General features: G+C 39.8%; 3 protein-coding genes and 3 non-coding genes across 7 annotated transcripts in view; 2 read left to right on the top strand and 4 right to left on the bottom strand.

The window, feature by feature from the left end:
* Positions 1–38,965: 38,965 nt before the first annotated feature.
* LOC115209139 (60S ribosomal protein L13a) lies at positions 38,966–48,539 on the bottom strand. Its single transcript, XM_029777292.2, has 7 exons — positions 48,451–48,539; positions 47,589–47,661; positions 47,100–47,165; positions 46,071–46,172; positions 42,033–42,178; positions 39,184–39,306; positions 38,966–39,094 (listed from the first exon to the last, which is right to left on the bottom strand). The coding sequence occupies exons 1-7, from the start codon at positions 48,466–48,468 to the stop codon at positions 39,011–39,013; spliced, it is 612 nt and encodes a 203-aa protein (XP_029633152.1). The 5' UTR covers positions 48,469–48,539; the 3' UTR covers positions 38,966–39,010.
* On the bottom strand, positions 39,467–39,543 carry LOC115210077. Its single transcript, XR_003881420.1, has one exon. It is a non-coding gene; the product is annotated as a small nucleolar RNA SNORD34 (small nucleolar RNA).
* Positions 40,205–40,277, bottom strand: LOC115210078. Its single transcript, XR_003881421.1, has one exon. It is a non-coding gene; the product is annotated as a small nucleolar RNA SNORD34 (small nucleolar RNA).
* On the bottom strand, positions 41,068–41,141 carry LOC115210076. The gene has a single exon (XR_003881419.1). It is a non-coding gene; the product is annotated as a small nucleolar RNA SNORD34 (small nucleolar RNA).
* Positions 48,540–48,572: 33 nt separating the features above from the next.
* Positions 48,573–51,396, top strand: LOC115209138 (splicing factor 3A subunit 1-like). The gene has a single exon (XM_029777291.2). It carries the CDS (start codon positions 48,669–48,671, stop codon positions 51,078–51,080), a length of 2,412 nt encoding a protein of 803 aa, XP_029633151.1. The 5' UTR covers positions 48,573–48,668; the 3' UTR covers positions 51,081–51,396.
* Positions 51,397–69,927: 18,531 nt separating this feature from the next.
* Positions 69,928–72,089, top strand: part of LOC115209255 (alpha-parvin) — a 125,821-nt gene continuing 123,659 nt past the window's right edge. For both annotated transcript variants that reach the window (XM_029777549.2, XM_029777548.2), the window contains exon 1: positions 69,928–70,085. In XM_029777549.2, coding sequence (XP_029633409.1) covers positions 69,992–70,085 — 94 coding nt within the window. In that variant the 5' untranslated portion in view covers positions 69,928–69,991. The remainder of the gene's footprint in view (positions 70,086–72,089) is intronic.

Raw genomic sequence — 72,089 nt, 5'->3', positions numbered from 1 at the left:
TTGGTCTTCTTAAGGCTGATAGCTAAGCCAAAGTCGTTACATGCTTGCTCAAAACAGTTAATGAGCCTTTGGAGGGCTTTTTCTGTGTGTGTTACCAGAGCGGCATCATCAGCAAATAACATCTCCTTGATCAGGACGTTTCTGATTTTGGTCTTGGCATGCAGGCGCGAGAGATTGAACAGTTTCCTGTCACTTCTACTGTGCAGAAACACTCCATCATCTGATGTCTGAAAGGCATGGGAAAGTAAGAGCGAGAAGAAGATGCCAAACAATGTAGGAGCGAGGACACAACCTTGCTTTACCCCGTTTTTTATTTGGAAGGCGGCTGATGTTGAACCGTTGTGCTGTATGGTGCCTTGCATGTCATCATGGGAAGACTTGATGATCCTCAGCAGCTTTGGTGGACATCCGATTTTTTGGAGCAGGAGGAAGAGGCCTGTTCTGCTTACCGAGTCAAAAGCCTTTGTTAGATCAATGAAGGCCATATATAATGGCATTTTCTGCTCTCTGGACTTCTCCTGAAGTTGGCGTATGGAGAATATCATATTGATGGTTGATCTGCTTCTTCTAAAGCCACACTGCGATTCCGGATAGATTCGAGAAGCAAGTAGTTGTAGCCTGGCCAGGATAACGCGGGCAAAGTTCTTTCCAACAGTGCTTAGAAGGGATATACCATGGTAATTGTTACAATCACCACGGTCACCTTTGTTTTTGTAAAGCGTAATGATGTTAGCATCCCGCATATCCTGAGGGACTGTACCCTCTTCCCAGCACTGACACAGAAGCTCATGAAGGTGCCGAAGCAGGATGGTGTTTTTGCCGGCTTTGATGATCTCTGAGGGGATGCCGTCTTTTCCCGGAGCCTTATTTCTTGCTAGGGAGTCAACAGCCTTGGTGAGCTCTGCTATAGATGGCGGACTGTCAAGTTCGCACATGACTGGCAAGATCTTGACACTCTCGACTGCAGCCTCAGCCACTGTGGTCTCCCGTGAGTAGAGATCCTGGTAGTGCTCCACCCATCTATCCATTTGCTTGCCTTGATCCCTGATGAGATCTCCAGTAGTTGATTTCAGAGGGGCTGACTTGGTTGCGGATGGACCGAGGGCCTTCTTCAAACTGGCATACATCCCACGGGTGTCGCCCCTGTCAGCAGCTGACTGGATACTCTGACAGATTTCCTGCCAATACCTATTTGCACAGCGTCTGGCTGTCAGTTGGGTTTTATTTCGTGCCTTTCTGAGTTCTTCGAGTGACTTTGTAGAAGAGTCACTCTTGAATTGCACCAGAGCTGCACGCTTTGCTTTGATAACTGGCTCCAGCTCTGAGAGCCCAGCATTGAACCAATCTGGGTTTTGCCTTTCTCTCTTGCCGAAAGTATCCAATGATGTCGTATACAAGGCTTCCCTGATATAGTCCCACCTACTTTCAGCAGAGGAGGTTGGGCAGCTACTGAGGGCAACCTTGATAGAAGCAGCAAAACATTTTCGCAGTGTAGGGTCCGAGGTTCTGGCGGTGTTGATGTGTGGTCGACCCACTTTCTTGGAGCGATGGACTTTTTTAGGCAGAATCCTCACCCTGCTTCTAATTAGTGAGTGGTCTGTGTCACAATCCGCGCTGTGGTAACTGCGGGTCAATAGAGTAGAATTCAGAAAGGATCTCCGTGTAATGATGAGATCCAGCTGATGCCAGTGGTGAGATCTTGGATGTCTCCAGGATGCCTTGTGGGATGGCTTGTTGGTAAAGAATGTGTTTGTGATGCACAGGTTGTGGTATGTGCAGAATTCGAGTAGTCTCTGACCATTGTCATTCATGTTGCCAATACCAAAGTGTCCAACACAAATGGGCCACGAATCATGGTCAGATCCCACACAAGCGTTAAAATCCCCTAGAAGGTAGATATTTTCAGTCGTTGGTATATTTTCTATGACACAGTTGAGATCTTTGTAGAACTGGTCCTTGGTCCCCTCTGAGCTGTAGAGAGTGGGAGCATAGATGCTGAGTAGATGTACTGAGCCAGAAGAAGTCGAGAGGCGCAATGAGAGGATATGCTCAGTGCCTCCCGATGGTGGTTCTATTGAGGAGAGTAGTGAGTTTCTCACTGCAAAGCCAATGCCATGTTGACGAGGTTCTTCTGGATCTCTTCCCTGCCAAAAGAAGGTGAAATCCTGCTCTTTGAGTTTGCCGTTTGAATGAAGTCTTGTCTCCTGCAGCCCAGCAATATCTATGTTGAGCCTCTTTAGTTCACGGTCAATGATGGCCGTTTTCCTTGTGTCTTCAATCCTGAGAAGATCATTAGATATTCCAGGACACATGATCCTGACATTCCAGCTTGCCAACTGCAGAACTGGAGTTTTCTTGACTTTTAGTTGCTTGCCTGGTGCAGAGGTTGCAGGTCGCTTTTCGAGTCATACTCTTAGCTCCAAGCACCCAATGGAGCAGGCGGCTTGTGGCGGGTCAGCACCTTATTAACTGAGGGCTGCCCAGCTTGAGGTGGGCAGTAGCTAACCAATAGGACACGGAGGTCCCTCCCACCGTCAGAGGTAACCCGTAGCGCCCATATTTTACGCCAATCTGAATAGACTTATCACTCGTAACTGTTACCTCCCGTGTTGTTTCTGCAGCTTTTTACAGCAGCACTGAAGTGTCCTCTCCAGTTTTGCGCAGGCCTGGGCTATAGATAAGAAAGTCCTGGGTAGCCCAATCATCAGGTTTCCTCTCTCGACCTTGCTGATGTAGTCCAGTGGAGTGCAGTGCATTACGTTTGGCACCAGCTTGGTTGCAGGAGCTGCCGGAAGAGTGTCGAGTTGAACACTAGACCGCCTTCAGGGCTCCACTCCAGATTTCCTTGAAGGTTGTCTCCTTTCCGTAACCCTGGATAGGGGCCCATACCGGGTACTGTCAGCCGGAGCCAGCTGAGCCCGGAACTCGTGTCAGGCAGGGTCGTCACTCCTTGAAGTAGTGAAGAATTATTTATATAGGTTGTAAAATAGAATTTAGTTCTTTGCAAGTTCTCACGTCTGTGTGAGGATGCAAGCATTACTGTCGTGGGGAAGAAGAAAGCCACTTTGCAACTACTTGGTTCCTGGTTCAATGCCACAGCCTAACCAAAACAGAGGGATCAGAATGATATGAAACACAAAATATACTTAGCCTTATATTAATTTGTAAATTAATAACTGAGACAATGCTGTGAATGTGTGGGTGAGGGTAGTTTAGTTGTTGAGAATATGTCTTCTTTAAATAACAAATCACTTTTTAAAACAGTAACTGCATCTATAGAGTCACTTATCTGTTAGAAATAATAACCAAATCTCTTTCAGTTCACACCCTATGTATGTTAAAAAGGTATGTATGCATTCTGTATGGATCTGTATGTACGTAAGCATATATGTATGTTTGTAAGTACATATATATATATATATGAATGTGCATGTGTTGGCAGAAATATACCCATCAACAAGAAAATTATCGCTAACTTGATGCATTGATCAAAAATATTCCTTGTGGTTCTTATTTCACTCACTTTTCACCAACACCTTGTCAATCTAGCCATTTTGTAGTAAAACAATGATTAACAATCCTATAACCATATTCTTTGTAAACTGTGAGCTTTCAAAAAATAAAAAGACACCGACTGCCTGTTGGAATGGTATCACATCGTTACAACTCAGAAACGTAAGAACATCACAACTTCCTCCAAAGCCTCTTTGGAAAGAAAAATACTAAATTTTGGGCTTCTTTTATGTTTCTTGATGTTATCTGATTTGTCTTGCTTTTTTGTAACTTCTTGGGTGAGGTTGTTCACCAATTAAAAAATAAACTTAATGGATATTGGAAGAACAATTAAATTGGCAAAATCCAAGTTCTAACCAAAGAGAAATGATGCATTTACAAAATAACCAACATTTAGAATATGAGAAGAACAATTGAATGAACATGTATAAGTTTTGTCTAACATCAACAAGCGGTCAGAAACTGTAAATTAATTTACTTCATTATTTTATTACTTTCCTTTGGTGATTTGTAGATGCCATTGGTATGCCATCTTCAAAATTACACTTGATTTAATCAGCTGCAATACTTGACCTTGTTGACCTCAGAAGGAAGAAAGCAAGATCAGCCTGGGAAGAATTTGAACTCAGAAGGTAAAGATATGTAACTAAACATATTTTTGTTCTTTGCATTCTGCCATTCCAACTTCTAAATAGTGACTCTACACCCCCAAATTTCAGAACATTGCTGAGATTCTGTCTGAAAGGGATTCATAAACCCCAAAAGTCTTTTAAAGGTTGGTGCTTAGTCCTGATATTTTGCAGGGTGTTCAGTGAGTGACAATTAGTTATTTCTGTGGATAGGAAGCCACTCTATTCCAGCCAAGGTTTGTATATAGTTGTAGCTACTCTCATTAAGCTTGGCGAATTAAGTGTGCTGCCAAAGAACAGTGACACACCTACCATGAGCTTGAACTCAAAGACATGCTGTTATCAAGGATTATAACCAGACTGAGGTTCAATAGTTCTCATGACCCTAACGTTTTGAAAAAAAAAAAGAAAAGAAAAATGCATTGGATAAAGTAGTTTCAAATAAGCAGGAAGAAATGATTTGATCATAGGTCTACACAACCAGGGCTGAACTGGGGTTAATTCATAACAAGAGAAACAGATGTTGGTTTCTGTCAATTGGCTGTTCAATGGATGACCTCAAATGTAATGGAAATTTACTGTTGGAAACAACCTTAGAAACCATGGCATCACTTATTGACTGGAATGTAAAATGGTTAGTGAGTAAGATAATATAAAGTGTAATACTGCCTGGCTCTTTGCCATCGTCTGGTTGGGGAAACTAAAACTAAAGAAGTCAAATCTATATGTATGCATATTCATCCAATTTTATACTATTGATCTCTCAATCTAATTTGTGCAGATATCAGTTTTTTTAGTACTGTGTGAGAAAGAGAGAGAGAGAGAGAGGGATAGTGACCAAGTGTGGGAAAAGAGTTTACGATAAGATACAACAAATAAATTGTTTTTATCAAAGGAAATATCACCAATATCTTGGAGTTTTGTTTATTTCCAAATGCTTCTTTTTCTGGGGGATGTGGAATATATTTATTTGTGTGTGTGTGTATCATGGTACGCTGGCAAAATGCTACTATTTAGTTCACTGCCAACTTAGATAGAACCAAATATCAAAATAAACACTTCCAAAGCAATCACAAATCATTCATCATCATCATCAACAGCAGCACCACCACCATCATTATCATCATTTTCTGTGTGGCATAGGCTGGGCAGGTTCTCGCAGTCCAACTTTAGATTTACTGCCTTCTTAGAAGTGTGAAGGAGACACATTTTTATTCATTAATGCAGATGGAATGGTTTCTGTGGTTTGGATTCTCTTCCTAATGCTAACCACTGTTCAAAGTTTACTGGATGCATTTTATCATGGCACCAGCACCAGAATGACAGAGGATGCCATGTCCTGCATAAGGTTAAACACTCCTCTCTACAGCTACATTGTCTCTGTCCATTTGCAAACCACATTGCCTGGGTGCTGGGCGCCTTTCATCATCGCACCAAGACCAGAGAGAGATTGTGTTGTCTCATGAAAGATGAAACAGTCATTTCTACTCAAAGCTGTCTCTGCACATTCAAAGCAGATGGAATGGAGAGGGAGAATGAAATGGTATTAGTTTGATGGAGGGTGGGGAGGAGGAGACAAAGCAAATAGAGTGGTGTGAGATGGAGCAACGGAAGCGAGACAGACAGACAGACAGTGATTGGTAACTAGGTGCTAGCTGTGTGTGTGTGTGTGTGTGTGTGTGTGTGTGTGTGTGGAACAGGGCAATGAAAAGAAGAAGAATGGGATGCAGCAGTAATTTGTGTCAACAAGAAGAAAGAAGGGGAAGAAATCAAAGAGTATTGAGAAGAGGAGAAAGAGAAAGAGTAAAGGTCTGAAGATGGCTTGTGGTGAGCAAGGCCTATGAAGAGGAAGTCCAGAGGGTGTATTGAACCACAGCTCACAGAGCCAAAGTGGGGTTTGTGATTATCTGTCAAGCTCCTCCCTAAAAAAAGGTTTCAGCACCCTTAGGTTTTGAAAGGACTTTCTTGTTATTGCAGAGTCTAAAAGAAGCTTTGGTTCACTTTGCTAAATTCATCTCAGGAGTTTTGGGGCTAAGGGAGTGGATGGGTCTCTATAAAGAATGACAGGGGAGAGAAGGTAGTAGCAGTTGTGTCTCATTACTCCAGTTTCATGATGGTTGGGAAGTAAAGTGCTAAAGAGTGATGGTAGAGAGGACTGAATACAAGTCAGTCATCACTCATCACTCAGGTGGTGTGGAATACAGTGAAAAGGAGAGATAATGAAGCATCTGTGAAAGAGTAACAAGGGAGATGCTCACTGAAGAATGAAGAGGAACTTAATATAACCAGGGTGTCACCTGTTATACGATGGGAACTAACACTGGTGGGGTCACCAGGTATCCAGAACTGTAAAGGGGACTCAAAAGTATTGAAGGGCTGGCTCTATACCCAGCAATGAGAAGTTAAAGTATGATAGAGGGACAGGAACAGGTGCCTTGCTATAGAGGAGGTACACGGCTACTTTTGTTGGAAAAGAGAGAAGATGATGATGAAGATGTGTAAGGACATACTCTCAAGTGAGAGGAAAGTGGATCTAAGAAAAGTTGTACAGAAGATTGATGTGAGGAGGTTAAGTTGTGCAAAAGAGTGCAAAAGGAGAGTAACACATGGGGGATCATCTGACTTTTATCAAATTTCTTGGTGCTTCTACAAAATGGTGAAATGAATACTAATTCCGAAAGGGAAAATATTAACTACCTTAAAATTAAATGAAACAAAACAATGACATACATATTTCTTTTTTTTTTTATATGATCCGGAAGATTGCAATGCAAGTATATTAATTGTTGTTTGTCTATGGAGAACAACGTTTCTCCATTTGTGTAATTCCCTCCATAAATACTCTCTCATTTACTCCCTTTTCCCTTCCAGCTTTGATTCTATGATTCTCTCTCTCTCTCTCTCTCTCTCTCTCTCTCTCTCTCTCCTCTCTCTCTCTCTCTCACACACTCTTTCTTTCTTACTCTCTCTCCTTTTCTCTATTCAATGTAAAGTGTGACAGGAGAAACCAACCCACATTTATATCAGCTTTTAGTAAACAGAAATTAACAAAAAGCAAAATGTTGAAATATTAATACATTCCAACCTCTATCACTGTCAATATTTTATTGACAATTTTGCCATGCTTGCAGAGATGGACGGGTCTTCTCCAGTACTCCATATATATATATATATATATATATATATATATATAATAGAAATATTAAAATTACTAAGTCTCTATAAAAGAGATTATGGCAGCGTTCACTGGAAATTAATTGTTATCGCCATATTAATATGGCATTCTTATAGATATAAGAATAATCGCTGCCATGGTCAGCTCCATGAGGCCACCGCCATCAAGATAGCTATTGATACACGATCTGTATCCATTATAACCTTCGAACCAGGGAGGTCAGCAATACCCCGAAACGCGTCTGTAGCTGTCGGACTGGCAGTGTAAAGCAGCTGACCTCCCTTGTTCGAAGGTTATAATGGATACAGATCGTGTATCAATAGCTATCTTGATGGCGGTGGCCTCATGGAGCTGACCATGGCAGCGATTATTCTTATATCTATAAGAATGCCATATTAATATGGCAATAACAATTAATTATATATATATATATATTCTTTTATATGTATATATATATATATATATATATCATCATCATCATCATCATCGTTTAGCGTCCGCTTTCCATGCTAGCATGGGTTGGACGGGTCAACTGGGGTCTGTGAAGCTGGAAGGCTTCGTCAGGCCCAGTCAGATCTGGCAGTGTTTCTACGGCTGGATGCCCTTCCTAACGCCAACCACTTTTATATGTTTTAACCCTGAGGCTGTACATCATCATCATCATCATCATCATCAATTAGTATTTGTTGACCATGCTGTCATGGGTTGGACGATTTGACCAGAACTTGCAAGCTAGGGAGCTGCATCAGGATCCAGTTTGATTCAGCATGGTTTCTATGCCTGAATGCCCTTCCTAATGCCACCCACTTTACAGAGTGTGCTAGGTGCTTTTATGTGGCACCACACGGGTGCTTTTTACCTGGCATTGGCACACGATTGTTACAAGTCACTCCTCTTCACCAGACAGAGCAGTTTTAACACTTCTGCTGTAGAGTACAGGGCTTCTTGAGTACAGCAAGGTGCCAGGAATCTTGGTCCTTTGCCATCTCACCTGAAAGGTTCAGTACACTGAGGTTGTTCTTCAGCACTTCATCCCACATTCTCCTGGGTCACCCAATCCCGTGTATTCCAAATACTTTGAGAGATCGACCCTTCTGTATGGAGCTATGTATGTATGTATATATACATATACGTGTGTGTGTGTGTGTGTGTGTGTGCATATATATATATATATATATATATATATATATATATATATTATATATATATATATATATACTCTTTTACTCTTTTATTTGTTTCAGTCATGTAACTGTGGCCATGCTGGAGCACTGCCTCTGATCGACCAAATCGACCCCAGGACTTATTCTTTGTAAACCTAGTACTTATTCTATCGGTTTATTTTGCCGAACTGCTAAATTACGGGGACATAAGCACACCAGCATCAGTTGTCAAGTGATGTTGGGGGGTCAAACACAGACATACAAACATATACACAAACATATATATACATATATATATATATATATATATATATATATATATATATATATATATATATATATATAATATATATATATCTATATATATAAAACTGTAGTTGTGTGAGTGTCTGTCCCCTTCGATTTAGATTCCTAACTACTCCCACATTTTGCGGTACAGTTTAACCAAATTTGGGTATCTTATAGTCGTGATTCATATCAAGCCCGTCTGAGTATTAGCGCGCGTCTACGATGAGTCTACGATTTTAAAAATAATTTAACATCATTTTTTATTCCATTTTAATGCATAATTTTTCGTGTGTCGATGGCAGCGGAGTTGGCGTCCATGGTCACACCTGCACCTGTTTGCTTCTCCCCCTTCCTCCCTCCCTCGTGAAGCTGTGGGGAAGGGAGTGTAAGGAAATCAACGTCGTAAAGCGTTGTCAAGGAGACCAGCGTTCTTTTAGAACAACGATTTCATGGCTTGAAGACACCAAAACAGAAATGGCTAAGAAAGCCCGAATTGGCATCTATAAGGGGAGTAACTCTCTAAAAATGCTTATATAGTTATTTCCCTTACAAACCTGAGCAACGCCGGGCGATACTGCTAGTATATATATACACACACACACATATATACGACAGGCTTCTTTCAGTTTCCGTCTACCAAATCCACTCACAAGGCTTTGGTCAGCCCAAGGCTATAGTAGAAGACACTTGCCCAAGGTGCCACACAGTGGGGCTGAACCCAGAACCATGCGGCTGGTAAGCAAGCTACTCACCACACAGCCACTCCTACGCCTGTAGGGTTATATATATATATATATAATCATCATCATCATCATCATCATCATCCTTTAATGGCCGTCTTCCATGCTAGCATGCAAAGAATGGTTGGACCCCAGAACTGGCAAACTGGAAGAATGTACCAGGTGTCAGTGTGGTTTGGCTTGGTTTTTATGGCTGGATGCCCTTCCTAATGCCAACCACTTTACAGAGTGCGCTGGGTGCTTTTAATGCACTACCAGCACAAGGGCTTATTGCATGGCACTGGCACAGACCTGTTTGCAATGATATTGGATTATGCAATGCCGCAGGCGATAGACAACGGTGACAAAGACCTTGATTTCACCAGAGATCGACAAAGATTGCAAAAAGTACCAGCAGTAACCATCACAGACTTTGACTTTGCAGATGATATAGCACTCATATCTAATGAAACAGATCAAGCTCAACAGCTGCTCAGCAGAGCAGAAACATGAGCTGCTAAAATAAGACTGCATACAAATGTCAAGGAAACAGAATACATGTCTTTCAAGTGATACCGAACTGTTTGCTTTGAGCAGTTCCAAACTGAATGATGCTGAAGACTTCAAGTATTTCGGTGGTTGGGTGAGCAGTTCGGAGCAGACATCGAAATCAGGAAGACACAGGCATGAGCAGCCTGTCACCAGCTAAAGAAGGTGTGGAACTCCAAACTGTCCGGCAAATGGAAATCATGCTGTTCAGTGTAACTGTTGAATCAATGCTGTTATATGGCAGGGAAATTACCAAATGGGCTGAATGGATGCCACAAAGGGCCCAAAATGGGAAATGGCAGCAACATATGACAAATGAATGCCTTTACGGAGACCTGACAAGAGGTAGTGAGAAGATCAGACAAAGATGACCGCAACTACCTGGTCACTGTGTGCACCATCTTGAACTGGAAGCATCCAAATTAATCTTGTGGAACCCACTTCATGGTGATGTAAGAAGAGGAAAACATCGTCACACTTACATCAACAACTTGATTGTAGATACTGGCCTGAAATATATCCAGGGCCTCGAGGCAGTGACGATGAACGAGGAAGTGTGGTGGGTGGACTTTGGTGCTGTGGCCTGGGTTGGAACCCAGCCATAATAATAACAATACAGGACCCTTGCAGGCCAACCCATTTCACCAGGGAATGTGACCCTAACACTTCTGCAGTGGAGGAAGAGTCTTCTGGAGTAAAACGTCAAATATTTTGGTCCTTTGTCATCTCATCAAAAATGTTCAGCATTCTGAGGTTGTCCTTCAGTGCTTCATCCCATGTCTTCCTGGGTCTCCCTCTTCCACAAATTCCATCCACTTTGAGTGAACAGCACTTCTGTAAGCAACTGATGACATCAATCTGCATCACATGACCAAACCAGCACAATCTTTTCTCTTGCACACTGCACCTAATTCTTCTTATGCCCAACATCTCTCTCACTACACTAGCACTCTGTTGCACATGTACACTAACATTACACATCCAGCAGAGAATACTAGCTTCATTCCTCTCTAGCCTTCGCATGTCTTCGGTATTCAGGGCCCACATCTCGCTACCATGTAGCATTGCAGTTCATACACAAACATCATACAATTTTCCTTTCACTCAGAGAGAGAGAGAGAGAGAGAGAAAAAAAGAAAGACCTTTGGTTACTAACAGAGGTGAAAGCTCTCTGAATTTTCTCCATCCTGTTCTTATTCCAGGTATTACATTCTCCATACATCCTCCTTCACTACTAATTTGGTCCCCTAAAAAGCAGAAATTATCCACAACCTCTAAAGAGCCTCCCAGAGCATTTGAGAAAATCAGTTTCTGTAATTTTTATGGCTCTTGTACAAATGAACACTACCTTCTATGATAACCTTACTATTATTCCACTGCACCTCTTGTGTGTCCATAGCTTTCACTGGGTATACCATCGATATGGTTCCTTGTCCTTTTCTTCATGGGGTTCAGCTCCTTGAGGTTGGTCTTGAACACTTCATCCTGTAACTTCCTATGTTTCCCTTCTTTCATACATTCCATTAATATTAAGATGAAAATCGTAAACACCCATAGCAATAAACACACATGTCTTCTGTATATGCAAAGCAGACTTGCCTTGGAGGTTAGTTTTGAATTTAAACTTAGGTTACTGAGATGAGTTGATCAACAACTGAGCTCATGATTTGAATTCTATGAACAATATTTTCAGGCCCAGTGTTAAGTATAGATTGTAGCATTGTTAAGATAAATGCAATTGACGATAATTATAATTTCACATAACAACATATAAAATATGAATATTATATCTGAAAGCAATATTAATCAGAGTTTAAAAGAACCTGTTAGAAAGTAAAACAATTTAACCAAGCATTTTGAGTTATATCAGGTTAATAGACAATGCTCAGTCATTGGAGATGTTTCATGAAGTAATAATGATAAAAATGTTTCCTAGTCAAATCTATCCTCACCAAATTCATACATTAAATTTGACAACCAGCCAATCGTACAGAGAGTTGGCTGCTTGCACTGGTGAATTGTACTTTCCAATATGTTGGCCAGAAAGACAGCTCTGTGCTAGCAGCAGTAAATAAATCACTAACTCTTGGTCGATAAAACTACACTCTAACAACTTGATCATCTCCAGTTCATTTTTTCATGCTTTATTTTCTTTTGACACTTGAATATGTTGCCTTTATTTATCTAATAATGTAAACTAGACAAGTTCAAACTCTGTAAACATATTGATGCCTAAAACCAAGTTCTCTGTGTGTTTGTGATTGTTATCAGCTTTGAAACGGCAAATGCCAGCATATGGATTCCGAAATGTAAGATATAAGTTAGATTCAGTAAAAATAATATCCGGTCAAGCTCTCTGTTATTTCTAGAAGAGGAGGAGGGGAAAGGAGAAGAGGAGGGAGAGGGAAGGAAGAGGAGGAAGGGAGGATGAAAAAGAGAGGAGGAGGAGGATAATGACAATGATGACAGTGACAAGGATAATAGTGGTGATGACGATGATGATGATGATGATAGTGATGATCTATTGTAAGAGTCGTCGGCTGTAAAACTCTGCTCTTTCCCAAACACAATGGCACATGGTGGCATACTAACGTCTCTGCAAATAGGTTTTTATTTGCGGATGGAGTTGTTTAACAATGTCCTGTTTTCCAGCTGAATCCAATAAAGACTAATTACACAGTAATTTTGATTATTGATTATATATAATTATTGATAAAGTGTGATTACATGTCATTCAGTCCAGCATCTTTGTAACATGTGTTTTACAATTATATTTGCTACAGACAACATTGCCATCAAACTCCATCAGACATTCATGAAAGGGTGAAATCATGGAGAATATCTGAAACATTAAAAAGCTAACATGCATTGGGGGGAGTTATTCTTTGCTGGTTCTTCTAGCAAGTACAAGAGATCATTCCAGACATATTTCACCTTTATTGGTCATCCTAAGTGAAAATGGAGTCTCTCCATAATTACAAGAGTCTGCAGAGGAAGTGTCTTTAAATAGGAAATATACGATTCCCATGACCTTTCGTGATAAAACTAATATATAACATCATGAAAGATAATAAAAGAAAAAAAAGATGATATAAAATAACAGGATGGGTTTCTTAGTGATCAAGAAATACTTAATTTAGTAATTAAATATATTTTGAGATTAACATTTTTACTCATCTTAGGAAATGAAGTTAGCAACATTATATAATTGAGGGTCACAGGAAGTTTTAGTGTTAGAGCATAGCCCCACTCCCATCCACTCTCTCCCCAGCTCACTGAGTGATATTCAGAGCAGATGAATTAACTTTCTAAATCTAATGTGGTTAATTACCCATGTCAAATTGTAAGTAGGTCACTTCTGCAACCTTAAAAACACATTATATTGATGCATTTTTACACAGATATGCACACATAAATCCATATTTCATGCAAAAAAATAGCTCAAGTCTTATGAGTGAAATATAAATCGACCTTCACCCTTTAATTTTCAGATTGTGTGTGTCAGTGTATATGTGTATACATACATATATGTGCATGTGTGCGTATGTGTATATATATATATATATATATATGAGAGTATTGTAGTTCGCTTGAAGCATAGTGTATTGTTTGTAAAGAATAAAAAAGTTTTGAATGGTACAACAATGCACTATAATACAGACAGTGGGCTATGTACCTGTTGTAATTTAGTCAAACATAGTCTGATATGATATTTCGCAATAAAATTCCTTCTTCAGATATTCTTAGCTGGAGTTGCTGCTATAATCGGTTTTCCAACAGCTTTTCTTCTTTATTATTATTTTTTTCTGAAGCGTCTCAGCAGTGGTCTCATGAAGCTAAAAACCTGTGGAAATTAGCTGCCCAGCAGATGTTAACATAAAGCTGAAGATCAGTGAAAAAGAGAACACCTATGCTGAACTATTGAAAAATCTGCAGTTACTCTATCCTGAATACAAGTTCAGGTTTATACCTGTAATTATTGGAGCCCTGGGATATATAGCACGCTGCTTAAATACCTATCTTAAGAAATTAGGCTTCTCAAAACCAGAAAGGAGAAAGCTAGTTCAAAGTCTACAGATCCAATCCATCAGTGGAACTGTAAAAATCTGTAAAACTTTCCAGAAGTTTATCATTTAAATAAATGATGATGATGATGGTATATATTTAAATATATAAGGGAGAAAGCCTTTGACAGGGTCTCCCGATCCCTTATCTGGTAGTCGATGCGGAAACTGGAGATTGACGAATGGCTAATAAGGGCTGTACAGGCCCTATACAGAGAGGCTGTCAGCAAGGTTAGGATTGGCAATGAATATAGTGAAGAATTCCGGGTAGAAGTAGGTGTACACCAAGGTTCAGCCCTTTTATTCATCATAGTCCTCCAGGCAATAACAGAGGAATTCAAAACAGGTTGCCCCTGGGAGCTCCTCTATGCTGATGACCTGGCTCTCATAGCAGAATTACTACCAGAACTAGAAAAGAAATTTCGGGTGTGGAAGCAAGGTTTAGAATCAAAGGGCCTTAGAGTAAATGTAGCAAAGACCAAAGTTATAGTAAGCAGAAAGGCGAACTCAGCTCACACCCCCTCAGGCAGGTGGCCCTGCTCGATCTGTAGGAAAGGTGTACGTAGAAACTCCATAAGATGTACCCAGTGTAAGCTATGGACGCATAAGAGGTGCAGCAACATCAAAGGGAAATTAACTGATAAGATAGCTTTCATGTGTGGCAGATGCACAGGGACAATAGACACCACAGATACTCAGAAGACAGATTCCATCACACTCCAGGGGGAGAAACTAGAAGTAGTTGATAGTTTCTGCTACCTAGGTGACCAAGTTAGTAGTGGAGGTGGATGCTCAGAGAATGTCACCACTAGAATACGAATAGCCTGGGCAAAGTTTAGAAAGCTCCTACCCCTACTGGCGACAAAGGGTCTCTCGCTCAGAGTGAAAGGTAGATTGTATGATGCACATGTGCGAACTGCCATGCTTCACGGTAATGAAACATGGACTGTGACTGCAGAGGACATGCGTAGACTTGAAAGAAATGAAGCTAACATGATCCGCTGGATGTGTAATGTCAGTGTGCGCGCACGACAGAGTGTAAGCACCCTGAGAGAAATGCTGGACATAAGAAGCATCAGATGTGGTGTGCAAGAGCGACGCTTGCGATGGTATGGTCATGTACTGCGGATGGATGAGGAGAGATGTGTGAAGAAGTGCCGCTCCCAAATAGTTGAAGGTATCAGAGGGAGAGGTAGACTCAGGAAGACATGGGATGAGGTAGTCAAGCATGACCTCAGAGCGTTGGGCCTCACAGAGGCAATGACGAAGGACCGAGATCTCTGGAGAACTGCTGTGACTGCAAAGACCCGGGCTGCTTCCTGCACCAGCTCTGCATAGCCCCAGCCCATTCAAAGTACCTTGGATTTCAGAACAATCCGTTGTGCTTGAGGAGACCTATTGAGTCAAGTACATGAACATTGAAATAAATATCAATGGAAATAGTAGTTGTGATACCTGTGCTGGTGGCATATAAAAAGCACCATCCGAATGTGGCCGATGCCAGCGCTGCCTTGACTGGCTTCTGTGCCGGTGGCACGTTAAAAGCACCAACCGATCGTGACTGCTGCCAGACTCCCCTGGCACCTGTGCTGGTGGCACATAAAAAGCACCCACTACACTCACGGAGTGGTTGGCGTTAGCAAGAGCATCCAGCTGTAGAAACACTGCCAGATCAGACTGGAGCCTGGTGCAGCCTCCTGGCTTCCCAGACACCGGTCGAACCATCCAACCCGTGCTAGCGCGGAAAGTGAACGTTAAACGATGATGATGATGATATGTAACTAATATGCATGAGAATACATACAAATCTGCACATACATACATACATATATCTATATATATATATAGAGAGACAGACAGACAAACAGACAGACAGATAGATAAATAGTTGTGTATGTATATATGCTCATGAAGGTGAGAAAGACTTTTATGTTCCAAATCTAGGCTCTTCAACAGAAAGGAGCACAAGGAAATAAAAAAGAGAGAATTAAAAACTTTTGGACCTGGTGGTATATATACATGTATATATACATACATACATGTACACACATGCACACACCGCCTCGTGGCCGTTGCCAGTACCGCCTCATGGCTGTTGCCAGTACCGGCTGACTGGCCCTCGTGCCGGTGGCACGTAAAAGCACCCACTACACTCTTGGAGTGGTTGGCATTAGGAAGGGCATCCAGCTGTAGAAACTGCCAGATCAAGATTGGAGCCTGGTGCAGCCATCTGGTTCACCAGTCCTCAGTCAAATCGTCCAACCCATGCTTGCATGGAAAGCAGACGTTAAACGATGATGATGATGATGATGATGATGATGATATATATATCTTTAAATTGTTTCAGCTTCAAAGCTGTGCTCAAAGATGTGGTCATATCATCATCATCGTTTAACGTCTGTTTTCCATGCTGGCATGGGTTGGACGGTTTGACTGAGGTCTGGAGAGCCAGCAGTTGCACCTGGCTCCACTCTGATCTGGCAATGTTTCTACAGCTGGATGCCCTTCCTCATGCCAACCACTCTGAGAGTATAGTGTGTGCTTGTTATGTACCTCTGGCACAGGGGTCAGTCAGGCATATATATATATATATGTGTGTGGAGGCACATGGCCTAGTGGTTAGAGCAGCAGACTCACAGTCGAAGGTAACGGCGAACTTCTGCTGACTCTTTCGCCACAACTTTCTCTCACTCTTTCCTCCTGCATCTTGCAGCTCACCTGCGACGGACCGGCGTCCATCCAGTTGGGGAACCTATATGCCAAGGAAACCAGGAAACTGGCCCTTATGAGCCAGGCATGGCTCAAGAAGGAACAAACAATATATATATATATATATATATAGGCATACACACACACACACACACACACACCACACACACACACACATACACACACACACACACACACACACACATACATATTGGGTCATCTCTTTTCTGGTTTTGAGAAGCCAAATTTCTCAAGATTGGTATTTAGGCAGTGTGTTACATATCCCAGGGCCCTAATAATTACAGGTATAAACCTGAACTTGTAATCTGGATTGAGTAACCGCAGATTTCTCAATAGTTCAGCATAGGTGTTCTCTTTTTCATTGATCTTCATCTTCATGTTAACATCCGCTGGGCTGCTAATTTCCACAACTGTACACAGTTTCTCTTCTCTATCCCAAATCCTAATATCAGGTCTGTTGTGCTTACATTTTATTGAGGTTTTCACTGGTACATTCCACCAGTATACTTTTTTCTTATGAGTGGCTATGTCTTCTACCATATTCTGGGTTCTTATTTCTTTGTCCTTAGGATTATCCTTCCGACGGATTTCATTATAGAGTGTCCTACCTACAACATCATGTCTCATCAGTAGATAATATTGTAATGACATTTTTGGACAACTGCTTATGGTATGGGTGATATCTTCAGTGTGAACTCCACAAAGTCTGCATCAATTGTCACATTTTATGGCTTTTCCCTGCATCACAATCCCTTTTGTGCATCAGGTCCTTGGTTGATATTTCCTGTTCCTATGTATGTATGTGTGTATATATATATGTATGTGTGTGTGTGTATGTATGTGTGCATCTATGTACGTATATGGTGTGACATAGTTTGCTTGAAACATTTTGCAGACAATGTAGGAAGCCAGTCAATTGTAGAAGGTGAGAGTAAAGCCAACAGAACATTAAATAGCAAAAATAATAGCAAAGAAAATATTGAAATGTTATCTCATAACTATTTAATTACTATCAGAACTCATTAAATATTTCTAAGGCAACATTTCAATGGTCTTTGTCATTGCGTTTTGGATATTTAGTGTCGACCAACATGACTTCAACACACATGTGCACACACACACACACACACACACACAATTTATGAATGTAGGAGACACACTCTCTCACTTTCTCTGAGTAGTACAAACTCAACCGAATGTGTGTTAGATTAAAGTCCTTGTACCTCAAGTATTGATAGCTGATTAAGCGATTAAAGTAGCTTATTGAAACCATTGAAGTGTCATTAATATTTTGCTAAACTCGTTGAAAAGGTCAAATCAATGGAAAAAAACAAAGAAAAGAAGGGAGTAACAACTCAACAATTTCCTGCCATTTCAGCTTTCACAATCTCCCTTTTCTGCAAATAATAATAATAATAATAATAATAATAGTAATAATAATAATAATAATAATAATAATGAAATTAAGAGTGCCACAACAAATCACAGCATATACCCAAGGCACACAGAGCTGTGCTCGGTAGGGCATTGAAAGCACATGATAAAAGTAAAACTACTAAATGATAATAATAATAATAATAATAATAATAATAATCTCTATTCTGCATGTATTGATTTTAAAAAGACCTTTGATAGTATAGTGCATTCATGGATCTTGAAATCGTTGGATATCTTCAAAATTTCTCTTGTGATTTCAAATTTCCTGAGGCCCAACATGTCAGTGTGGAATACAAATCTCCAATTATACTCTAATAACCCTTACAAGTGAACTTAACAGAACAGGGTATGGATATAAAATTGGTGACAAGAAAATAAGTCATCTACTTTATATGAGCTTGAATGACTACTGAAAGCATTCAACGATGACATCCGGATTTAATTTGGTCTTGATAAATGTACCGAGGCAACTTTCCAGAAAAGGAAATTGAAGACTTCACATTCAGTGGTGTTGGATGCTGACACAGTCATAAAAGAACTCGAGCAGAAACAAACTTACAAATGACTCAGAATAAATGAAGGCTCTGGCATTCAGTATGCAAGCATGAAAGAGAGGATCTGGAAGGAATGTTACAAGAGAGTTCAAGCAGTCCTAAAATCCAAGTTAAACGCATGTAATAAATTCCTTAGCAGTTCCAGTTGTCATTGACAATATCAATATGTTAAACTGGAATATTAGCAAAATAAGAAAGATTGACATGAAAATCCGTATTATTATTGTGTAAGTTTCTCTGCCCTAGGTGTCAGGAAGACACTCGGCAAGAAATGGAAGCAGAATTGAGAGAAGATGATGGTAATAAAATGCCATGATTCAATACCAGGCAGTGGCTCTCATGGCTTCTGATCTTAACTGATTGGAAGTGTCATCATGTACATTGTTTTGTCTTTGTATAAAAGACAGGCTACAGCAAATATTCTGCTCAATACCACAGATTTGCTTGTCAGTTGCTTGACCGTAACCAGTTGAGCATGTCCCTTAGTGGCTGACGATATCTGCATCTCTGATCACGAGCAGAAGTAGTGGGGGAGCATCACAGTCATGTTTTGAGAGAATTTCTTTAAGGCTTGAATAATTTACCTCTGGAAACATGGATGTTTTGTTCAACATCTTTAAACAACCCTTATTCAGGGACTTTTTTAGTGGGGTGGGCTATTCAACCTGAAGAAAATTCTAACTGGGCCCTACCTGCAAGGTCATGTGCTATTTATCATGTTATGAGATCGCCATATCGCACACATATGGTTGTGATGCATGTACCTGGTGTGCCCTTATCAGACAGGTAGTCATGATGGGTATACTAGGCTTCATATATTTTTACCCCAGTGTCACTTTGATGGCATGCACTGCTCTCTCACTCAATAATAATAATAATAATAATAATAATAATAATAATAATAATAAGGAACAAGGGACTACACAATCAATTCCATGTAACTACAACTGAAGTTGCTGGAGAACGTAAGTGGAACTGGTTGAAAAAAGGGACAATGAAAAAGGAGATTAAGAGCCCCATACTAGCAGCACAAGATCAAGCTCTGCCCATAAATTGAAGGGTCAACCTTAGGGATGAGCAAGTGCAAAATCTGTAATAAAGTTAATGAAACCATTGCCCATATCATGAACAATTCCCCTTGACTTGCCCAAAACTGTTATAGACTGTGGTGACACAATGGGGTAGGGAAAGTGCTACATTGGAAACTATGTGGAAAGTAAGGGTCTAGAGAGAGGCAAGACATGGTATGAGCACAAGCGACAAAGACTGGCAGAGTTGGAAACCTGCAAAAATCCTGTGTGATTTCTTAATCCAAACAGATCAGGTGCTAGAGCATAACAAATGAGATGTGGTAGTGAGGGACAAAGTGCACCGCATGTGTTATATGATTGATGTTGCTTGCCCCTTTGACCCACAAACACTCAAGAAGAAAGGTGAAAAAATAGACATATGCAATCCTCTTAACCCTTTAGCATTTAGATTATTCTGCCAGATATGATGCTTATCCATTCAAATTGGAATGAATTAATCAGACATTATCTCATAGTTTCAAGATTTTGATGATAAAATTGTTTATTTTTAGAGTAGTGACATTGTATGGGTGATGTGGGAGGCTGGATCAGGCAGGTTTGAACATAAAACTGGTAGAATATGGAAATGGCCTGCTTAAATGCTAAGGGTTAAATACAAGATAGCTTGACTGTGGAAAATGAAGAAGGTGAAGATAGTGCCAATTATTGTTGGGTATTTGGGGACAGTGTCAGAAGGCATCAAGGGGAATATAAAGGAAATCGGAATAGAGTGCCCAGTAGAACTGTTACAAAAGGTTTGCCTCCTTGGCACGGCCAGAATTGTCAGGAAAGTATTAGATTAGCTGAAAAGAACAGATAGCATGGTACCATAGGTTGCAGGTAGCAAGCCTGCAATGTATGAAAAACTCCAGGAGTTCCAACAAAACCTAAGTTAAAAGAATAATTATAAAGGTTTCAAGTTCTGATACTAAATCATCAATTTTAAGGAAGTCAGTTACAGTGACCCCATTGCTCAACCGGTACTTATTCGATTGTTCACAGCCCTTAACTCATACTTATTTGATTGACCACAGTGCTCAACTGGTGCTTATTTCATTGACCCCAATACTTAACAATACTTATTAGAATCTGAGTGGTCTCCAACATATGGACATAAAGACCAGGAAACTGCTGACACTGAACAAGATGCACCACCCAAAATCAGATGTTCACAGGCTCTGACTCTGACAAAGGGAAGGTGGTAGGGGATTAATCCAGCTTGAAATGTCCTATAAAATAATGACAATAGGACTCCAGGTGTGCATCCAAAGTGACGGCTACTGGATGATACAGCTGGTAAGGCAACACAGAGTAAGAAACTGCACTCAGTCTCAAAGGAGGCATATAAATAGAGATGAGAGCTGAATCTCTCTGATTATGATGATAAGGGAGACATACCAGCCACTAAGGCTGCAAAAAAATTGTAAAACAAAAGGAACTATCAAGGGTGTGGAAGGAAAACCACTGCATGGACAATACCCCAAACGAGCTGGGGGAGCTGATGTAGATAGGAAAAGAAGCCATCAGTGGCTGCAGAGTGTTGGTTTGAAAGACAAAACAGAAGGATTTATCCTAGCAGCACAAAATCAGTCTCCTCACTTGGAACTATCAAGCTAATGACACACAGACACGAATGAGGTAGACACGAAGTGTTGGCTCTACAATGACAAACTTGAGAGTATTGAGCACATTGTTGCTGGCTGCTCAGTCGTTGTCCCCACAGAATATAAAACCAAGCTGGTCAACACTTGCACTGGAGTGTATGCCGTCACCGATATCTCACACCCTAAGAACTGATATGGACACCATCCAGAGCCAATCACTGAGGGAGCTAATGTTAATATCCTACGAGAGACATACAGACAGGCAAATAAATACTAACAGACCAGACATTATCATCAAAAACCTAAGACTAGAAACATGTCCGTTAATTGAAATGACAGTATCTACTGATAGAAACATCTTAGCAAAGGAATTTGAAATGTCTAAGACATGGTAATTAAAAACTATGACCATCTCTGTTATTGTAGATACCCTGGGAATGATCAGGAAAGGTACTGACAAATTTTTTTGAGCAGATTCCTTGGAAATCAACAATCTATGAGACTCTTCATTTAATATACACAATAATAGATGAGATTGAAACTGCATCACTTAATCTCTGGATGTAAAGTTTAAGCACCATTACAGTATAAATCAAGACATGACAGAGTTGACCAACATCTACACTGGTTGATATGCTGGCATCAAATCTGTTGACTATTGGTATAAACACCACTCTGAGGTTGTAACTGAGGGAGAAAATGAAATGATTCTTTGGGACTTTCCAGTACATATAGACAGAACCATCAAAGCTGATAAACTGGATATTGTTGTGAAAAACCAAAACAGTAAAGTCAGTTTATTGATTGACATGAGTATTCCCTGTGATCATAATATCTCAGCAAAAGAATTTACAAACTCAGAAAATATAAACATTTGCTTATTGAAATTGAAAAATGTGATATCTGAAGGCAGTTACAATACTAGTGATTGTACGAACACTAAGAATATTTAAAATGGAGCTGAAAATTATTTGAGAATGACCCCTGGCTTATCATCCCTGCAAGAAGCGCAAAACATTGTTGTAACATCAAACATATTGAGAAGAGCATTGTCACTGTGAGAATGATTACAATCCATGCAGTTATTTTTGGATGGTCGGAGCTACAGGAGGATTGACTGACTGAGAAATGTGAAGAAACATCAGCAGGCTTTTCTTTTTTGTTGTTTTCACATGACTTTGTTTGTAAATGGACAATCTGATGTGTTTGTTTTAGTGGCTTCTCAATGTATAGTGTGTCTCTGTCTTAGGTGACGGGAAGACACTTGGCAAGAAATGGAAACAAAGTTGAAGGAAGAAGAAAAACAAATGATGATGATGAACGTATTGTATATAGTGCTCAGGTACATTATAACCTGTCAGAAAAAGCTAAAAGAGGGGACAGAAAGACGACAGTGGTTAAGTAAAGAAAGGATGCAATGAAAGCTAGAAATACAGGTCCTGTACACAGAAATATGACACAAAAAGATAGAAAAGTGAACAATAAAAGAGCCATAAAATGGAAAGGGTGGATGGGCATGACAGGAGTAATATTAGTTAATTTCAGGAAAATTGGAATTTTTGATGGTTTAGGAACATTTTTATGCAAGTGTGAGCATACCAAGAGTAGAATATACTAATACCACAAAAAAAGAAAAAGAAGTTTATTTGCATGAATACATGAAGTGAAATGATTCAACTTCAAATGTGACCAGTGAAAAAGATAAACCCAACACATTGAAAGTAAAGTTTAACAGTGAAATTTTGAAATAATAACTGAACCCATTTGCTACGAATGCACCTGAGACCAAAATTGATTTCATGACACAAACTTTCTATTTGAAAGTGAATTCAAACCTTCAATTAAAATTTCATATTAATATATTTTCCAAACACCATCATTTTAGTCATTTTACTAATTTCCCCATTATATTCAAAAATAATTGGAACAAAGTCAAAATTATTTCAACAGAATTAGGGTAACAAAAGGATTAAATACTTTCCTAATGAAAACACAGAACAACAACCTTTCCATCCATGAAATGGGAAGTAGAAATAGTTCACCTCTTTAAAACAATTCGTTTAACGAGCTGAACTCTTAATGAACCACCAGCAAATATTAATTGATTTTACAATTTGTATTAAGAGCTTTGACATGGTTAAATGTCAGGAGATTAAGATGGGATTATTAAACAGGTTTACAAACTAAGCTCTTCCCCAATGGAAAGGACAGCTTTCAAGCAAACTGTTACTTCTTAGGGAACATCAATTATTATTATTACATTTTGTCCATCTTTACATATTGAGTTCAAATTCCACTGGGGGTCGCTTTGCCTTTTGTCCTTCATGGGTCAATAAGATAAGTACCAGTGGAACACTGGGGTCGATGTAATTGACTCATCCCCCTCCCCAAAACTGCTGGCCTTGAGCCAAAATTTGAAACCGTTATTATTGTTGCTGTTTTTCCACTACTGCCAAAACTGGAGATATTGAGAGGCATCCCATGCAAACTAGGATGCATGAGAACCGTGTTAGCATACGCAGAGGATGTCATCTTCATCATGTTGAACGCCAGGCACTTAGACCTTGTCAGCACTGCTCCAAAAGAATATGGAGCAATAACAGGAGCAAAAATTAACCAAGAAAAATCAATGGACCTGCAGCTTGACACGTGGAGAGGCAGGCCTATTCCATCTAATCATGTCATGGGATGCTAGACAGAAGGACCAATTAAATTGCTCAGAGTCTGGTTTGGTGGAGAGGAACTGGGACGAGGTGATAAACAGGGTGGCCATTCTCACCCAGAAAAGGGCCAAAAGAAAGCTACCCCTGAAAGGTTGGGCAGAAGTGGTGATTGCTTACATTGCTTCTGCTATATCTTACCACCTGACCATTGTACCTTTCTCCAGTTTATGCCTGACCAAAGTGGTGTGCATACACTTCTGCTTTCTGTAGAAGGGTTGCTTCCCACTGGCCAAGTGCTCCATTTGCTATCAACACCTGCTGAATGGAGGACTGGGAATACCATGGCTACTGATGTACAGACATGCACAAAGGCAATGACATTTCCAGGGCTTCCTTTGACAGGGAGCAGGTGTGGTCACGATTTGTCAGACAGGATTTTTCACAGCTTATCCTTTTGATTGAACTGCAGTCCTGGATCAAGCATAGGCAGAGACAGTGTGCCTGGCACCTAGATTGTCATCAGGCACTCACACTCCTATCAGTTGGACAATGCAGTATGCAGAGTTCTATGCAGAACACTCTGGTGTTCTACAGAGGGATAGTGGCATGCTGACATTCTCGGGAAGGCTCTGGGCATCAGTGAGAATCAACTGGTCAGATCCAGAGAACTTATGGACCAAGGCCTATGAATAATTGCCTAAAGGGGATGCAAAGCAACAAAACTGTTCTGCACACTCTTGTCCAGTGTCCAAATATTGCTGATCTGTGGGTTTATGTCGAACACCTGCTGTCACATGTAGGACAGATCCAGCTATTGGCTGAGTCTATTGTAAAGACTATCCCAGCAAAAAAGGTTGGGTGGTGGACCAGATTGAAAGAGCCGAAGACAGACAATTTCCTCTTTGGCCCTCATCAACTTTTTCAAATTATCTTGAAAAGGGAAGTGAGAGAGGGAAGTGCTGCAATTTTGTTGAAAGGTGGGTGAATGTTGCAAGAATGGGCCTACTCTAAGCATGCGCCTATAGACGATGAGGAGTGGGCACTTTCCCAGTGGTCAGGGCCTCTATGGTTGTGTGGGATTTCCACAAGCAGCCCTAGAAGTGTTTCTCTTTTGGGAAATTTTTCATTATTAAAATTTATTTCATCAATTTCACACTTCATTTTATCTAAGCCCACATTGTATTATCTTGTACCATCTCCACAATGTTCGTTTTTTGTGGACCCTTTGTGGTTAATAAAGGAAACATAACAATAACAATAATAATAATAATAATGATAAAATTATAAAACAGGAAAATGTAAGAAAATTAGTGATATTTTGCAGAAGCAAGATTTCGTGCTACAAATGGTTAAAAGCATTGGACTAACATTGAAGACTGAATAAACTGGGGGTTGGTGGAGAAGAGAAGAAGAGAATAGAGAAGAGAATAGAGAAGAGTAAAGAAGTGAAAACGAAAGGAAGCAGTGGCACTGTATGACCGTCCTCCATAACAATCGAAGTCTGTTCTTGCTGTGATGACACAGTTAATATAACAAGAATTGCCAAATGGAATATTTTATGAGATCTGAGTCAAAGAGTTCTGGTAAAGTGTATCACATCAAAGTGTACCCCTCAATATATATATCGTGTGCAAGTTCTTCACTTTTAAGGGTGTATGGAGTAAAAAGACCCCTACTTGCAAACATGTACAGGTTAGCATCATGTAAAGGTGTCTGGCTGTAAAACCTTCAGCTAACCAAGATGCTTTAACTTTGTTCTCCTTAAATGGATAAATTAATATCATCATTAAACAGTCTTGGCCCCCATGCCGGTAGCATGTAAAAGCACCATCCGTTCATGTCCGTTGCCAGCCTCAACTGGCCCCCGTGCCAGTAGCACGTAAAAGCACCATCCGTTCGTGTCCGTTGCCAGCCTCGCCTGGCCCCCGTGCCAGTAGCACATAAAAGCACCATCTGTTCGTGGCCGTTTGCCAGCTCTGTCTGGCACCTGTGCAGGTGGCACGTAAAAAGCACCCACTACACTCACAGAGTGGTTGGCGTTAGGAAGGGCATCCAGCCGTAGAAACACTGCCAAATCTGACTGGGCCTGATGAAGCCTTCTGGCTTCACAGACCCCAGTTAAACCGTCCAACCCATGCTAGCATGGAAAACGGACGCTAAATGATGATGATGATGATGATGATGATTCCTAAAAGTTTTTCTCACAGAATTAACTTCACCAGCATTTGATTACATCAATGCCTCCCAGGAACATGAACTCACCATAGTGGATGGATAAAAGATAATAAAAGGAAATCCAACACCCTTCCACTAAGTCTGTCTGAAGAAAATTCAACAGTTACTTTTAAAGTCAAACAAGAATGGGTCAGGAGACGACTATTCCATAAATTGATGGATTGACTGATTAATTGAGGCTGCAAATAATAGTATGTAGTGAATGCAGCTCATTAAATCATTGGAAATGATCAAATGTAAATGTGTAAATTATATCATATGAATATAATTCTTCATTCAATTACTTTTATATTCTGCAATCAATACACCAATCAATCAATTGATTATTAGTTTCAAATTTAGGTTGCATCTGTCACATTGTATAAATAACCTATAAAGATTACAATAGTCTTATCAGACGTTCTGTTGGACAGATTTGTAACATGGAGTACTTAACAAGGTAGTCATCTGGATTTAGCTAATCTTATTTTTCTTCTTTATACATACATATACACACATGCTATATGTGCATTCATGTATAATACATACGCACACACTTATATTTACATATATCTGCATAATACATCTATTATATAAAATCCGTTCTGTCTGTCTGTGTGTGTGTCTTCTAGGATCTCGGGCATCCTCCATCCGATTGCACTCAAATTTCATATGTAGATACTGACAGTATCAGGGTATGTATAAGTCTTGAAAAAATTACAAAAATCGATTTCAGGTGAGAATGCGATTGATAAAGCCATGGGAACGTGCAAGTACAGCTGTTGCACTCAATACTACACGTACACGAGAAAAATGCACATGCAGTTTACGCAAAAAAAGCCAGCTGGCTTGAAATAATGCCACAAAATGCAGTATATTTAAGAGATCAAAAAAGTTAGATGCAAAAGAGATATTTTCTTCAAACTTGGCATGAAGTAAGGAAAGACTATTTGGTTTCTCAAGAAGTTTTTTTTTTTGCCTTAATTTTGTTTAACAAAACCAAAAATTTTATTGAAATAAAGGCATGCTTAATTATTTTTTAATGAAAAGAAAACACTGATTGCTTTTTATTCAGCAGATATGATTCAGCACCGTCCATATACAGACAAAAAAAGGTTTCGATAAACTTGTTTATTGAGGGGATCTATGTACAGTGATGTAATTGTGAATTGAAATATGTAAAAAGATAAAAGTTGGTTTTGCGTACATATTAAGACGTGTTCTGTATTTTTCAATGAAAAAAGTTTATTTAAACGTACTTATGGAGAGGTTGTGTATTTGCACTGGTAGAAGGGGAAGACTGTGAAATTTGGTTTGATGTTATCTGCACATTTTTCTATATGTTCACAGAGAAGAATTTGCCTGTATTGTGGGAAACGGATATGCTCTTTATGTAGAGTGGTTCTCTTTCTCAATGGCATACTCGCCTGTCCAATATAGCTGTGTCCGCAACCTGAGCAGGTTATTACATAAATTAGGTTGTCAGAGACACAAGTGAAACTAGTTTTCATTGTGAACCTCTGTCCTTGTTTGAAAAGGAAATCTGAGCCTTCAAGTAGGTTGGGGCAGGTTCCACAGTTTGGGCGTCCACATTTTTCAACCGTTGGTTTCGTGGTTGTTTTGTAAAGCTTTGCATTTATTAGTAGTCTCTTTAACGATTTGTGTTGCCTTTAGCATTTGATGAGTTTGTGTGTTTTCAGGATGTCGTTCATTTTTGGATCTCTAGTTAGTAAAGGAAGAGTTTGCACAATAGTGTTGTATGCCTCACTGTTTCTGGGATTGTGTGTTGATATAAAAAGTAATGTTTTGGTTTGAGGTGTGGTGTTATGTTTTGTTGTTCTTAGTGTTTTTGTGTCTAATTGTTTGGCACGTTTAATTCCCTCGTCGATAAGTGAGGGTGGATATTGTCTTTCAGTAAGTGTTGTTTTGAGGTCTTGAAGACGAAGGTCCTGAGTTGTTCTATCAGACACTATTGCGCAAATCCTTTTTGCTAAGTTAAAAGGGATGTTTATTTTTATGTGTTTCGGGTGCTATGAGTTAAAGAGGAAATATTGTTTTGAGTCAGTTGGTTTATAATAAATGTCAGTTATGATTTCATTGTTAACTTTTTTTTTTATCATGATGTCTAAAAATGGAAGTTGTTCTTTGTTATATTCCATTGTGAATTGATGTCATTTAGTGTTGATTTGAAATCCAAAAGTTTGTCGATGTTCTCCTTCCAAATGATAAAACAGTCATCCAGGTATCTTTTCCAATTTTCTCTTATGTGCAGGTAAAATGGGTAATCATATTTCTGAAGTGATACTTCATATAAAGTGGATTCAAAATAACCCATTATTAGGTTCGCAAGAACAGGGGCTGCTTTTGTTCCCATCGCAATTCCGCAATTTCTGACGATAGTATGTGTCATCCAGTAGAAAATAATTGTTCTGAAGTATAAATTTTAAGGATTCAATAATAAAGATCTGATTTATGCATTCCGGGAGAGCTTTGGGGTACTTTTCCGACCAGAATTGCTTTTATTCCATAGTCATGAGGGATGTTAGTGTAAAGATTGATAACATTGAGGGTGACCAATACTGCCTCTTCATTAATCGTTTTTGGTAGGTGTTCTAGCATGTCTAAATCATCTCTAATGAAACTTTTGATGTATTTCAGCAAGGGTTTCAGTAGGATGTCTAGAAAATTGCTCAGTCGGTGGGTTTCACAGGCTGGCCCAGCTACAATGGGTCTTAAAAGTCAAGTCTTCTGGCATTTGGATGTTTATATATTTGCCTGGAGATTGTTTGCAGGCTTCATTGATTATCTTGCTCTTGTGTATTTTAGGGAGGCCATAAAAAAGACTGGGTTTACATTTGAAGTTCGTGATACAGTCTGTTTCTTTTTCTGTCAGGCCTTTTCCATGTAGAAGAATTAAGGATGCAAGATTTTTTATTGTTTTTTGTTGTTTATAGTTAATAATTTTTTCGTAGAAGGCCTCGTTTTCTAATATGGAAAGTACTAGTTTTTTATAGTGTTCTGTGTCCATCAGAACTACAGCACTTCCTTTGTCAGCTTCTTTGTCAGGTCTGTGTGGTTTTTTTAGTTCAGTCAGATTTTTCCATTCTAGATTGTTGAGGTTAGGATTAATTTTTCGTTTAATGGATGTGTAGGGGAAATTTTGGATATGGTTGCAGTAGTCATCCAGTGTTTTATTCCTACCCTTAGTGGAAGGTAATTACTTCTGTTTTTGACTAGTGATTCATCTTCTGCGAGTCATAGATTTCTGCAGAATTTCGAAATATTGTCTTTAATTTCATTATGGTTAGATCTTTGTGGAGTTGGAGTAAACTTTAAACGTTTGGCTAGTAAATTAATTTTTGTTATAGTCTACTTTGATTAGTTAATTACTTTGGGTTTCTCCTGTACATTTTGTTTTGTGTGTCCGTTTCTCTCCACTTGGTCTAAAAAATGTTTATTGTAATTTGGTTGGTAGAAGTTATTATTGTTATTAATTAAATCAGTATTATTAGTACTTATTATATTGGGATTGCTGCTTGGATAATCTGGTTGGGAGCATGTGATTAGGGTTTCTTCATTGGAATGAATTGTTGGGGTGCTTAATTATATTTGGAATGCTGAGGAGTTGGTTGTGCTGTCTGGGTAAATAGGATGAGGATCAATATACTCACCACATGTTCACTTACATCCTCTCTTCTGAAATGTAAGTTGTCATGTAGCTCCTCAATAGCAACAAATCTATTCTACTCTGGCCCTTTCCTTCCATTTCCCATCATAAAGCCACCAGCCTAGGATTTTTGGTCTTGCAAGGGCGCACTGCGACTTCATTAATACTGGTGGCACAAAACAAGTACCCAATACAGGCTGTAAAGTGGTTGGTGTTAGGAACAGCATCCTTAGAAATGATGTCAAAATAAACATTGAAGCATGAAGTCCTTGGACGTGTTGCATCTTGTCAAACAGTCCAACCCATGCCAGCATGGATCATATATGAGGATTATCACCTCCATTAGACTTGCTTTTTGTTTTAAGAGACGTATGTGATATTTATATTAAAACAAGCAAAAAGATTTTTTTTAAATATCCATGCTGGTTGCAGACACTTTGCTTTGCCCCAATCTTGACTTGGTGAAATCTCAAGGATATGACAACTGGGAGAGAAAGCATTCGTTTTCAGTCAAGTTGAGAAGAGTGATATGAAATGAAGTTCCTTGCTAAAGGAACAAAACATACCACTAAACTTGGGATTATGACTCAACATTCTAAACAGCTTCTTTTTAATGAGTTTTACTTAGTGAAACCAAATCAATAACTTAGTAATGAGATGCCTCTTAATCACTTTTCATTTCAATGTCTCTTCTTTAGGTAAGGTAGCCATGTATCTCCTTTATAGCAAAAATCTTGTGAGCCTCTATGCTTTAGCTTCTCAACACCCGATATAATATCATCTCCCCCACTTCTACTATAACTCCGCTCAAAGGGCTCTCTGTCTTGCAACTTCACTGGTGCTGGTGTCACTCAGTACACTTTGTGAAGTGGTTGGTGTTAGAAAGGACAGCCTGCCATAGAAACCATGCCAAAATAGATTTTGGTGCACTCCCCTGACTTGTTGGATCCTGTCAAACCATCTGAGCATGAAGGATACATTAAATGGTGATGTAGGGAGGTGAGCTCTGTACTGATTCCAATACCAAGTTATGGTCAAGTCTCTAATTTGAAGCAGAAGGAGTGAAACTCGAGATAAAACTCATAACTGTTTAGCTAAAACTGGAGCAGTATTCTCTCTCCCTCCCTTCAGCACTGAATATGGAAGAAGTCAACAAGTTTGTCTCCTCTGCCTATCACAACTCATTTAAGAACCCTTTGTCAGCATATCTTTGTTAATTTCAAAAATAATGAATATCATAAAGTAACTGCCATTCTTAAGCTGATATATAGAACATGAAATTTTAATTTCATTGATCAGCTCAAAACAAGCGCATACCATAGACCCAGTGAAGCTACCATTTATACTTTAAGAAATAAAACAAGGCAATAAGAGCACGGGTGAACAAATGCGACTTTAGGATATTCCTACAATTCTGGAAAGAGGTATTAAAGAGACCCCCAAACCATGTGGTTTTGAGATTAATGCATAGCATGATGGGCTTCACCTATAACCCTAAACTGGCTTAATTAAGCCTTGTGGGTGGAAATTGGAAGAAGCCAAGAGCACAAGTCTACCTGACATAGCATTGTGATCTATCATAAAAGCAGTGTCATTCATTTCCAATTCATCAGCATTTAACGTCGGTTGTCCATGCTATAATGTGTTTGACTTGGCCTGCAGTCTGATTTGGTATGGTTTCTATGGCTGGATGCCCTTCCTAATGCCAAACACTGAGTGCATTTATGTGTCCCCAGCAAGGGTGCCATTTGTGTAACACTGGGGTGCTTTTACGCAACACCAGTATCTGCCACGATTGTAATTTTGCTCGATTAGATGGTACTTCTCAAGCACAACATAATGCCAAGGTCATTGCTTCTGTGGGGCTTAATGCTTGAAAAGAACTCAGCCACTTTGCCTCCATGAGACGAACACTCAGTGTTCTTTACATGCCACCAGCATGGGTGAACTTCGCTTGAGGCTCAAACTTTGAAGATCGTCCTTCATCACCTTGTTTTGTCTTCCTGGGACTACCTCTACCGCAGCAGAGATCGGCACTTCTTTACACACCAGTCATCAATTTACATCACATGACCATACCAGTGCAGTTACCTCTTGTACACGTCTGATTCCTTTTATGCCTAACTTTTCTCTCAAGATGCTTACACTGTCACATCTAGTGAAGCATATTGGCTCCCTTTCTTTCAAGCCTACATTGTCGGCTGTCACAACCCAAGTTTCACTGCCATGCAACATAGCTGTTTGCACACAGGCATCATACAATCTGCCTTTCACTGTGAGAGGCCCTTTCTTGCCAGAAGGGGTAAGAGCTCTCTGAACTTTGTCCATCCTAATCTTATACTCACAGAATCCACAGCCATTACTAACCTGGTCACCTAGATAACAGAAGCTATCCACCTCTAGCTCCCCCCCCCACTCCTCTCGGCAATCAATTCAGTGTCCTTTTCCAGCATCTATTGTACCTGTGCATTGCACCTTACGGAGTTTCTGCCTACACCTTTTCTACACGGTGTACAAGGTCATCTACCTGAAGGGATTTGCTATTTGTCTGCCTTCCTACTTACTATGACTGGTTCTTTGGTAGGCTCTTTAATTCTAGACCTTCCTTCCATACCTGGAACTGGTAGTCATCAGTATATCTTTAATCCCTGTTGTTGCCTGGAGGACTATGATGAACAGGGGGGGGGGGGAAGCTGAGTACTGATCCTTAGTGAACCCCAAATTCTTTGCTGTACTAATTGGCAACCCTCATCTTACTGGTAGCATCCCTGTACATAGCTTGTAAAGCTCTCCCCGAACACTCGTCTATCCCTAGTTCCCAAATTGACCACCAGATAAGGGTTCAGGGGACCCTATCAAAGGTTTTCTCCAAGTCAAGAAAGGCCAAGTACAGAGGTTTATCGTTGGCTAGGTATTTCTCCTGCAGCTGTCTTGGCAGAAATATCGCATCAGTGGTGCTTCTCTCTGGCACAAAACCAAACAGCATGCAATCTAACCTCTCCTTGAGCTATGACCCTCTCCGTGACTTTCATCACCTGACCTAGCAATTTGATACCTCTGTAATCATTTCTAAGGCATCACTGCAGTTGACTATGGTACTGCTACACCAGTCATTGGGTATGACTCCTTCACAAACCACCTGATTTACAATACAAGTGACTAGACCATAACCCACACTGCCAGATATTTTCAGCATCAGAGTGGTGATTCCTGATGGACCAGGGGCTTTCCCTGTCTTCATATCCCTAATCGCTTTATCTACCAAGTTACTGTCAGTCCGGGTAGCTGATCCATCAATTGGGTCAACATTTGGCAGACTCTCCTCCCTCCGTTCAGCAGTCTTTCATAATGACATCTCCAAGCCTCTTTCTTTGCAGAATCATTACATACAAGTACAGCATCAACCGTACAGACACAATTCTCTTCTAAGGCATCACAATTTTCTGAAGGCCAGAAAGATGCCAAGACATAAACCAATCTGGAAAAGAAGGATTTAGAAACCTAAAGACTCTTCATATGGTCAGAGATTTAGGGATATCCTGAGATTCAATGAAAGGGACAGGGAGCTACAAACTTGTGGCATGAAGGACAATTAAGGATTCCCGAGGGACAACTTGCTACAGACTAAATCTGGCTGGAAGTCCCATCCAAACCTAGGGTAATTGTGAATGAATGATTTGGTAGACAGGGCCATTAGAGTTAAGAAACAGTCCTGGAAGAATGGGGGTAGCAGGGAACTGAATCAGACTGCTAAGAGACAGGTATATCCACCCGAGCAAGAAGCAGCAAAGAAGTATAATTTGGATTGCAAAACAGTGAGAGAACATAGTGATGCCTTAGGAGAGAATTGTGTCTGTATGTTAGTTAGTTTGGCTCAAAAGCAAATAGCAAGGCCATGTAGGGGGACATGGAGTTAAGTACAGGGTGGTGTTCATGTAAAGAGTTCAGGCCACTTGAGGTCCAGGGAGGCTTTGAACAAAGCGGTCGTCGGCATCTTCACCATCTCGTCTGGCAGCTTGTTCCACGGATCCGCAACCCGGACGGAGAAAGCTCCTCTCCTTCGATTGAGATGAAATCGTCGCAGGTAGAGCTTTTCGGAATGACCCCGCAGCCGACGCTCCGGAGCAGGAGTGAAGAACAGCTCTTTCGAGAGGTTACACTTCCTGCTCATGATGTTGTGGGCGAGAATGAGATCACCACGGCGGCGGCGTTTTTCAAGAGAACAAAGGTCGAGCGTCCTCAGCCTTTCTTCGTAGGACAAATTTTTGAGACCATGAACCATGCGGGTAGCCAGCCTCTGGACTCTTTCGAGGTGCTGTATGTCTTTGAGGAGATAAGGAGAAGAGGCTTGAATCCCATACTCCAATATGGGTCTCACCAGCGTGACATAGAGTGGCAGGAATATGGCTGCTGTGAGCATTCCGAATGACCATCGAATCAAAAACAGAATTCCGCGCGCTTTGTTGGCAGCATGGACGCACTGGGCCGAAGGCGAAAAGGAGGAATCCACCAAGATACCCAGGTCCTTTACCTGATCGGCTCAAAATCAAGTTGAGTTGCAGGAGTAGAGCCGACAGCACTTTGACACGTTCAGACACAGGTCCCAATCGTTAGACCACTTCCAAATTTGGTGGAGGCATCGACGAAGATCCTCTATACTACCGCGAGGAGCGACCAGTTTGATATCGTCGGCAAATAGAAGGGTGTGTTGCGTGAGGTCGTCGGGCAAGTCATTTATGAAGACTAAGAACAACAAGGGCCCAAGCACTGAACCTTGAGGCACGCCACTGCTCGCACTGGAGACGTCGGACCGCGAACCATTAACTTGAACTTGGAAAGAGCGATCTGAGAGGAAGGCACCAACCCATCGTACAATATCCGGATGGAAACTATATGCTTGAAGCTTGACAAGTAGTAGGCGGTGGTTTACCGAGTCAAAAGCTTTGGCAAAGTCCAATAAAACGATGTCAACAGCATCACTATCATCGAGGATGCGCGTCACCAATTCTTCCATTACTAGTAAGTTGGACAAGCATGATCTCTTCGGCACGAAGCCGTGTTGGGAATCAGTGATCGAGGCTGTGTTTAGGAGGTGGAGCATCATACTTTTCTTAAGGATGGTTTCGAACATCTTGCTGATTATTGATGTAAGGGAAACCGGTCGGTAGTTAAGCGGGTCTTCGCGGCTCCCTTTCTTGAAAATTGGGCAGATTATCGCTGTTCTCCAGTCTGCAGGTATAACACCCGTCGCCAATGACATATTGAATAGTCGTGTTAAGGGCTCGCAGATGACCGGAGCCAACGCTTTGATAACCCGTGGGTGTATGCCGTCAGGGCCGTGACCCTTGTTGACATCGAGGCCTTGAATAACACGTTTGACTTGGTCCCACGTGATGATCAATCGAAGCATTGGAGGTACCGATCTATCAAATGGAGGGGGTTCACGACCATCATCTTGTTTGAAAATAGTTGAAAAAGCCTTGGCAAATAATTGATTCTGTTGATAAGGGTCCTCAATCGATACGCCTGTTGAGTCTACCAACGTTGCAATCTGGTTGTTCAAGCGGGAATTCCGCTGGACATGGGCAAAGAAGGTTTTTGGATTGCTACTGGCATTTGCCGCGATTTTGTATTCATAACTGAAGCGTTCTTTCTTTTCAATTTTCACGGCTCGGTCTCGTTGAGTTTTGTACACCTCAAAAGCTGCAGTCGAATCCAGATTTTTGAATTCAGCCCAAGCAATATCTCTGAGTCGACGTTCTCGTTTAACCTTCTTCGTCACCCAGGGCTTGTGTTTCTTCCTCTTGGGAAGTCCAACGGGAACTGCCTGGTCAGTCAAACAGATTACATATGCTTTGAGGGACGACCATAGTTCGTCAACTGAGGACGTCATCAGGGAACGCCAGTCCAGAAGCGCGGAAGCCTCGGTTAGAATTTCAAGATTAATTGCAGAGAAGACTCTACGTGGCAGCGAAGTAATCGTGGGCGTGGAAAAAGTTGTGTGCATGACGAACTTCAGGACCGCATGATCACTCTTGGCAAGAGGGGCGCACACCGATACGTCTGACACTGATCTTGGATAGCAGGAGAATACCAGATCTAGCATAGATGGCTGCTGCCCAGACCGATGCCTTGTCGGATATTCAACATGTTGCGATAGAAAACAATCTTCAGCCACGTCAAGAAGGGCCTGGCCGAACCGGGAAGATGTTGTACAAATTGATGCGGGCCAATCGATCGTGGGAGCGTTGAAGTCGCCTAGTACCAAGCAGTCATGCGAAGCTGAAACGAATCTTATCGCTTCGAGTAGATGAGCATCGTCCTGTAGACAGCCAACACGGGCAGGCAAAACTCAGATAGGCTCAGCTTGCAATAGACAGCATCGAATTTGGTTGTAGGTTGAGCATTTGTGGGTAGAATACCGCAGGACGGTTTGTGCTCAGACTTAACATACACAGCAACACCTCCACCTCGCCTTTTTCCTCTGTCACATCTGAAAAGGACGTAGCCCTGCAGGTGGATCTCTGAGTCCTTTACTGCTGGAGTCAGCCAAGTCTCGGTGATAGCTATCACATCAGGGGAGTCGCGTAGGGCCAGTGTAAATAGTTCACTGAACTTTGGGAATAAGGAGCACGAGTTGGTGTAGACGATGCTGAGCTGCGAAGTCTGAGGGGCGGGAGTTGGGGAACAAGCAGAATAAAGGGCATCAGAGATAGCATCGTTGACGGGGGTATCAACTTCACTTCGATTTGCCCTCACATCACTTTCCCTGTCAGCACTACAGCATGGGACCAGAGGTAGGACTTGATTATCTGTCCACCTTGGATTCGTAAACCCTTCTCTCCCATTTGTTTCCTCATCTTTAGCTCGGATATCAGGTTCCTCCAGCGAATTCTCTCTCTTAGTGAGTATTCCTCGCGAAAACCCATATTGGGGTCCTCCCAGGCATGCGTCTGAGCTCTGTTCAGAAAGACTGAAGCCTCCCGATCAGAAGAAAAGATTACCCTTATTGGGCGTGGTCTAGTATCTGCGGTTGGGTTCGCTTGGAATCTTCCTAGCCGAGCGACCTTAAGAACACTGACATTTTCGTTCACAGAGAACAATTTTCCAACCAAAACGGAAACAAAATTAATGTCATCTTTTAGGCGGTTTATGCCTGTATCACAGGTGGATTCAGCATTGCCATATATTATTGCCGATCTTGAGTGGGCAAAAAGTTCTCTATGAGCTGCGGTATTCGATTCTTCATTGGAGGATTTCGAAAGGGTGGTTTCATAGCCATTGGACTTATGTCGGATTGTGGGGTCGATCGGAATGGATTTAGTGGTCATAATTTTCCCGCCTGGTTTGGAACTGCACTGCCTCTTCTTCGGTTTGGGGGAGCACCACTCCCCAGATGAACCCACATCGAGATCGTTCAGAATTGGTTGAGCAATGGCATTAATGGGAAGGACAAGTGAAGGAGAATCCAAACAGATTTTATCGTGATCAGGTTTCATAGCCAAATCTGCCCCTCTGGAGTTTTGACTACGTTTCTTCTTTTGGGGAGAACAACAGTCTTCAGGTGGGTTTGAGTCTACGCCCCTCAAACTAGGTTGGGGAACCTCCGGGACTGAAAAGGCAGATGAGGAAGAATCCGCACAGGAACGATCATGTGCAGAAACGACCGCCGGTTCCTTCGCCTTCTTTGGCCGCCTCGGTTTGGACGTCTCCAGGGAAGAAATCAAGGGTGACTCTGCGTCAACAGGAGACTGTTTATTCAGTAAGAGAGCAACAACAGACTTTAGGTGCTCAACCTCTTGTTTGAGCAACAGCAACTGTTCGTTGAGCTGACTATTGGTAGGACCATCATCTTGATGAGAAGCCCTACTTGCAGATCTCAGATTCGATGCGTAGGTAGCTGACATGATGGATGGTTGACTAAAAACAATCTTCTATGGGCTCTAGGACAAATCGGGGTTAAATCAGGAACAAAAAACAGGTGCAATCCTTGTAGGAGTAGGCAACAGCAGACAAAAACTGAGAGAGTTTGGGCTGAGCCGAATCACAATCCAAGATTGAAAGCAGACGGTGCAACGAGTCGGGAACCCTTCCTAATTGTCTGAAGCAGCTTTCGGATAAGGGATAGTATGTCCAACTTTAGAATATTGATATGCATGCAAAATGTTCCACACGATTAAATATCATTTGACGTGCCATTTAGTACTTCAATAATTGCATCTGCGCGTGTTTGTATATGTGTGAATACTGTGTTTATGTGCGAGAAGGCACATGTTTTTCATCATCATCATCATCATCGTTTAGCGTCAGTTTTCCATGCTAGCATGGGTTGGACGGTTCTACTGGGGTCTGTGAAGCCAGAAGGCTTCATCAGAAATTAGATTATTAATTTTTCTTTTTTTTCTCACGTTTTTCCCTTATAAAGTATTTCTTTTTAAAGTAAATTATACGTTGGAGGGAGGGCTGGGGGTTTGATGGTTGATGCTGTACTTGCATGTAATGATTCTGCAAAAAAGGCTTGGAGATGAAAGACTGCTAATGACTAATCTCTGCTGAGGGGTACATCATTCACCAGGGAGGGTCTTTGAATTTAGGAGCAACCACATATCACACTGTTTGGTGAGAATATAATTGATCTAGCTAGCAGACACCTGATTGGTAGGCTAGCAGGTGGCTGGCTGGCTGCCTGTAGTTTGTGTTGCAGATCAAAAGGTTATTTACGCATGTCTCCCATAAACTGTCTGATCCATGGAAAAATGGATGTTCAAAGATATTCACCAACTGAAAACACAAGATAACAGTCACTCTTTATATGCTGTAGACTCTGCTAATTACATAGCTTGTATTCATTTTATTCGATGTTTGCAGAGCTAAAGTATGCACAAGTGACCACTCGGTTGTATAATGAAACACATCAGACAAAATCTTATCTTAGCCAATATAACTTTATTACACTCTCCAAGCAATGAATCTATCTGTAACCATAACCTTTGATTACTTTCTCATAACTTCGAATCTTTTTGCTCACAGTCTCTTTAGCTTTTCTTTTCAAGGCCTGTAAATGAAGAAAACAAAGGAAAATATTATACCAATAGCACAAAAAAGTTTGGAACAAAATAACATATTAAGAAATGAAAAACTTACTGCATCAGATCTTGCTTTTCCAACAAAGATACTAGATTTCGCCTTTCTTTTAGCTTCTAAACTGGCAATGACAGGTTGGTATTTCCAGCCAACTTCATGAGCCAATCGATTCAAATCGCAGTACTGTGAAATAGAATTTTCAAAATGTCAGATTTAATAAATTCCTTGTAAAAATAAATAAACGAAAGCAACCAAGATGTGACATTGGTTCACATTTGGACAGTTGCAGTAAACAGCAACAATAGGATGGCAAGGGAGGAAACTGCAACAAGGACAGAATCAGCTGAGTCATCAGTGTTTGGTTTCTTTACATCAATCGTCAAACAATGTAGGTAAATGTTATAATCATCATCGACACAGCTAACTCCACCAGAAAGGGCAATCATTTATACAACAAAGTAGATTTTTAACAGCCAAATGCCTTTCTGCTCCCAAGAAACTATTTTTATAGAGCGATACTTAAATATTATATAGTAAAGAACTTCTTGGAAAGTTATCCCCAAGGAGCACATTTACAAATTAAATCTGAGGTACAAACTTCGTGCTAAAAAAATCTGTTCATTTACGTTGCAAGTTTTACAATATTCTTTTTCAAATGTAACTGAAACAAAGACAATGTATCCCAACAGAAATATGGTAACAAATGGGTTAAAAAACCAATTTAAGATTCTCTTTGTACTTGGTAAAAGCATCAAAACTTGTCATTAAACTGAGATGTTTAGTGGCTGTTAATAATTTTAACAAAGAAAACCAAGAAATTACGTTTTAACATGAGAATAATCATCACAATTTATAACTTCTGGCTGATATTAACCATGTTTTGTACTCATTCACTCACACATTTTAAATCCTCATGAGACATCCTAATTATTGCATTGTCACAAGTTAAATTCAGAAGGACTTATGCCAAATAATTAGAGACCTTCAAACAGGAGACCAATTGAAAGGTCAGTCAAAAAGTTGAGATTAAACTGTTTCAGAGTAAAAAAGACCTGCCAATACAGAGCTCTTATAAATCAGCCGAGTTATCAGATTCTGATTAATTCTCATAGAAGAATCAAGCAATGTAGGTAATTAAAGTCATCATTAACACAGCTGATATATTGAGACCAAACTAGTGAGATTTACTAACTGAAATATGCAATGTGCTGTATCTAAATAGAGAAAACCAGCAGCAAATGAAATGGTAGGAGAGGTAACTCAGTACTTCGTCGTTAACTTGCTCTCATCGATCTTATTAATAAGATGAAATTATTGTCATTACAAAATGTAATTAGAAAGAAAGATGAAATTATTTCAGTTCAGCGACTTGAACATGAAATGAAGACGATGGTAATGCTGCTACGAAGAAATATCCACATTCCCATGGTCGCATGGGTTAGACAGAATTTGTTATGGTAGATCTACAACCAAATGCCCTTCTTTTCATAAGCTCTTAATGGTTCTAAAGCAGGGCCAACCATTTTCCAGGCAAACAACATTGCATATCTGAGAGCAACAGTTGCCCACAACTACCACAGGATGTCAAGACAAGGGACACAACCAAACAGAGGAGAATTCTGGTCTAAGCACCCCATAGAATCCTTCAACTTTTTTATTTTAGAATTGGCAGAAAATGTTTGCAAATTTGTGTTCTATACACGGGAATTCAGACAGGCTAGTATTAAAAGGGTTCAAAATAAATTTGAAAAAGCAATGTGAAGTTTATACAAACTGTATATTGAGACCATAAGCTGAAAACATGTAATCAGTGGACACTGATAAATACTCTTTGAAACTAAGACATTGCCCATATCAAGAGTCCTGGCAATGACCGAGACCGAGAGTAAATGGAAATACCAACACAGAAAAAGTGATGAAGTCATAAGAACACTTGTAAATCAGCTGAGTTGTCAGATTTTGTTAATTCTCATAGAAGAATCAAGCAATGTAGGTAATTAAAGTCATCATTAACACAGCTGATATACTGAGTTCATAAGAGTGGATCAATTGTGGAAAAGCAATTAACCCTTCTGAAATTGCCTTCAGGTTCTATAATATAGAAATTTCCATTTTAAAATCACCAAAAACCCCACCATCAAAATTTTACACTATCTTATGGTCCCAGCATGATAAATTATGTTAATAAATTCATTATCATCTTCAAAATCCTTGTACTTCCGTAGAAGTTTTGTAACAAAAGGGTTAAAGTAATGCTACATTAAAAGCAGGGCTTTTCAGAAAATATATTTTATTTCCATAGAGGAAATCACAAATATACATCCGTAAGTCTCTTTCGTTTCAAACAGAATTAAACAAAACTTAATGAATCCAAGTCAACAATTTCTGTATTTTAAACCACGCACAAAGTTTGCTTCCCAACCACACGGTCCCAGACTCAGCCCCAGGCCAACCAAAGGCCTGTGAGTGGATTTGGTAGATGGAAACTGAAAGAAGCATATCATATGTATGCACATAATTACATACATATATGTATTTGTGCTTCTGTGTTTGTTGTGCCACCATCACCTGAAAACTGATGTAACTTAGCAGTCCAACAAAAGAGACTGGCAGAATAAGTACTAGGCTTACAAAGAATAAGTCCTGGGGTTGATTTGTTAGGCTAAAGGCAGTATTCCAGCATGGCCACAGTTAAATGACCGAAAAGAGTGTGTAGCATTGACTGCCAAAAGCCAGAGTACTCAATACCATACCAGAGAAGGAAGCCGAGTCAGTCGTTTGCTATAATTCTAAAGATTTGCTTTGTGTCCAAAAGGTCGTCGGTTCTAACTCGAGTGATGACAGTGTTGAATGCACAGGAGAAACTGCAAGAGGCTGATCTGACCAACAACAAAACATTCTATATTTACCTTTCGGCCAGGTTTTAAACGAATAATTCGGAGAGCTGCTGGAACAATCATTCGCTTCTTTTTGTTGTACTGAGGAGGGATTCCCTCAAATGCCTTCAGTCGGCCAAGAGCATCTTTTCCACGCTTAATTTTATGAGGAAGCATACCTAAAGAGAAACAAAAGTACAATGATACAAGCAATACTAATATATAAAACAAATTTCACCACATCTCATCACTCTTATTTATCAACACTCCAAACGGCATTAGACATTCTTTTGCAAATTTTAATTTTTGCTCAGGCAGATCTCATAATCATCATCATTATCGTTTGACGTCCGTTTTCCATGCTGGCATGGGTTGGACAGTTTGACTGAGGACTGGCGAGCCAAATGGCTGCACCAGGCAGAGTTTCTACAGCTGGATGCCCTTCCTAACGCCAACCACTCCAAGAGTGTAGTGGGTGCTTTTACATGCCACCGGCACGAGGACCGGGCAATGCCAAGCTTTTTTTTTTTTTAATTCTGATAATACATTCCATAACTGAAAAGTGCAGTAACATTGTTCACGTTTTTCCCCATAAATTTACAGAGTGGGGAACTGCAGATCACACACAAAGTATCTCTAATTGGAAAAGCACATCCTTAAAATATCTAAGATTGGTCCTGAAGATAAGGGCCATAAAATACTCCAACCCTCAACAATTGGTGACACCATAAAGGTCAGGTGAAGTCCACAATTACGAATTGTTCTCATCTAAGATGGTGCTGCTGCATACATCCAGCAAGAGAAAGTCCCCCTGGACTGTCTCTACTATAATGGCCCTGGTACCTCAGAGTTGTTGTGCAGCCCCTCGCCAATTTCCTCTCAACAGTCAAGTGGAGAAACATTATCATCCAATCTCATCCAGGCATCAAATTTGTTTATTTTCTCCAAGAAATGAGAGCCGCAACACTTGATTGTCTTGACAGACATAGCAAATAAATCTGTCTCAAGCCATACTGCCCAAATGGATAAAAAGACAAGATGGTAGCAGAAATACTCCACAATATTCACTCTTTTCTTACCATATTTCCATCAAAATACAGTTCTGCTTATTTAATTTTGAAAATGAAGAATGTAGTAAAATAACTTTTGTCTCTTAGTTTTCAGAAGATAAACATGAAACCCTGATGTTTTACAACTTTTATATCACCTTAAATCCAACAGCTTATAGAACCAGGGAGGGTCTCAAAAGAGTTTATTGTATTACATCACAGAAACAGATTTTAAAACCTGAGTAATACACTCCTTTCCTCAACACAACCAGCTGAACAAATATACCCACTTTTTAAGGAGAAACAAAACTGCTCTCACACTTTTACAACTATACTAAATAAATCACAAAATTTATATATTGTAACAAAGACTAAAAAAAAAAAAAAAAAAGGTTTTAGGCCTGAGTCTCAGGTGGAAGTGCATGTCTGTGTACAATCATTAAATACTTCATTTTGGTGAATGATCATCATAGACAACAGGCCAAAACACCTTGATAATTACAGAGAACTTATACTCTATCCCTCTAGATAACAGCGCACCAAACTGCAGCACACACAGACACATTACTCAATCATAAAGCCACACTACTTCTATTTGTTGTTTGCTAATCTGCTTGAGACAGCCTCTTAGTTCTTATATAAACTGTTTAAAGTAAAATGCCATCCAAATTTCAGTTTAATGACAAAGCTATATTACTAATTTCTTTATGATTTTCAAAATTAATTGAAATGAAAGCAGCCTATTTCAATATAGTGAAAGGTTATATAATGGAAGAAATGTAAAAGCTAAGAGCAACTCATTCTCTCAGTGCCTGTTTTATCACTTTCTAGCTAAAATCAATCCATGACAGCTGCATGTGAAAAGAACCATCCGAATGTAGTTGACGCCAGATCCGCCTGACTGGCTCCCATGCCAGTGGCACATAATAAGCACTATCGAAACATAATCAATGCCAGGCCCACCTGACTGGCTGGCTCCCATTCCAGTGGCACATAAAAAGCACCCACTAGACTTTTGGAGTAGTTGGCATTAGAAAGGACATCCAGCTGTAGAAATACTGCCAGATCAGAATGGAGCCTGGTACAGCCACTGGCTCTCCAGACCTCAGTCAAACCATCCAACCCATGCCAGCATGGAAAAACAGACAAACTATAATGATAAACCAATGACTAACAAAAACAGTCAAAAGAAATAAATGTAGCAGCAACACAAAGCTGGTCTCAAACATCTTTGGCATTTGTAAAATGTATTTCAGCCAGTCTCAGTTGGTAGTGCATGTGTGTAATAATCATTACTTTCATGACAGTGAAAAATCATCATAGACATAAGGGGCCGAAAAAAGCATTACTTCACAAAAGAAGCCAGTGTAAGAGAGCAATCAGCAGGGCATTGCCAAAAGAAAAAGAAAATGTTAAAGCCATTCAGAACATGGCAAATGAACTTTAGCATTTAGAGGTCCCTCGCTCCACAAATACTACCCCTTACATAGTCGATGGAGGCTTTCCCAGCCACCCCACTTGGCAAACTCACCAGTTCTGGTGGAACAGACTGTAACATGTGTCAGCCATGAAAACCACGCCAAAGCTGACAGTGGAACCAAATCCTGTCAGCTTGGGAAACGAACATTAATTGATGCTTGATCAGCAGAGTTTAAGGTGGTTAATTCATAAAGCCATTAGAGCAGTGTTCTGCAGAACCCTAGGGTTCCAGGGAACCTCAGTTGAGAAACGCTGCATTAGAGTGTTTGACAGAAAACACTATTTCAACTAGGTTTGGAGCACAAATCCTGTCATGGTCAACCTGATTAAAAATAGTGTCAGTACTGACTGGTGAAATTTCATGAGAATTAGTATGGCTGCATGGTAAGAAGTTTGCTTCCAAATAGCATGACTCCAGGTTCAGTCCCAATGCATGGCACCCTGGACAGATGTCCTCTACCAAAGTGTCTGAATAATCAAAACTTTCTGAGTGGATTTGGTAGATGGAAACAAAGAAGCCAACCAGACGGTGTGGGTGTGTGTGTGCATGCCACTGTTTCCTTGCCTTTTCATCATTATGTGTTAAATTGCCACAGGTAAATAATGCCATACTTGGCAACAGTAAGGATACCCAGTTGTAGAAAATTTGCCTCAATAAATTCTGTTCAATACATGTGAGGAGCATGGGAAAATGGATGCTAAAGTGACGACAATGAATTGTGCTACCTAATTATCATCAAATACTGAAGCTTCTAACAATGGTTAATGTTTCAACTGAATATAGAAGTAATCTGAAATTTCCAGACGTTTGGAATTTTGTTTATTTAACAGATGGTTATAAAACTACATCCATATCGATATAGAATCATCAAAGTGGCTAGAATCCATTAGTTAATTATGCAACCCTTTGTGTACAATCCACAGGTAAAATTGGGAACAGAACATATTTTGTTCTGTTATGGAATGCAATATAAAGTATGAAAAAAAAACCTTATGCTCTGCTGGAAAAGGACTGGTGTACAAAGCAGATCATGAAATTCTTTGGGATATTTAATAATTCTTGCAAAGCATATCCCTATTTCTAAAGCTTCCAGCTCAGACACGCTAATCACTGCTAACCCCTTCACATATCACCTGCCTGAGACCACACTTGGTTCTAGAGGTTATCTAAGATATCACATCATCCTTATTTAAATAGCAGAGAGAAATAGGGTCTATTTCCAACAGACTGAAGGAAATGTCTCGTAACTGTCCAACAGGGAAAAGTTTTGTTTGAAACATACGAAAACTATCTGAATTGCATGGAGGCATTTACACAATCATAGAACATTTGATTAACTTTGGATACTCTTCTTTGTAGCATTTACACCAAATAGCAGTTGAGCAGAAAACAAGAATAGAACAATGGCCTTTATAGTCTCAGGTGGAAGTGCATGAATTGGAACTTTCATTGATTGCATTCAATTCGGTGTACGGTCATCACAGACAGCAGGCCAGAACAACTTTGCCAAACTTATTGAGAATATTCCATAACAAATCTTACCTCTGACTGTCCTAAAGAAAATTTTGCTGGGGGCCCTGAAATGGAAGGGTCCTCTTCTGGGATTCACATTACATCTTTTTCGAAGGTAATCTAAATACTTCACTGAAAAAAAAAAAAGTGACAATGAAATTACTTGAGGGCAAGCTTTTAACAAACTTGTATTATTAACGTGGGGGGGGGGGGTACAACATGTATTTCATTAGTGTTATCTGTCATAAGGGTAACTTTGGAATTATACTCTTAAAACCACAACATACAATTATAATTCAACTTTTACAAAATGAAATACCGGTTTTCAAAAGAAAACCATCATCTTAAAATAAATTTCTCATAACTACTCATTTACTCCCTCATCCTCCTGTCTTGATTCTTTCTGCATACACTGTTCCTTTACTCATTGCCTGCCATCAAGCTTAGTATGTGAGCTCTCAATATCTCTTTTACTCACTCAGTAAAACGTGGCTAGAGCTATCAATCATTCCGAATCTACATCAACTCCTATTACAGAAGATCATAACAGGGGAAAAAAATCTATTTCAACAAATACATTATCTGTCTGGATAAAAAATAATTAGGTGACCAGTCATTCATATGTGGTAAAGAGAGGAGACGCCCGTGTCATTGGGGAGGGGGCTCATTTTGTTGGAATTTATGTAAGATGAAACCAACAGCAAAACCTAAAAACTATCTTGAAATTTATAGAGATGACAAAAGATATTTCACATCCTAGCATCAAGTAAATAACGGACCATTAAACCACAAGGTCTTAGACTTCTGTGGCAAATACAACCCTCTTCATTAATGATCGACTGAATAAGGATGAAGAACAGAAACAAAATGGTATTTGCGAAGTTTCCATAGTGCCAGAGTCGTGGCAATTCTTGTTATGGCTGGGTCAATGGGCGAGGAACGGGGGTTCGATATTGAATGACTCGAAATCCCACAAGAAATATCAGTGAGGACGTATCCTGGAACAACGTTAGTAAATAAAATGCATAATTAATTGTACGAAATTAATAAAATACTTACTTTTATTTCTGTGGAAATGGCCTGAAATATTGATACCTTCACATCGGACAATTACCATTCTTTGTCCTAAAATATCCAAGTAGATAAAATTAGAAAAACTAATTCTCGCAGGATATCAAAAATTACAATTGGATGTTTCCAAAAAAAAAAATACATTACTAAAACGAAATAAATCCCTCCCCATTCATCCCCCGCATTACGGATACAAACACCGCTCTCCTGAAAATGCCGCTAATGTGAAACCCACCTGCCTCCAAATATGAAAGTCAATGGAAAATGCGTTTCGCATAACGAAAATCCACATTACGGCAAGAGTTTTCAGAAACGCAACCCGAAAACCCGTGATTTAATGGACTCGGCCTTTTAATTTTCAGTAATTTGACTTGAATCAAGTCATTGTAACAAAAGGTATTGGGGGATATTATCCTTAGAAAGGAAAATATCACATTTTAAAGTAAAAAATTATTAGGAACACAGCCTTCTACTCACCTTGCAAGAGACTTTTGGCTACGACTGCAGACAATCGCCCCAAAAGATGCCCACTGGCATCGATTACGATGGGCTGAGGAAAGAAAAATATATCTGTAAGTCAAGATGCAACCACAAGTATTTAAAGACTTTTTTCTACGATGAAGGAAAGCTTAGATTGACAAACCATGACCAAAAAAAAAAAAAAAACATCCTATTTCGCGAAAATTGTGATAATCCATATCAGTGGAAACGAAATTAACAATTCGTAAAAAATATAAATGTGTTTAAAAGTCACATTTAAGGGTCTTAAGGCCTCGACGAGGTTCATTAATTGCCGGGCGTGATAGGATTTCTATTAATATTATACAAAATATAATCCTTTCTGCTTCTTTTTAGAATAAGCATCCTTTAATTATGTGTCTGAAAATGTTGAAAACTAAGCCCAATAAAGCAGAAATAAGAATTCGGATTCTGTAGAAGTGAAGCACATGGAGCAATTCTGAAAATCCTATTAACTGTTTTATAAAATAGCTATAAGGGAAAAGTGACAAAAACGAGAATGATCTCAGTATAGAGAGACGAAAGCACTTTAGTAATTCAGAAACAATACAGAGTTCATGAAGGAAAAAAAAAGGGGGAAAAAGCGAAGAGATTTCTGTTCACGTGGATTTCAGCCATTTTAAAAGAAGACTTGTCATGCTGCGGCCAAGTGGAGCCGTTTAAAGCAAGATTTACTGGAATTAGCAAAAGAGATTTCGTAATGTGACCGTCTTAAATGATTCTGTATAACGAATCTGAGCTAATCATAGAGATTTTAAGATGAAAATAGTCTGTAATTTGTGAATCCTACGAGTAAATATTGAGCAGTTGAAAGACAAACCTGACGTTGGAACACCATGATGGGAAAGAGAGTGATTCGGGGTTTACAGTTGGAAGAACACGGGCTCACCGGAAGTATATAGGCTGCCGTCTACAGGAAACCGTAACCTATACAAGGGAGGTAATTGTGCTGCTCTTAAAAACCAGTTTCGCCATTTTGTTTGGTGTTGGTCGAATAAAATAGGAAATTGTTTTCTTATTTAGTGTTTTGTTACCAAAATGCCTCCAGCCGTGGAAGCCGAAGGCCTGCTGCTCCCAGAATCAGTAACTGGACCGGAAGAGAAATCTGAAGAAGAAAAAACTTATACACGTCCTGTAATCGGTATTATTTATCCTCCGCCAGAAGTGAGGAACATTGTTGACAAAACCGCCAGTTTTGTGGCCCGAAACGGACCCGAATTCGAAAGTCGGATCAGACAAAACGAGGTAAATAACCCAAAGTTTAACTTTTTGAATCCTGCCGATCCCTACCATGCATACTATCAGCACAAAGTTAAAGAATTTAAAGATGGCAAGGGCCAAGAGCCAATTGTTAGTAAGATTATTACTGCGGCGATGGCCTTGAAACCTATGAGCGAGCCTATAAAAAATATAGAACCAATTATTCCTAATGAACCGCCTGCTGAGTTTGAATTTACTGCTGATCCTCCATCGATCTCGGCTTTTGATCTGGATGTTGTCAAGTTAACTGCTCAGTTTGTGGCCCGTAACGGTCGTCAGTTTTTAACAAACTTAATGAATCGGGAACAGAGGAATTACCAATTCGACTTCCTCAGGCCGCAGCATAGTCTTTTCAATTATTTTACTAAACTAGTTGAACAATATACCAAAATTTTAATTCCCCCTAAAGACCTTAGCAACAAGCTGAAGAAAGAGTCTCAAGTCAGTAAACACATTTTAGAGCAAGTTAAATATCGTGTTGAGTGGGCAAAATACCAAGAACGGGAGCGACGGAAAGAGGAAGATGCCCTGGAAAAAGAACGTATCGCTTATGCTCAGATTGATTGGCACGATTTCGTTGTGGTGGAAACAGTTGATTTCCAAGCGAGTGAGGTGGGCAATCTGCCTTCTCCGACAACCCCGGAAGAAGTCGGTGCTCGGGTCATCCAACAGGAGCGTTACGAAAAAGGAGAGAACACCAACGACGTTGCAATGGAAGTGGAATCAGATGAAGAGGATGGCGATGACATCATTCTAGACAAAGGTGGTAAAACACAAAAAGATGTTCTTGTTGATAAGAACAAGCATTCTTCTATTATTCCTCCTTCACTACCGATACCTCCGCAGCTCCGTCCGCCTCCACCTTCTGACAATAACCAAGTACTGGACATGGACGAAGGTTCAGATGAGGATGAAATCGACGAAGAAAGAAAAATAGACAAGGTGATCACTCCTCAACCTCCACCGCCGCCACCCAGTGATATTCCCCAGCCTCCACCTCCTTTACCACCAACCCCTGATCAAGTTATCGTACGTAAGGATTATAACCCTAAGGCCCGAACAATCAGCACAGAGCCCAATCCTGATTCTTTCATGGTGTCTCCGATCACTGGTGAAAAAATTCCTACTCATAAAGTACCTGAACACATGCGAATTGGTTTGCTTGACCGCAAGTGGATTGAAGAACGCAATCGTTCAATTGCTGAAAAGCGAGAGCAAGAAGAAGTTTATGCTCCTGGTTTGGCCATTGGCAGCAGTTTGAGACAACTGGCTGAACGCCGTACTGATATTTTCGGTATTGGTGCTGAAGAAACTCAGATTGGTAAAAAGATAGGGGAAGAAGAGAAAAAAGAAAAGAAAGTTGTCTGGGATGGACACACAGCTTCGATGGAGAAAGTAACACAGAAAGCTCGTGAGAATATCACCATTGAAGAACAGATTGCTGTTATTCATAAAGTGAAGGGTTTAGTACCTGATGAAGAGAAGGAGAAAATTGGTCCAGCCATGCCCAAACCATCAAAACCAATACATCCACCAATGCAACACCCAATACCTCCCAAACCAATGCCACCAGCACCTATGCCTACCAATACTATGACTCCAAATATTATGAAGATACAGCCCCCACCCCCACCTCCTGTACAACCGGCACCTCCCATGCCACCAATGCCCCGTCCTCCCGTGCCCCAGAGTATGGTGATTCTTCCACCTCGACCACCACCAACTGCACTTGGAAATGTCTTGGGCATTTCACAGCGTCCCCCACAACCACCAGTGCCACAACTGCCAGTTTCAACATCAGATTTCAGTGTTCCTCCCCCACCACCAAAGGAAGATGATCAACCAACCCAATCAAAGCGACAGAAAACTGAAGAATCTCTCGTTTCAGAAGAAGAATATTTGCGAACACACAAGAACCCGATTTTGGTCAAGGTTTTGGTGCCAAACGTTCCAGATAAACCTGAATGGAACCTCAATGGTCAAGTGCTCAACTTTACTTTACCACTTACTGATTCAGTGTCTGTAATTAAAGCGAAACTTAACGAAGCACTCAGTATTCCTGCTGGTAAGCAGAAATTACAGTATGAAGGTATCTTTGTCAAAGATTCCAATACTTTAGCCTTTTACAATCTTCCCCATGGAGCAAGCATCAATTTGCAACTCAAAGAACGAGGTGGTCGGAAGAAGTAAAACTTCTTGCACATTTATATTTCTTTTCACCCAATGTTGTTAACAAAACAATAAGGAATGATCTTTTTTTTTTTTTATTTCTGTAAAAATTGAAGTTCATAAGACAGCTAAGTCATAGCAACAGGATGTTATCCTTCATTTTTTTAATGACATTCCAAAAAGATTTCCTTTTATAGTTTCAGATAAACACTTTGGAATTGAATTGCTAAATGACATTTGAATATACACACACACATACATACTGTGTGTATATTTGCATTATTTTTATCATATCCTGTACATAAAATGTGAAATATATCATTGAATATCTGCAATACTTCTTGTGTTATTTTGATTACATATTGAAGATACTATTTATTTTATACTCTCACTCAATGGTAACAACATAAAAATCTTAGAGAGCTCGGTTACTGTCGGTTTCTGTCCATCAGATCCACTCACAAGGCTTTGGATGGCCAAGGAATATAGCAGACGATCCTTGACCTAGGTGTCGTATAGTGGAACATGGTGGGGGAAATGAACTTCACACAGTCTTTTGTTTGACTCCTGTCAAAGGCTCCAATCCATGCTAGGATGGAAAACTGATGATGATAAAATATATTCCTTTGATGAGGCTTTGTAGTATTATTAGTTTTAGGTCTTGAATTGTGGCTGTTAGAAACTTGGAGAGTTTTTAATCATAGCAGTCCCTGTGTCCCTCTCAAACTGTTTGCTTATTTTATGAGTGACTCTTAACTATGTTCACTCAACACAAGTTTAATTGGTGAGATTGTTTCAATGAAACCCACATCATCATTTAACCTACATTTTCCATGCTGGCATCGGTTGGACAGGAGCAGCACCAGGTTCCATGGTTTGTGCAGCTTCATGCCCTTCCTAACACCAACCACTTTACAGAGTGTACTGAGTACTTTTTACTCTTGGCACCAGCACTGAGTCACTAAACCCCACCACCTCAATTGGGTGGGGTGGGGGTAGTATTGAGGGGTTGTGGCTTTACACACACACATAATGAAGGTGCAGGGTGTTGTGCTTACAATTGCAAGATTATAGTTTTGATTCCTAAACCAGTATTGCATTGTGTTGTTGAACAAAGCCCTTCACTTCACATTGCTCCCGCCCACAGTGATGTGTTGGCTTGCTTGCCTAGCCAGTAGGATGACATCATTCAAAAGCTACAATAAGAGGAATACAGTGATTATGTATACAGATGTGCACAAGAAGCCCGTTGTGTGTTTGTCTCCTTGTCTTATGTGACAGTTGTAAATGAATGTCCCTGTCATACAAGCAGTGTCATTTCAAATATTCTGCAAAAACATGTCTGGCCATTCTTAGAAACAGGTGAGGGTTGTTGACAGGAAGGACATCTGGTCACAGAAAATCTCTCCATGTTACAACAATGATTGGAGGACATTCCACCAAAGAATTCTGCTTTAAGAAGTTTTGTTCAGCCCATGCCAGCAAGAAAAAAGTCAGTGTTAAAATAATGATGGTGAGTATTGTGACCTGAGTAAAACATGGGTTATTGGGTCTGTGACAGTTTATTTCTGACATTGTGAAAAGCCCCATTATGCCTGATAGTATTTAAGTTCAAGATATGAAGGGACAATTTAGTCTCTTGTGTTACTTTGTCAACTCACTGCTCTTGAAGACAAAATATAAACTTAAGTAGAGTGCTACCTATCAAATGACTGATAACTTTGGAAATGCATTTTTGCAATTATAGGCAACGTCAAGAAATATAGGAGACATACAATAATTATGATTTAACTTTTAGCAAATATCTTATGCAAAACGAATAATAAGTTTCAAAAGAAAAGTATTTATTACCTTAAAATAAAGCAAATTTCTCATTTGTCTAATCATAATCTGCTCCCTGTAAAATCCTATCTTTTACTTGTTTCAGCCATGCTGGGGCACCACCTCAAAGAATTTCTTGTCAATGGAATCATCCCCACTACTTGATTTTTTTTTAAAGCCAAATACTTACTCTATCCTTCTCTTTTGTCAAACCACTAAGTTACAAGGACAAGCACAAAAGAATGTGTTTTTTTTTTTCCAAAAAGTTATATGACACTTATTCTACACCTATGTTAACTCTCTCATATATATATATATATATATATACACACAATGTAAAGCCTGATTGGAGAAATCACTCAACTCGCCAACATATACGAATTGGTTCAAAAGTTAGATCTCAGTTCTCTCCCTTTACGTATTCATTAATTTGTTTTTGCTGATATTTATTTAACTAGTACAGATAATTACCAGCATTTATATATTTCTAAAACGTACCCTTTTTTGTTCTTGAAGCCTTTTATTTATACAATCAGTCATCAGTCGTTTTTTGTCCATTTTGCCCTGGTTGACTCTGCCAGGCATATATTGAAGCATTGGTTTTGCAACTAGATACCTTCATGTTACTAACCTTTATCAGTTTTTTTTTCTCTCTTCTAGTAAATAATCTTTTAGTTCATGAAGGTGTGAAGGGAGCAGATGAATTCTTAACAGATAAAATAACAATAACAACACCTGCCTCCACTGTCATGGAATCCAAAAAACATAGCTGCAAACAGGTCTGTGGATTCCCCGATCAGCTTCAATGTCTAAGAGCTAATATTCTAGTTTAGACTATATTTCATTGGTGAAGTCTTGTGTAAGACCAGTCTCACTTTTTGGAAATGCTGATAGCCAAAAGTTGGTGCAAATGTTTGCCACAGACTCGAATGAACAGCAGCCCTCAGGCTTTTCTATCAGAGTTCTCCTGGGTTAGTTGCCTTCACCATGACTTAGAGGCTGACCCACCTTGTCAGGTTAGATGCACTCTTGGCTACCAAAGCAGAAATAGTATAAATATATATTATATTTCATAGGCACAGGAGTAGTTGTGTGGTAAGAAGCTTGCTTTCCAACCACACAGTTCCGGGTTCAGTCCCACTGCGTGGCACCTTGGGCATGTCTTCTATTATAGCCTCGGGTTAACCAAAGCCTTGTGAGTGGGTTTGGTAGATGGAAGCTGAAAGAAGCCTGGCAAATATATAAATATATGTATATGTTTGTCCCCCCACCATTGCTTGACAACCGATGTTGGTGTGTTTATGTCCCCTGTAACTTAGCAGTTTGGCAAAATAGACTGATAGAATAAGTCCTGGGGTTGATTCGATTGACTAAAGGTGGTGCTCCAGCATAGCCACAGTCGAATGACTGAAACAAGTAGAAGAATAAAAGAATTATATATATATATATATATAGGGGTTGGGAGGAGCACAATGAGTAAGATTTAATGCATTTTTGAGAAAAAATACATTTTTTAAAAGCATCAGTCTCAGCCAAGCTAGCATGGAAGGTAGACATTAAACAATGATGATGATTGTTCACTACCTTACAAAATCTATATCAATTCAGCAAATGACCTTCATTAAATGCACTAGAAACACTAAAATAACCTGAATTCTATTTCAAAAAATTATCTCCATTCTCTTTGAGCTCTTAAAAGAAAAATTTAGCTGAGGCAAAATGAATAAGACAAGATCAGGAAAATTTGCCTCTTCAATTCTCCAGAATTACATTTGGTAAAAAGACTCAAACGCATCAATATCCATCCATAGACATCAGAAATGCAACAAAAATTTCAAATATCTAAATCAAATGAAAAATTGCACATGATATAATAATAATAATAATAATAATAATAATTGTGTACAGTGCTCAGGTGCACTACAACTCATCTAAAGTGTATATATAATCAGGTGTAGTTTCGGCGGATTTCGGAAAGCATGAGGGCCTTAAAAGATGCAGTGTCATGGCAGTCAACAACTGACGCAGGCAGTTTATTCCATGCTTCAGCAACTCTGAGCGTGAAAAAATGTTTCCGAAAGTCATGGGAGCTGTATTGTTTTCTGACTTTGTAGGCATGTCCACGTGTGTTAGACACATGGAGATCAAAAAGGTGTTCAGTGTTGTTGTTGGTGAGGTGGTTGATAACTTTGTGGGTGTTTACCAAGTCCGTCGCCAAACGCCGGAGCTTCAGTGAATCCATGCCCAGGGAAACAAGGCGCTCAGAATATGGTAGGTGTCTGATGGAGGGTATGCGTTTGGTTGCACGTCTCTGGACAGATTCCAGGAGGTCAATGTTCTGTGCAAGATAGGGGTTCCAAACTGATGATGCGAATTCCAAGTGTGGTCGTACCATAGCTGTATACAGTTTTAAATAGATGGCTGGAGAGCGGCTAACAAAAGACCTGCTGAGTGATGCCAAGACACCCTCGGCCTTCCTGACAATCTTAGAGATATGCTTTGACCAACGCAAATCACTGCTGACAGTGATGCCTAGGTCACACTCGCAAGAGGATTTCTTGATATCAGTGTTGTGGAGGGAGTATGTGAACGCAGGGTTTTTTCTCCCAAAATGCATGGTGGTACACTTGTCCACAGCCAGTTTCAGTTGCCAGTCTGTGATCCATTGCTGCATTGTGTCTAGGTCTGATTGCAGGAAAGAGTTGTAGACATCAGGATCTGTCGTCTTGATTTCAAGGTACAGCTTGATGTCGTCTGCATATTTCAATACTGTGGCATTCTTTAAATTGGCATCTATGTCGTTAATGTATGCCACAAACAAGAGGGGACCAAGGACAGATCCCTGTGGTACACCCGATGACATCTCATATGGTGTAGAGTGCTGTCCTAGAACTGTGACTACCTCCTTTCGGCTGAGGATGAAGGATTTCAACCAGTTAAAAAGGTCATCCCCCACACCCATTGCAGAGAGTTTCACCATAAGCCTTTTGTGTGGCACAGAGTTGAAAGCCTTAGCAAAGTCAAGGTAGACAACATCCACCCATGAGCCACTGTCAGTAATCTGAGTAATGTCCTCAAGGAACTCGACAAGCTGGTCACCGCAGCTGGAGTTAGGGATAAATCCATATTGTGAGGGTCGGATGAGACTGTGAGAGCTCCAGAAGTTCCAGAGTGTTTCTCTGACACACGATTCCATCAGTTTTGCAATACAGCTAGTGAGACTGACTGGGCGATAGTTGACAGGTGATGTGCGGTCGCCCTTTTTGAACAGAGGAATGACACTGGCAGTTTTCCACTGCTCCGGAGTAGCACCATTGTTGAGACAGTACTGGAAGAAAATAGAAAGCTGGTGTAAAAGGAAGTGCCTGCCACGTTTGAGAAGCAGGTATGTAACTCCATCGAGACCAGGGGAGGCATAGTTGCGCTTATTTTGAAGGTGACGTCGCAGCATTGCAGGTGTAAATTCCATAGTTGTTATGGAGTTTGCTGTTAGTGATGGTGAAGATGGTACATTTTGACTTTCAACAGTGAATATGTTTGCATAGCACTCGGCAATGAGTTCTGCGCATTCCTTGGGGTCGTCAGTGATCTGGTTTGTGTGAGGGTTGCGAAGAGGGCCCACTGGAGAGTGAGGTCTCTGCTTTGAGTGCACATATTTCCAGAAAACCTTGCTGTCAGGATTGGCTGCTATGCACTGTTCAAATTCAAGCACTGCTTTTTTTGTCACTTGCTTGAGATGGTTGGAGGATTTATTCCGCTTCTTCCTGTTGGTGTCTGATTTATGCAACCTGTATTCCCGTTCAGCAGTCCGACGTTCCCTCCTGGCAAGTCGGACCGCTGAAGTTTCCCAAATTGCCCTTTTGGGGCGGTTCTTCTTTTTTTGTTTACGTGGCACTGATGCTGCACATGCTGCCCATATTGAGTCCAGGATACTCTGGAGTATAGTATTCACATCTCCAGAGTTGTAGAATTCACGCCAGTTTGGGTGCTGTAGTTCAGTGTGGTACAGGTTCCAATCTGCTCTCTTCCAATCGAAGGAAGCAGATTGGAGATGGTTCAGGTTTTTGTTGCCCGCAAGAGCCAGATTGGCGATGATCATAGCATGATCAGAGTCACCTAGAGGTTCCTCCGTAGTGCAATTGATAACCGCTTCAGGAGTTGTGGTGAAGAGCAGGTCCAAGGTGTTGTCGCCTCTTGTTGGAGAGGTGACTACTTGTGACCAGTTTGAGTCCAGCACAAGCTCAACAAAATCGTTTGCACTCTGTGGCCAATGGAAGGTCTCCCAATCGATCTCAGGATGATTGAAATCGCCTGCAATAAACACATAAGTGGCTGCCAACAAAACTCGACTAAATAACTAATAAAATGTTCTCTGCAGAATCTGTTACAGTTGCTCTCTTCTCCATTGATTTATGCAGTTAAAGAGAAGAAATTATTGAAATTAGCCGTTAATCATTTTGCCCCATCATCATTTGAAAGTTGATAAATTAGACATTAGTGTGAGAAAAAAATTAAATTAGAATTCAACAGAGAAAAGAATATTGATTGTTAAACACCAAAAATTGTCCAGATATTTTATTAGCAACCTCAGTTACAATTGGATCAAATCATCATCGTTTAATGTCCGTTTTCCATGCTGGCATGGGTTGGACGGATTTGGGAAGCCAGGAGGCTTCACCAGGCCCCAATCTTGATCTCACAACTACAATTTCTGTTTGATTTGATTTGCGGATTACTTAAATGAGTTTAGAATGCTTTAAAAATCTGAAACAAGTACAGAAACTTAAATTTAAGTGCAGTGGAGATTCTTACTAATGTTCTTGGTCCGTATTTTAAAGAAGAGTTAAAAAGTGTGATAGGAAGGGCTAAGTACAGTTTGATTAGAGGTTATTTACATGCTAGAAAAAACATTGTAACATATTTTGACTAAGCTAAAATAAAAATCATGACCTTGATTTGCAAAATCTGATTGCATTAGGTACAGAAAGTGCTTCAGTTATGACTGGTGTAAACAATGGTGTGTATGCTATATAAAAAAGAGAAATTCATTCCTTATCTGATACTTGTAGGATGTGTTTGTCATTCCCTCCATATTGCTGTGTCACATGCTGCAGTTGAATGTTAGTCTAGAAATCCGGATTGCAACAAGATGGATGTCAACTGAATCTGCAGTAGAAAGGATTTTACAACAGGAGGTTGAATTGAAAATATATATTTCAAAATTACAAAGAATGAAGAACATTGTTATGCAGCTGAAGTCTCCCGTATATAATAATAATAATGAAATTATTGTATACAGTGCTCAGGTGCACCACAACTTGTCAGAAAGTGCGTATAAAGTATATGCAGTAATGTACAAATGTCTGGAAAGCGAACAATGCATGAGTCAGATACATGCTTGTGTGTGTATGGAGGGGAGAAAATCAGATGTAGTGTTGGCGAATCTCAGAAAGCATGGAAGTTTTGAAGGATGCAGTGCTCCGACAACTAACAACTGATGCTGGCAGTTTGTTCCATGCTTCAGCAACTCTCAGCATGAAAAAATGTTTCCTAAAGTCATTGAAGGAGCTGTGCTGTTTTCTGACTTTGTAAATATGTCCACAGGTGTTAGATGAGTGGAGTTTGAAAAGATGCTCAGAGTTATTGTTTGTAACATGGTTGATAATTTTATGGGTGTCTGCCAAGTCAGCTGCCAGACGTCGGAGTTTCAATGTGTCCATGCCCAGGGAAGTAAGGCGTTCAGAATATGGCAAATGCCTGATGGAGGGTATTCTTTTGGTTGCACATCGCTGAACGGCTTCCAGACGATTAAGATCCTGGGCAAGATAGGGGTTCCAGACTGGTGATGCAAATTCCAGGTGAGGTCGTACCATAGCTATATAAAGCCGCAGATAGATAGCCGGAGAGTGACTCACAAAGGACGTGGTGAGTGATGCCAAGACACCCTCAGCCTTCTTGGCAATTTTAACAATGTGTTTTGTCCAACGCAAATCGCTGTTGACAATAACACCCAGGTCACGTTCACACGAAGACTTTTTGAGATTAGTGTTGTGGAGCGAGTAGGTGGACGCTGGGTTTCTCCTCCCAAAATGCATGGTGGTACATTTGTCCACAGCCAGCTTGAGTTGCCAGTCCATGATCCACTGCTGCATTGTGTCCAGGTCTGGTGACAAGTAAAACTAAGTTTTTCTACTCTTTTTGAATCAAATTGTTTTTGAAGTTCAAAGACTTAACAAAAGATTTGAAGCTGAAACAAGGCCCCACTAAATTATTGAATGATCTTCTCATTGATTCACTCAGTTCAATGATTATAATGCCAAAAAAGAAGCTAAATGAAAATGGTGCAATGCAGGATTATTTAGATCTGAAGCCATATCCTGATTATAGATTTGAAAAGCTAATTTCAAAGTGTAAATCTCTGAGCAAGAGAAAAATGAGACAAGAACACATTGCATAAAGTTTGTTATGGAAGTTTCATAACAATTTGGTATGAAAGTCAATGCCTCGAAGGCCTAAATCCTCACAGCTGGCTTTGCCCCACCAGACAAAACACCCATTGTCCTCAATGGTGATATTCTTGAAGAGAGTTTCAAATACCTTGGCGTCATCATTACAGCTACAGGTCAAGGTGAGGCTGACATCAAAACACCAATCGACCTCGCTCGCTAAGCCTTCAACCGACTCAATGTACGACTCTGGTCAAGATCTGAGATCCGACACACACCAAAGTACGGATCTACCAAGCACTAGTGCGAATGGTTCTCCTTTACGGCAGCAAGTCATGGCCGATGAAGGTAGAAGATATTAAGCAACTAGAATCCTTCAATCACCTCTGTCTATGCCACATCCTTTGTGTCTGATGGCACTTCGAACATTCTGTGCGGTCATTCAAAACCTGTTGTGTGGTCGAGCTTCCTTGATGCCTGCAGGGATTTTCTCCTCCCTCGTCTCTGTTGACCACCGTATTTATAATAATCATGGCAGCTAGAAAGACAGACATACTGCAGCAGAGTTTGTACCTAAATAGGTCAGCTCCTGTCCATTTGAACTTTGCCTGACATGGCTGAGGTCGTAGGTCAAAGGGAGATGATCAATCAATTTTTGACAGGACAAAGAAAACCTTTTTTCACGCCTGTTGATCGTCGTGGTTTGGACAACCGAGAATTCTTAGATTCGGTTTCGAATCTAGGCTTGGAGAAGGAAGTGTTAATTTTTACACTCTCAAATATGAACTTAAAGACTATAAACTACCGAGCAGATTGTTAAAGAAAATTGGATTCATGGATGCTGAGAAATCATGAAACTACATCATCTATTATATAAGTCTAGTTTCATCACAGTCAAAGACTTTCTGGCAGATGTAGCCTTCAGATGCTATAATTCTGGCAAAAGTTTTGAGGTAATCCTTGGTTGCCTTCATGTCTGCTCTCACTGCCTTATCATGCCTGTCCTCTTTTTAAAATTCTTGAACCAGCCCTAAATGGCTCACCTGATGCCTCGTCTGTACAAGTCCCTGGGGTCTACTGCAGCAAATCAGCATAAATAGCTTGTGCCTTCTTGCAGATTATAGCCTCCGTCACGGTATCTCCTACGAGCTGCTTCTCCATCAACCACACCATCAGCAGCTTCTCCATATTTTCATGGATAGATGTCTGCTGTTTAGAAATTATTCTAACGTCCTTGGCAACCTGTACCAATTCCTTCTGCTTCAGTTTGGTGCAGATCGTAGAAGTGCTATGCTCGTACTATTTCACCATGTCAACTATACACACACTTTCATCATGTTTTTCAATAATTTCTTTCTTTAATTCAATGCACATCATCCACTTCTTCTCATCACTGACCTTCACACTCACTTTCTTCAGACCCATGGTTGGAAAAACAAAGTTTTGCAAAATAACTGCAAGCACAACACTGATGTTTCTGTAGCCTGCAACGACTAAGTAAGCATTTTACCACTAACGATCTTCGCACTTGCTAACACTCATATCAGTCTAGCTATCGAGTGAGACCCGGGATGCTGTGGGGATGTTACGACATTCACTGTGGCATTCGCTACGCCACCTAGTGGTGGGGTATCTGAAGCTGGCACCTAACCTGAATTTTAGCTCACAACTCAAAGCAAAAATCAGCCAAGAGATGGCTCATATCTTGAAAAACTCATTAGTTGAGACACTCGTAAGTCAAGGTACTACTCTGTGTATATATATATATATATATATATATAGTGTGAGTGTGTGTGTGCGTGTGTCACATAATTGGACGGCCTTAACACTTTGCTGAGTTCATCAGCCTTTGATGGGTCTTTTTCATCCTGTCCCTGAAGCCACCCCCAGTTTCTGTCTATCACAGAAACTCACAAAACCTGTCATTGGCTTGAGGTTATAGGGGAGGACACTTTCCCAAGGTGCCCTGCAGTGTAACTGAACCCAAAACAACATGGTTAGAAAGCAAATGCTTTAACCACACAGCCATGCTTGTTCCTATTTAAATTGAAGATCATTTTATCACTTTTAAACAGGGATTTTGAAATATTTTGCTTTTATTTTATCAAATCAAGCGAATTGAATAATTTTAAAATTCATTATTGATCGTTCTTGCTGAAATTAAATTTGATTTCTATTAGAATCATTATCCTTATTGTTTTAGTATCGACTTTTCCATGCTTGCATGGGTTAGATGTGTACATGTCTGTGTCCCCTGGTCTTGACATCATGTGATGGTTGTAAATGAGGGTCACTGCCATAGAAGAACTGTCATTCATTTCCAATATTCTTCTGAAAACACACCTGGCCATGAAGAAATATTATTTTGTTTGGCAACGTAAGGGTTGGCATCAGGAAGGGCATCTGTTTGGTCATAGAAAATCTGCTTTGATCAACTCTGTCCAACCTATGCAAACATAGCAAATGAACATTAAATGATGATGACTTTTTTCCATGATGCCATCAGTTAGAGCTCCATCATGACAAATTTTCAACATTTTTTATTATTGCAAATCCAAGACACAAACCTGGCAGCATTCACATGACTCATATTTTTAAGTAACACAGGAGAGATTTCTTTAAAAAACCCAGAACTCTTTATTTGCTATTTTCGCAGGCAATTCCTCTATTCCATAGTATTTATATTCTTCTGTTGGAAATATCTCATTTCATTGTCCTTCATTTTCAAAATATCTCCCCAGACTTCTTCCCAAATTTTCCATTCAGTCACTCATATTGGTTTTCTATTTTCTGCTTTAAATTCGTTTCACTTGAATGTCCCACTCAGTCACTGGTTCCAATATGCTGTGAGGGGAATAAATGGCAATTCCAACTTTGAGCATATTGAAAATGGCTACATCTGATTTGGCTGAAATTGATAAAAAATTTCAATTTTTGAAATTTCAGTACTTCTTTACTTTTAATTTCTGCGAAAAATTATTATGATTTTCATAATTAGCATAAAAAGCTACATCTGTCTAGAAATTTGTTACAATATCCAGGCTGTTTGTTGTTAATCGACTGGAATTATTTGCCTTTCTTAGGAACTGGTGAGGATTGGTATCAAAAAGAATATTTAGCTTTCGAAAACCCTGCTTCAATGGAGTCTCATCTTCTCCATGCAAAGTAGACATTGAAATGGTGATCAAGAGGAATGCCATGTTAAAAGTGATAGGATTGCTAATTATGACATTATTTTTTTAAAAATTAACATATCAGTCTCAAAAAGCCTACATTTTTTTGATGATGTCTAATGATCCAGCACTTTGTATTACAAACTCATAAATTAAAAGCTACTGACACATTAACATATTAAAGACTCACTGTTAGGTTACTTGTCCCTCCTCAGCATTTGCTTAAAACTAAAATACACATGACTTCCATTAAACAGGATTATTAAAACAAGATTCACTGTCCTTTATTATCATGGATGAAAGCAATGCATACATTCCGTCAGATATATATAGACAGACACATACATACATTCCTTTAATGTCTGTTTTTCCATGCTTACATGGATCAGACAAGAATGCATTGGGGCAGGGTTTTCTACAGCCAGTGCTTTCCTGTTTCTAACCCCCCCCCCAACTTGTTTTCTTGTAAAGTAATAATCTCCCAGTCTATCAAACAACGAACATCCCAGACGTAGGTTATGCAGTGAACTGGGAAGAAATGGCACTATACGAATGAGCTTTTTGTTGACAAAAATCATGCAACATGTCAAGAAACCCAAATATGCTTTTGTGTCAGACTGGAAGCAAAACGACACTGTTATTGAAGCCAATGAGTGAAAGAGAAACATGAAGCACACACACACACATAATATACACACATAAACATGTTCAATGGGGTTTTTTTCAGTTTCTGTCTCTCAACAAGCTTTGGCTACCCTGGGTAGAAAACACTTGCCCAACATACTACACACACTGAACTCAAAACTACATGATTGCGAAGCAAATTTCTTAACCACACAGCCATACCATACATATACATACATACATATGTTTTTTTGTTTTTCGTTTTTCTTGTTTCAGCTCAGAGCTGCGGCCATGCTGGTGCACCGCTGTTAATATATAATATATATATATATATACATATACACCATGCATACATACACTAATTCACTATGATTTTAACATATTCCTTGCAGAAGATGATGGTTTGGCAGAGAAAATTGATCCACAGATTTTAGCCCCATTTTGTGATTGGCACTTCTTCATGCAACTGTTCTCATCTATGCGCATCCCATGTCCAGAACAGTGCAACCCTCTCCCTTGCGCACATCTGATCCCACTGAAGTCCTTCTCTCACCACTTTTCTCCAATGTCTTCCATGCACAATTACCTTGCACAGCCAATGGAGCATGCTTACTTCATTTCCTTCCAGTCTTCTCAAGTTCTCTGCATTCAAGGCCCCTGTCTCACTACCATGCAGCACTATAGTTCTAACGCAAGCATCATACTGTCTAGCTTTCACTCAAAGGGAAAAGACCTTTGTTACCAGTATCAATAATAGCTTTTTTTTAGGCAATCTTACTCTGGCCTCAATGCTTTCAGAGCAACCACCTTCCTTACAGATGCAAAAACAATCAACTAATTCTAGTGAGTCATACAAGTATTCGTGGGGTTTTATTCCCAGTGTATTCATAGAACATATTGCCCCAGTGCTTCTCTGACATATGCCTGTGATTCTGCTATATCTTTTGAGTGTCCATAGCTTCCATTGAGTACAATACACGGAATTTATACCCGTTCCTTTACCTATCAAGCAAAGCCATTCCCCTGAACTAGGATCCTGTCTTCTTTCCCACAAACTCAAATTTTTGTCTTTGCAAAGTTTACCTTAAACTCTCTCGACTCCAGGTTTAGCTTCCATGCCTGAAATTTCCTCCCTAATTCCCCGATGGATTTAGCTATGAAAACTAGGAGAGCAGTTTATAGGAGTTCCCATGGACAGCCAGCCTGAAACTCCTTTGTGGTGGCCAGAAGGACTCTGATGAAAAGGAAGGAACTGAGAAATGAGCTTTGATGGATTCCCACCCTCATACTAAATTGCTCGCTGAAGTCAGAAAATGAAAGAAGTTTTTATACACAACTTTACGTGAGATCAGATTAAGTGCTTGAATTTTTCTGAAGGATATCTTTAGAGGGATACATGCAACCAGGCCACACTATCATCTGTTTTGAGCTATTAATGGCATACATTTCAGGGCTTCTACCAAAATCACTGAGAGACATCTGTTTATTATTAAAAACTGGATATTTTGATTCACCGCTGTGAGAAATAACATCTGTTTACATCTCTTCAAAAATAGTTTGGAATTTAGGGGCTAGAAGACTGTTTTTATATACTGTATTTTGTAGTATAGTAGAAGTTGTATCACGGAAGATGCAGCCTGATTTTGGAATTGTAATTCTTGGAAAATCATTCTTTATCAAGCCCCATTCACATGATAGGGAAGTATCTAGGGGACACACTAAATGCCTGTTATCAGACAAAATTAGGGAACAAACCAATAGAGTCCATTTGTTGATTTTTCTGTAAAATCACCAAACGATGACCACCTATCTGCTGGGTGTTGTTCTAATAAACAACACTAAGCTCTTCACTTTTAATGGCTTGTGATTATTCAAGCAACACACCCCAGTGATAGCATAACACTCCTTGCCTCTGTGACCCCTTACCACTTCTTCACTACAACAACTGCCAACCACCCCCATTGAGTTGAGAAATCTCCAATTACTTCTCATCTCACATCATGGAAGATACATGGTAATTTTCAACAAAGTGTCTCTTCTGTGTTACAAAATCTGGTAACAGAATTGAAAAAGAAAGATGTTAAACATCTTTGAATGGCAGATATAATATCAACTTGATGAAATTTAAATGTCTGCATTTTTTAATCTTAGCTCATCAGCTGATGCAAGCTTTGTATTAAATGTTGTAACAAAACTTTTTTTTGTCATAAAGTGTGATTCTTATTTGCATAATTTTGTTCCTTTAACAATGAAGATATTTAACAAATTCTTTTTTCCTGGATATAAAGTATAAAGGCACAGTGTGACTGATTGGCTTGAGAAGTTGGCTCTGTAACAACAAGGCTTTGGGTTCAATTCCCTGTGTAGTATCTTTGGCAAATATATTTTCTAACCTCAGAATGACCCTTTCAGTACACAGTCTGTATAGAAACCATCAACCAATCAGGTGGCTGTATCTGTAGTTCAAAAGGTACAGCCAGGACCATCTTAAAGCATGGGCATACTGGGCAGTTACCCAGGGGCTGCACAGTCTTAGGGGCCCAACTATGACATTTGCCCCTTTCAATAAATAAATACTATAGGACCCAGTGCATTGATTTGCCCCCAGGGGCCTATATTACTGCTAAGGTGGTCTTGGATACAGCCTCATCTTTCCCAATGTCATGCTGATTCTGCCTGAGAAATCTGCAACGGTCAAGTGTCTGTGTAGAATGCAGACACTTGATTAATTAATTCAGACACTTGAACCAGCAACTCTTCATTGTTGAATGACAGAAATCCTCCACCACCACCACCACCACCTTATTACTTGCAGTTTAGTGAAATAACAAAAAGCAAAACAAACACTGAAGTGAACGCCAATAATTCCATTATATTTTGTGGCAGGCGTCCATCGTCTGTCCATAGATGCTCTCCTTTTTGGATCAACAAAATTCAAAGAATGTTCATAACAATATAAGGGGCATAAACTAATATTAGAAGCCTCTCTCATGAGTATCAAACCCATCCCTGGTAATATCCATTGCATTATAATGGACCAAAGTGTTTCATGTGTACAATCAAGGATTTCAATCTGACCGCATTTTCCTGTATCTCTCTCTCTCTCTCTGCTGCACCAAACATCAAACACCCAATTAAACCATTTTCTCTGGTGCTAGTCCCAATGCTTGAGCTTATTAAATTATGAAATTTCACTACAGTCATTCTGGTGCAATTTAATTTTTTGTAACACTAAAACTACATGTTAACTGAAAATAAACTGAAACTAAATGGAAGCTATGTGATTATTTTATTGATAAAAAAGAAACAACTCATAGAAAGACATCCTCTTTGATGGCATATAAGACACACTATTTTTCCAAAAGAAGTCTCAAAAAATTACCCCTGGCCCTCTATGTGAAGTTGCACTAAAAACATTTTCCTAAATTTGGGCTGCATCTAATATGATTGCACATCTTTTACACCATCAAATACAGTACTTTCCTCAGTTAACATGCAGTTTACCAACAAAAAAAGTGATGGTAAATTGTCCTAAATACTCCAAAGGGACGAAAGTGATCTTCCAAATTTGATATCAAGTGTTGTTGGCACCCAGATAGTACCCATGCTGGTGCCATGTAAAAGCATCCATGCCAGCACCACATGGCCCCGAGTACACTCTGTAAAATTGTTGGCTTTAAGAGAGGCATCCAGCCTTAAAAACATGTCAACCCTTCCTTCTGGTACATTCTCAGTGACTAATTTCATTATTCATTAAGAATTATGATATAAGTGAGAATTCAGATGCCAAAAGAATGGCTTCTAATTTAGACGCAAAGCCTAAATTTTGAGGAATAAGGCTTAGTTGGTTGCATCCATTGCAGTACATCACCAGAACTTCTATGTTATTAACTGTGTAATGGTGAAAGGCAAAGTTGATGTCAGCAGGATTAATATACAAAGATTATCAAAGGAGCAAAGATTCAAATACTAAAAGAATGGTCCCTAATTTAAGCACCTGCTCTGAATTCTGAGATATGAAGGTTGGTTATAGAGACTCCAGTTCTTTTGTTTTATAGATCTCAAAAGGATGGAAGGCAAAATTGACCTCTACAGGAACGATGCCAAGATTGCTGGCATGAGACCAGCAAATTTGAGAGGATTTGAGGGGTTACATCAACTGCAGTACTTGATTGGTACTTTATTTTATTGACCTCGAAAGGATGACAGGCAAAGTTGACCTTGGCATGATTTGAACTCAGACCATAAAGAGCAGTAAGAAATGTTACTCAGCAATTTGTCTGATGTGCTAACAACACTGCCAAGAATGACCTACATTTGCTCAGCTCACTAATGTCAGGAACGTCAAAGGCCAAACATGTTTAGCATTGCTTCTGCTGCTGCTGGTGATGGTGGTGTCAGTAGTGCAAGAACCGCTACCATTACAGCTACTGCAACTGCTGTTGAAGCTGCCTCTGTTGCTTGGACTTGTTACACTGAAACATCCATTACTATGACCCCTACAAAGGCAACAAGCTGGGAGAATCGTTAGCCTGGCAAAAAGTTTAGAGGGATTTCGTCTGCCACTATGTTCTGAGTCCAAATTCCGCTGAGGTCGACTTTGCCTTTCATCCTTTCAGGGTCGATAAATTAAGTACCAGCTGCGTAATGGGGTCGATGTAATCGACTTGCCCCTTTCCTCAAAACTTCAGGCCTTGTGCCTAGAGTAGAAAAGACTGTGACTACTACAGCCACTAACATTGCTGCTACTGCTGCTGTTGTTGTTGTTGTTAAGCAACAAGACGGGTCAGGGTGATTAGGTGATGGTCTAGGGCTTAGGGGCGGGAGACCCCAGACCCTGGAGAAAAAAAACTTTGGTCGTCTTGTTGTAGTCGAGGGCTCTTCGTTGACGCCTGACACCACTGGGAGGTGGCCCTTGAAGTCGCCGGAAATGGAGATCTCCAGGTCCAAATTCTTGAAAGGCTGCTGCTGCTCCTACAACTTCAACCACTCTTTCATGACAAAGGATAACTACTACTACTACTACTACTCATCAGGAGAGAAAGAATGACCAGCAACATGAATTTTGTAAGAGAAATATGTTCACTCCTAGAACTGATATCATTAAAGATTAATTTATTTCAGCATGACTAAACTGTTTTAAAACAATTGAAACTGGTAGTATATATTTTGATTAAAATGTAAATATTTTCTTTTATCCGTGATAAAGTTCTCAAAGTATTCCATTTTGTTTTTGACACACACATCTCCAGGTGATAAGCCTGTCCTTTTCCTTTATTGCATGTCAGTTTTGGAGAATCCTTGACCCTAAGGATCATCTTCCCTTCTTATGGAGCTGGTCTTCATTACTATTTGATAATCATGATACATCCTATTAGAGGCCAAAGTAATTTTCAAATCACTCAAGGACTAAATATTTTTATACACGGGGCTTATCAAAGTGATCCACTATGGGTGTGTGTGTGTGTGTGGCAAGCTTCTGAATAATTTCAGCCCACCAAATTCACTCACAAGGAACTGATCAGTCAGGGGCTGCAGTACAAGATAGTTGTCAAAGGTGCTGCACAGTAGAGCTGACCCCAAACTAGATGGATGCACAGAAAACTTCAGCCCACCTAGGCTTACAACTCTAACAACTACCTCATGTATCTAAATAAATAACAGCAGCATTAATTACTGTGTTAAGTAATTACAGATAATTCTCATTTAATTTTTGCCTGGTGAATATCATGGACCACGTTGAAATTGTTCTTTAGATTTTCATCCTAGTTACAACATCTACTTACAATTTACAACAAACGTGGGAGCCGAAAAGAATAGATTATACACAACCGGATGCGCTTCTCACATTCCCTTTTTGACCGCTATATCGCACCACTGTTTTATATCTATAGATAGATAGATAGATAAATAGGTAGATAGATTGATTTCACAAAAACAAATTCCATTTCGTAGAAACCTGAAATGTTTGAACCCATACCAAGTAGACTGACATCGTTTTGAGAAACAGGTAAACACCGATCAAGTTCTAAGTTTCTGACGTTTTACAATTTCGACCGCTCGTTCATTGCTTTATACAGTGAGCGGCAGAAAAATCTCCCATATTTTACATGGACATTGGTGCGGTGCCAGTGAAGTTAGACGGATAATAATGACGTCTTCGTATAACTAACGTTTTACCCTTTCTTTATCTCAATCACATTTTGGTTTGGTGTGGGTCATACATTTACTGCTGAAAGTTTTGTCAAGACTAGTGAATTGCAGTATTTTTGTTGCACCCTTTATATTCCACCAATATAAAGAGCCTAATATTTATATTAGGCTATTTAAAACGTTTTTTCACTCGCAGCACACCGACATCATTTTGAAGAGAAGGAAAAGACCAAATTCCTTATATTCCATCTCTGGCCAGTCGCTCCCCTATTATATTTATATATTCTACCACATAAACAGCCTAATTTCATTTGGCGCAGCATAAAAGCGTTGCATTCCCTGACATTGTTTTGAGAAGGAAGAAAGCAGCAATAAATTTCAAAATCCCTCACATATTACAATTTTGGCCACCCGTTCCCTCCGCTATTCATATATTCTTTATTTCTATATTCTACCACATAAATAGCCCAATTCCATTTGGCTCAGAGCAACACGCTTCGTGCTGACAGCAGCAGCAGGCTGACATCATTTGCAGAAGGAAGAAGATAAAAGCGATAAACATTCTCTCTCTCTCTCTCTCTCTCTTGGTTTACAAAACTGACATTCCTCCTCCTCCGCCCCGCCCCCCGCTACCACTCGCTGCGCCTCCGCCCACGCCCGCGCGCGCGCTCACCAAAGGCGCCTCACTTTGGCGAGAGCGAACCTGACCGACAAAATGGCTCACACCAACCCGACTCCGACCAAGAAGAAAGAAGAATCGTTCTTCGATAAAATTGGAACTTTAACATCGAAAAAGAAGACCAAGGAAGGTTCGATTTATTTAATAGTCATAATAATTATTATAAACTACTTTAAATATACGTGTCTATATGTGTGTTAACGACTGGCATAACTTGTTGCTGCCTGATCCTCTCCAAAGGTGCCAAACACCTTCGCAACCCACGGCCGCCTCTGGAATGTTACCATCTTGGTTCGCATTCCAATTATGGGCGCGGGCGAGATCCACAACTTTTCTCTCTTCGTCTTGCATTATACTTAATGAAAAAGAAATTAACGATCCTTAGTTATTTCTCAGAGGACTCGTCGTTATATATATTTATTTATGGGGAGAGATAATCTGCCCTGCATGGGACCCGGGAAGACTTTAGTTCGAACGGGAACTCACTGCACGTTTTGTGTAGAGACCCTTTTACGCATTCGTGAAAGGGATGACCTCTCCGCCGGGCCCTTTACTACACACACACACACATGCCATGTACGGATACCTATTAAAAATATACATTTTTCTGAAAGTTATGAGGAAACAAAGCCGTGCGAGTACACTTGTGTAGGTTTGCCTATTGGCCCTCTCTCTTTCTCTCTCCTATATATATATATATATATATATATATATATATATATATATATATGTGTGTGTGTGTGTAATTTTATTTTGGTTACCATCTTGAACGTTGTAATTTCTTCAAGTTCATCAAAAGTATATTTTCACCCAACATTCACAATTTCTTATTTTCCATCCTGTTTATATTATGTCAACATTTTGCATAGAAATAGGTTCTCACATCAATTTTAAATGAGAAAGGGTATATTTTATTTGTCTGAAATTTTTATCGATATCTAAGGTAAGGTTTAGAAATTCGGTTGATCGGAATTGACGACTCGATTTTGATAATTGAAAAAGTTGCTGTCTCGTTTATGATACATTTGGAAAGTGTAGGAATTTCGAAACTTCCTCCATCCCTTCCTTCGAGTTATGCGCTCTGGTGTTTAGCGGAAATAATCTAATAATTTAATTGACATTGCAATATAAAGTTAAGAGAATCACCAAAGTGTCCAACAAAATAGTTTTGACAAGTTTCTTCCTCGCTGTCGCTTGTCAACTATCGAGATCGATAAAATATATTTTAGAAATGCTGCAAAAGCAATAAACTGGAGTCGATTCGACCAAACAATACTTCTTTATCTATTTTTATTTTTCTCTCTCCAGATATACACACACACACATACTTTTTGTAAATGACGATTAAAAGTATTGAGTTGTCTTTCAATTTAATGTTGAATCGTTTTTATTTATAACTTTACATTAAACTGGCAACGATTGCTTACCTATAAACTTATATAAACGGTAATGGCATCATGTTTTAGTTTCCAGAAATTTATGCGAATTTTCAAAGCTTTCCGAAACTCTAGCCGTAAGATGCAACTGTAAACAGTTGAGTTTTACTAATTAAGACGATAATTAATGCCATGTTTGACAAATACTAAATAAAAAAAAAAGAACTTTCCCAAGTTTGACACCACATTTACAAGTTTATACAGAAAGAGTTTTCTTTTCAAAATATATAAAAACTGGATGGAAAAGAGTAAATTTAATAAAAACAATTTTTCATTTTTCACCAGATTTACCCACTTGCAATTCATTAATAGTATTTATTTTGTTGAGTCTCCAAAAGGGATTTTCAACCCAGTATTTTCACATACTTCGAGATACTCCAAAGAAGAGTTTGTGGTTTGACAATCTACCAAGTGATATCGCTTCAAGCATTATCTTTATATAACCGTCCAGTTGTATGACCCTAATTAAAAACCGGATATAACAACAGATGTGTGACCCTGCAACCCCCCAACGGCTCTGTTTCTTCATAAATTCCTGAAAAATGGATATTTTTAAAAATAAAGTTGAGGTGTGTGAATTATCTGTCCTCTTTCCTATTTTTTTACACATCAACTCCCGACATAATCGTAATCTGTACCATCTAAAACGTACATGGGGAAATTTTATTAAAGAATGTTCATTTTCCTGAAAGTTATGA

The sequence above is a fragment of the Octopus sinensis genome, linkage group LG3 (assembly GCF_006345805.1).
Source record: "Octopus sinensis linkage group LG3, ASM634580v1, whole genome shotgun sequence".
NCBI classification, from domain to species: domain Eukaryota; kingdom Metazoa; phylum Mollusca; class Cephalopoda; order Octopoda; family Octopodidae; genus Octopus; species Octopus sinensis.
Note: the sequence above shows the minus strand (reverse complement) of the source record. Positions and strands in the feature narration are given on the sequence as shown.

Excerpts from the sequence above, each read along its gene's own strand:
- LOC115209139 (XM_029777292.2), bottom strand. Across the intron at positions 42,179-46,070 it reads TTTCTTTAGGACAGTCAGAG|GTATGCTTCCTCATAAAATT; the intron begins GTAAGATTTGTT and ends GTTTCTCTTTAG. Across the intron at positions 39,095-39,183 it reads GAAAAGCAAGATCTGATGCA|GCCTTGAAAAGAAAAGCTAA; the intron begins GTAAGTTTTTCA and ends CTTCATTTACAG.
- LOC115209138 (XM_029777291.2), top strand. The coding sequence starts at position 48,669 with ATGCCTCCAGCCGTGGAAGCCGAAGGCCTGCTGCTCCCAGAATCAGTA.